Source organism: Cervus canadensis, chromosome 16, assembly GCF_019320065.1.
Source record: "Cervus canadensis isolate Bull #8, Minnesota chromosome 16, ASM1932006v1, whole genome shotgun sequence".
Lineage (NCBI taxonomy): Eukaryota > Metazoa > Chordata > Mammalia > Artiodactyla > Cervidae > Cervus > Cervus canadensis.
In genome coordinates this window covers 34,680,830-34,752,918 of record NC_057401.1, presented here as the reverse complement: position 1 = coordinate 34,752,918, position 72,089 = coordinate 34,680,830, and the positions used below count along the sequence as shown (strand labels likewise).

The following is a 72,089-nucleotide window of genomic DNA, read 5'->3' as shown; positions in this document are numbered from 1 at the left end:
CTCCCCATCCCCTGCCCCAGTCTTTGGCCCCTGGTATATACCCATGTGCTTTCTGATTCTATGAATTTGACGATTCTAAGCACTTTGTTTAAGTGGAATCAAATAGTATTTGTCTGCACCTATCTAACTTATATGCAGAATACATCATGAGAAACGCTGGGCTGGAAGAAGCACAAACTGGAATCAAGACTGCCGGGAGAAATATCAATAACCTCAGATATGCAGATGACACCATCCTTATGGCAGAAAGTGAAGAGGAACTAAAAAGCCTCTTGATGAAAGTGAAAGAGGAGAGTGAAAAAGTTGGCTTAAAGCTCAACATTCAGAAAACTAAGATCATGGCATCTGGTCCCATCACTTCATGGGAAATAGATGGGGAAACAGTGGAAACAGTGTCAGACTTTGCTTTTTTGGGCTCCAAAATCACTGCAGATGGTGATTGCAGCCATGAAATTAAAAGACGCTTACTCCTTGGAAGGAAAGTTATGACCAACCTGGACAGCATATTAAAAAGCAGAGACATCACTTTGCCAATAAAGGTCCATCTGGTCAAGGCTATGGTTTTTCCAGTGGTCATGTATGGATGTGAGAGTTGGATAGTGAAGAAAGCTGAGCACCAAAAAATTGATGCTTTTGAACTGTGGTGTTGAAGACTCTTGAGAGTCCCTTGGACTGCAAGGAGATTCAACCAGTTCATCCTAAGGGAGATCAATCCTGGGTGTTCATTGGAAGGACTGATGCTGAAGCTGAAACTCCAATACTTTGGCCACCTCATGCGAAGAGTTGACTCATTGGAAAAGACCTTGATGCTGGGAGGGATTGGGGGCAGGAGGAGAAGAGGACGACAGAGGATGAGATGGCCGGATGGCATCACCAACTCAGTGGACATGAGTTTGAGTAAACTCCGGGAGTCTGTGATAGGGAGGCATGGCGTGCTGCGATTCATGGGGTCGCAAAGAGTCGGACACGACTGAACGACTGAACTGAACTGAACTGTACATTGGAATGGCTTTTTAAGGTTAACTTAATATATTTCTACAAACAGCTTGAACCTTGTTTTTTTTCTCCTGTGCTATACATTAAATTCTCATTAGTTATCTATTTTATACACAGTAGTAATATATGTCAATCCCAATTTCCCAATTTATCACCTTTCTTTCCCGCCTTGGTGTCCATATGTTTGTTCTCTACATCTGTGTCTCTACTTCTGCTTTGCAAATAGGTTCATTTGTACTATTTTTCTGGATTCTACATGTGTTCATTAATATATGATATTTGTTTTTCTGACTCACTTCACCCTGTTCATCATTAGTTCTTCATTTGTTCTACAAATGTTTATCAAAGATCTACTGTGTGCCAGGCAGCAGGCAAGACATAGGAGATTCAGTGTTCAATGGTGAGCAAAAAACGGACTTGGTTCCTGTCCTATGTCATTAGAGCTAACAGTCTTGAAGAGCAGTGAGCAGGTGATACAAATGAATGTTTTTGATAACTAAGATAAGTGCTAAGATAAGATACACAGCATGGAAATAAATCACAAACCTGTGGTTGTTTCTCCGACGTGCTACTTTTAGGACCTTCTCACTCATGGTCCCCTCCACCTAGGATTTCTTTCTCTCAGAAAGCATTGCGTGATCCTTTGCTTCATTTAGGGTTCCGTTAATTTTCTCCTCTCTAGAAGGGTATTCCCTGACCACCTCATCTAAGATAGTGTTCCTCTTCTTTTGCCTTTTACTCTATTTATTTGTGGTTCTTGCACTTATTATACCCATACAAGGTTTATATTTATCATTCATTTTCCCTGATGTTACACTGATGCTTTTTCTTTATGTTCCCAGTAAGTAGGACAGTGCCTAGCACTTAGTATATACTAAAACATATTTGTTGTATGAGTAATCTAGGGAGATTGACTTGATTAGGGAGACCAAGGAAGATTTTCAGAAGAGAACGGCAGTAAGCCAAGATCTAAAGAAAGTAGAAATTTCCTGAATGATAAAGGTAGGGAAAAGCATTCCAGTAAGTGGAAGGAGTATATGGAATGACTCCAGGGATAGAATAAGCATGGTCATCCTGAAGAACGAAAAGAAGGCCAGTGTGCCTGGGCAGAGAGAGCAGGGAACCCTTAGTTAGGATTTTAATCTTTAGAGTAAAACTATGAAGAAGCTATGGATATGTGCATGGGAAGGTGGATGAAGGAGTGGGCAAGTACAACCAGATTTCTATTTTAAAAAGATCCTTCTGGCTCCAGGGTCTAGAATATTGGGAAGGGCAACAGTAGACACCATCATGGTGCTGTGTTTCATCCTCACAACTTGATACCCACCTGGTTGAATATTTGTGTATACATGGAAAATTTCAGGTCATGTGTCAGGGGCTCATGCGTATATTTGTCCTTAAATTCCCAGGAATGAAAAAAGCATTCTTCTACCCAAAGAGCTTCCAGAGGACTCTTCTTCCCTGTGCTCCTCATTGGTGTCCATGTCTTCAGAGTGTCTCTAGTTTGGGTTGAGAAACGAGGAGCTGTTGGGGCCTCCCTTTTAAGAGATGATTTGTCTCTTGGGGTCCTAGCTCCTTAACTAGTCTGGGTGAAACCAAGCCTTGTCCTGGATCTCAGGATCTTGTGGAGGACTGTCTTATTGTTCACAAATTTGATGCCCTTTCCATGGGAAGATAATATATCTCTGACCATTGAAATTGGTAATGGTCAATTTGTCACAAGAAATGTGAGCAGAAAGGATGTGTGTCATTTCTGAGACAGAAGTTTCAGAGTTTGAGCATGGTTGTCTGTGTTCCCTTTTGCCTTTGCAGGCATGCGATTGATGTTTGTTGAAAAAAGATGAATGAAAGGAAAAAGCCCCAGTTAAACTTGAAAAGCCAAGGCCTATTACAGTTTCCACTAACAAGCTGCAGCAGAGTTGTTTTGCTATTCTAGTGGCCACATATGTTTCTTAAGGTTTCTTTCCTACTTAAGACCCTGTTCCCTTGTGGCTCAGCTGGTAAAGAATCCGCCTGCAATACAGGAGGCCTGGGTTTGATCCTGGGTTGGGAAGATCCCCTGGAGAAGGGAATGGCTACCCGCTCTAGTATTCTGGCCTGGAGAATTGATGGACTCTATAGTCCATGGGGTCACACAGAGTTGGACACGACTGAGTGACTTTCACTTCATCACTTCACAGATACAGTAGAAGTAAAATGATTTTTGGATGCTTATTGGAAGTATTGCCCCTGCTGGCTAAGGAGGGAAAAGACTTGAATTAAGACTGGAAGCACTGTTGGGCAAGTTATTTTGGGGAAAAAAAAAAAAAAAAGCTCTTCAGGATGGTCGTCTGAATAGTAGGTTTTCTCTGGAAGCTGTATTCATTGCTGTTTCTCAGACTTCATCCCCACCAGAGAAAACTAATTCACTCACGAGCCTCAAGACTCTTTCCTGAGACCAGGAAATGAGGGAAACGGTCCTACAAATTGCTGTCAAATTTTATTCTTAATAGGTGTTCCTTGTGAGCAGTGTTTTGGTGACCTTAGTCCCTGGAGTCACAGCCTCGGGATGAAAGGATGCCTTAAGCGGGGAGTCGACAGGCCTGGATTGTGTCTGAGCTTGGTGGGAGGCGCCCCTCTCTCTCCTGGAGGCAGCTGGTCCCCCAGCCTGCGGTGATCTCCAATCGGAGTCTCTGACATGCGTGCCCACCTTGCAGACGTCCTGATGCTTCTGCCGCTTGGGTGCCGCGCCCGGAAGAGTCTGCTGCGCCGAAGAGGAAGCCAATTCACACTTAATTCAGGTTAAAACTGAGCTGTGCTGAAAGCAATGGGATGGAGTGACAGGGATCCGCACACACTTCCAGGAGACCCCAGTGCTCCCTGCCTTTCACCTTGTGCTTCCCACAGCTCGTCTCAGATTCCCTGGACCTTCAGCTCCACGCACGTGCACCTGGGCTGCGCCACCGCCGTCGGGGGTGGGTTACCTAAAACCAGGCGCTGACCTCAGGTCAGGGGCTCTTGAGTGTTTCATCTCTCTGCTGTTCATAGCCAGCTGGGTGGCCTCTGAAATATTATTTAATTTCTCTGGGTTCTGATTTCCTCAATTGTGTGATACTCAGTGACCTCGCCGGGACATTTCACTGCTTATGAAAAATGGTGTCTTTTGAATGTTTAGTCTATACCTAGAAGAATATACGGGGGTGGGGGTGGAGTTGGGTTCTTGCTTAGGGCGTGATCCTGTAACTCTAGGGTCACAGTTTATCTTTTAAACTAGGGCAAAGACTGTAACTATAGATTATACCTTAAGAAGGAAAGTTTCTCCATCTCTAAAAATGAAAGTTGTGAAACTTACATTTGTCATTTTGCCCTGATTGCTCAGAGTCAAATATAAATTTAATTGCCAATTATGTCAACCTGGTTGTTAGCATATTTTCATTATCCTTTTGCCCTTTAGTCCTACGTTTTTATTTTGTTAACCCTCTTGATTTGACAAGGACTAAGTAAATGCAAAAAATAAATGAATTCACACATAACTTGAAGGAACCTTATGGACTATTAAATCCAATTATGCAGTATACAGACTAAGCAGTAAAGATCTAGACAGAAGGGACTAGAACAAGTGGCCTCAGCTTGTGGGTAACAGAGCTGGGCCTGGAAAGCAGGTCTTCTGATTCTTAGACAAATCCTTGTTCCTCTATTCCATATGACCACCACCTTTCTTAAAGAAGGGAGCTTACCTATGACAAAGCAATTGTCTTTACTTGAATTTCAGGAGCAGGATTTTTTCCCCCTTCACCCAAGACAGCAAAAAGATGATCTATTGAACACACATTACATTCAGCTACAACAGAACTATTAACAGAACTATTCCAGAATGTCACAGGTCCAGGATTAAGGAACCAAAAGGAACCACTTTGATATGAGCAAGGTGGGGCTTTCAAAGGTGGTCCAGGCAATCCGAACGGCCATAGATGTTCCAGATTCAAAGAGGCAAGTTATACACAGTAGGCATGCAGTCCAACAGCCTGTACCAGCATCCCTGGCCTCTGCTCCTGTGGTTTCCGTGGGTGAACAAGTTTACTTGGACCTCTACCTCATCTTTCTTCTTTTTGCACTTCAGCCTGTTCATTCACTTCTTCCTCTGCTTTTCGCTCTCATAGCACAGAGGTTTCTCAGAAGATGGTGCCAAGGCTCAGGAGCAGGATTTTTAGAATTAAATAGGTGCTGGTATACGTTACAGAGGAATCAGTTTGTGCTGATTAGGTCACACTTGGTTATGCTTGTGACTCTAGGTTATAGGTTTCTTTGGAGTCTTCTGAAGCTGGTGGGCCATTTCTAACTAGATGAAAATGAATAGCAACTCCATCTTCATCATGATGAAAATTAGCAGCAGTTCATCTTAGTTTATTTATTTATTTTTTTCATCTTAGTTTAATAACCACAGTGTACGGCTATGACAGTAAGTATATTTATATTTACATAGTTGAAATATTTATGAAGTGCCCATTATAGATCTAGTACTAGGAGCTCAATCAATTTTTACATATAATGTATATGTGTTAAATATTTTTATGAGTAAGTATAATATATTGTGTTTATGCAAGTACATGTAATATAGTCTGGTGAATTAGAAATATATGACAGATCTGTTATCTTTGTATACATGTCTTTGGGAGGAATTCTGTTGCCTGGCTTCCTAATAGTCCATGTTTCCTCAATTCCCATATTCTCTTCCTTGACTCATGGTTTTCTTCTAATACTAAAGTTCAGTTCAGTCATGTCCGACTCTTTGCAACCCCATGGACTGCAGCTCACCAGGCCTCCCTGTCCATCACCAACTCCTGGAGTTTACTTAAACTCTTGTACATTGAGTCGGTGATGCCATCCAACCATCTCATACTCTGTCGTCCCCTTCTCCTCCCACCTTTGATCTTTCCCAGCATCAGGGTCTTTTCAAATGAGTCAGTTCTTCACATCAGGTGGCCAAAGTATTGGAATTTCAGCTTCAGCATCAGTCCTTCCAAGGAATATTCAGGACTGATTTCCCTTAGGATGGACTGTTTGGATCTCCTTGGTGACTAAGGGACCCTCAAGAGTCTTCTCCAACACCACAGTTTGAAAGCATCAATTTTTTGGTGCTCCGCTTTCTTTATAGTCCAACTCTCACATCCACACATGACTACTGGAAAAACCATAGCTTTGATTAGATGGACCTTTGTTGGCAAAGTGATGTCTCTGCTTTTTAATATGCTGTCTAGGTCGGTCATAACTTTTCTTCCAAGAAGCAAGCGTCTTTTAATTTCATGGCTTCAGTCACCATCTGCAGTGATTTTGGAGCACAAAAAAATAAAGCCTGTCACTGTTTCCATTGTTTCTCCATCTGTTTGCCATGAAGTGATGGGAACACATGCCATGATCTTCGTTTTCTGAAAGTTGAGTTTTAAGCCAACTTTTTCACTCTCCTCTTTCACTTTCATCAAGAGGCTCTTTAGTTCTTCTTCACTTTCTGCCATCTGGTGGTGTCATCTGCATATCTGAGGTTATTGATATTTCTCCTGGCAATCTTGATTCCAGCTTATGCTTCATCGAGTCCAGCATTTCACATGATGTACTCTGCATATAAGTTAAATAAGCAGGGTGACAATATACAGCCTTGATGTACTCCTTTCCTGATTTGGAACCAGTCTGTTGTTTCATGTCCAGTTCTAGCTATTGTTTCCTGACCTGCATACAGATTTCTCAGGAGACAGGTCAGGTGGTCTGGTATTCCCATCTCTTTCAGAATTTTCCACAGTTTATTGTGATCCACACAGTCAAAGGCTTTGGCATAGTCAATAAAGCAGAAAGAGAAATTTTTCTGGAATTCTCTTGCTTTTTTGAAGATTCAACAAATGTTGGCAATTTGCTCTCTGGTTCCTTTGTCTTTTCTAAAACCAGCTTGAACATCTGGAAGTTTATGGTTCACATACCGTTGAAGCCTGGCTTGGAGAATTTTGAGCATTACTTTACTAGCATGTGAGAAGAGTGAAATTGTGGAGTAGTTTGAGCATTCTTTGGCATTGCCTTTCTTAGGGATTGGAATGAAAACTGACCTTTTCCAGTCCTGTGGCCACTGCTGAATTTTCCAAATTTGCTGGTATATTGAGTGCAGCACTTTCACAGCATCATCTTTTAGGATTTGAAATAGTTCAACTGGAATTCCATCACCTTCACTAGCTTTGTTTGTAGTGATGCTTCCTAAGGCCCACTTGACTTCGCATTCCAGGATGTCTGGCTCTAGGTGAGTGATCACACCATCGTGATTATCTGGGTCATGAAGATCTTTTTTGTATAGTTCTTCTGTGTATTCTTGCCACCTCTTCTTAATAGCTTCTGCTTCTGTTAGGTCCATACCATTTCTGTCCTTTATTGAGCCCATCTTTGCATGAAATGTTCCCTTGGTATCTCTAATTTTCTTGAAGAGATCTCTAGTGTTTTCCATACTATTGTTTGCCTCTATTTCTTTGCATTGGGGAAGGCTTTCTTATCTCTTCTTGCTATTCTTTAGAACTTTGCATTCAAATGAGTATATCTTTCCTTTTCTCCTTTGACTTTCACTTCTGTTCTTTTCTCAGCTATTTGTAAGGCCTTCTCAGACAACCATTTTGCCTTTTTGCATTCCCCCCCCCCCACCCCCCGCCTTGGGGATGATCTTGATCCCTGCCTCCTGTACAATGTCATGAACCTCCATCCATAAATCTTCAGGCACTCTGTCTATCAGATCTAATCCCTTTAATCTGTTTCTCACTTCCACTGTATAATCGTAAGGGATTTCATTTAGGTCACACCTGAATGGTCTAGTGGTTCTCCCTACTTTCTTCAATTTAAGTCTGAATTTGGCAATAAGGAGTTCATGATCTGAGCCACAGTCAACTCCTGGTCTTGTTTTTTGCTGACTCTATAGACCTTCTCCATCTTTGGCTGCAAAGAATATAATCAATCTGATTTCGGTATTGACCATCTGGTGATGTCCATGGGTAGAGTCTTCTCTTATGTTGCTGGAAGAGGGTGTTTGCTATGACCAGTGTGTTCTCTTGGCAAAACGCTATTAGCCTTTGCCCTGCTTCATTCTGTACTCCTAGGCCATATTTGCCTGTTACTCCAGGTATTTCTTTGACTTCCTACTTTTGCATTTCAGTCCTCTATAATGAAAAGGACATCTTTTTTGGGTGTTAGTTCTAGGTCTTGTAGGTCTTCATAGACCTACAGCTTCAGCTTCTTCAGCATTATTGGTCGGGGCATAGACTTGGATTACTGTGATATTGAATGGTTTGCCTTGGAAACGAACAGAGATCATTCTGTTGTTTTTGAGATTGCACCCAAGTACTGCATTTCAGACTCTTTTGTGACCATGAAGACTACTCTATTTCTTCTAAGGGATTCTTGCCCACAATAGTAGATATAATGGTCATCTGAGTTAAATTCACCCACTCCAGTCCATTTTAGTTCGCTGATTCCTAAAATGCTGATGTTCACTCTTGCCATCTCCTGTTTGACCACTTCCAATTTGCCTTTATTCATGGACCTAACATTTCAGGTTCCTATGCAATATTGCTCTTTACAGCATCAGGCTTTACTTTCATCACCAGTCACATCCACAACTGGGTGTTGTTTTTGCTTTGGTTCCGTCTCTTCATTCTTTCTGGAGTTATTTCTCCACTGATCTCCAGTAGCATATTGGGCAACTACTGACGTGGGAAGTTCATCTTTCAGTGTCCTCTCTTTTTGCCTTTTCATACTGTTCATGGAGTTCTCAAGGCAAGAATACCGAAGTGGTTTGCCATTCCCTTCTCCAGTGGACCATGTTTTGTCAGAACTCTCCACCATGACCCATCTTGGATAGCCCTACGTGGCATGGCTCATAGTTTCATTGAGTTAGACAAGGCTGTGGTCCATGTGATCAGATTGGTTAGTTTTCTGTGATTGTGGTTTTCAGTCTGTCTGCCCTCTGATAGAGAAGGATAAGAAGCTTATGGATGGGCGGGGCCATGCTCAGTAAATCTTGAATACAATTTTCTGTTGAAGGGCAGTGCTGTATTCCCTCCCTGTTATTTGATCTGAGGCCAAACTATGGTGGAGGTAATAAAGATAATGGCGACCTCCTTCAAAGGTCCCGTGCAGACACTGCCACACTCATGCCCCTAATCCTGCAGCAGGCCACTGCCAACCCTGGCCTCCACCAGAGATCCTGGACACCCACGGGCAAGTCTGGGTCAAGTCTTTCCTGGGGTCACTGCTCATTTCTCCTGGGTCCTGGTGCACACAAGGTTCTATTTGTGCTCTCCAAAAGTCAATTTCCCCAGTCCAATCCAAGTTCTGGTGGCTCTATACTGGGGTTAATGGTGACCTCCTCCAAGAGGGCTTATACCATACCCAGATCTGCTGCACCCAGAGCCCCTGCCCCTGGGGCAGTCTGCTGCTGACCCGTACCTCCTCAGAAGACACTCAGACACAGTTCTGTCTCAGTCTCTGGGGGGGGGGTCCTCTGGGTCCTGATGCGCACAAGGTATGTTTGAGCCCTCTGAGCATCTCTGGCAGGTGTGGGGTTTGATTCTAAATGTGATTTTGCCCCTCCTACCATCTTGCTGTGGCTTCTTCTTTGCCCTTGGATGTGGGGTATCTCCTCAAAGTCACTCCAGAACTGCGCAGCTGCCGCTAAAACTAGAGTTTTAAGGAAATAATATATGATGTTTTAAGTTTTAAGGAAATAATATATGATGGAGAAAGTTGTACACAGCACAGTTCTCAAGGAGTTAGTCATAACTGGACAATTATAAACAATGGCCCTGCTGTTCAAATCATGAGGTCACTACCCACATAAGGACATTTTGCCATGCTAAACTGAAGGTGTAGCTTTAGGTGGAAGAAACCATCTTTTGAGTGCTGAACTTGCAAACAAATATATATGAAAAATAACAATTAGATAACAAAGATGAGTCAAATGAATTAGTAATTTTTACCTCTAGTGTAGGGCAAAATGACAAGACTGAATCTTCAAGAAAGATACTTAACTTCCCTTATTGCTGCTATCTCCAAGGACATACTGTGATGTTGTGGCATGGGAGTGGCTATGTTATATTGAAATTCTTTCAGTTCTCACTGGTACAGAAAGAGTTCTAAATGTATCTCAAGTTCTGGGTTTTAGTAGATGTAATATAGCAAGAATCCAGAGTAATTAACTTCTTTGTCATTTGGAAAATGAATTGGAAAAGGCGCTAAGGATTTTGTAGATAATCCTTGTCAATGGTAATATAGTCAATATTTAAGTATGGTTAATATAATAGTAATGCAGCATATTTATATATCATTCTATCTCCAAGGAGCTCTAAGTGATTTCCAAATTGTTTTTAAATATACTTGTAGCTCCCAGATTCTCTGGGAAGCAAGCAGGGACAGGTTCTATGAACACTGTTTAAAGACAAGGAATTTGAGATTCATTGAGTGGCAGATCCAGACTCATCCAGTGTGTAGTGTCTGAGTTAGACCCTTTTGACACCCTCCTTCCTGTTTTGTTATTTTCAGTGGGGACCTAGAGGCTTTGTTTTTATTTGAGCAACTCTCTTCCTTCTTGCTGCTTTCTAAACGCTGTCAGACCACACTCTACTGCATGAAGTTCAAGGCAAAACGGAATCTGTGCTTTTTAGTGAGGGATTGAGATTATTTTGTTTCCACAGGGAAATTTGCCAACAATCACAAACACATTGTTCTGGGTAAGTCTCTTTTAAAATATAAATATTTGGTGGATAGCAAAGAATAAGGGTTTCACTGGATCTGAGAATTTTACCAAATGGAAGGGAGGTGATGGGGCAGAGTAGACAGAATGCTTGATTCAGGGATCTGGGTTCTACAAGAGAGATCTGGGAGCTGAGCTGGAGCCATGAGAACCTTCCCCAGGAGATGGGGATTCAGGAAATGCAGTTGATTTGTAAAGAAAGGCATAACTGGGCCTTTTAGCACTGGATCCTTTCTGTAAACACACAGATTTCCCCTCCTCTCTAGTCACTATTACAGGCTTTTGAATTTTTTAAAATGCAAAGACAGAGCTAGTAATAATTGCTACCATTCTTGAGGCCTTTACTCATATGCAGTCATTATAGCCTTTTATCCCATGACCTAGGTTTTAGCTGTGTGACCTTGGGTGAGTGACTTAATCATTCTGAGTCTCAGTTCCATTAAGTATACAAAGGAGAAGTTTGACTAGATCCAGTGGCCCTGTGAATCTCTGTGAATCAGGAGAGAGTCCTCTGGAGCTTCTGAGAGCATCACAGAAGAACCTACGTAAACTTATTTCCTCAGGCCATCAATCCTTTCATTGTTGTTCAGTCACTCAGTTGGGTCCGACTCTTTGCAACCGTATAGACTGCAGCATGCCAGACTTCCCTGTCCTTCACCACCTCCCGCAGCTTGCTCAAATTCATGTCTATTCTTCACTGCATTTCCACATTTTCAATCATAGGAGCTCTGCTTCTAATCTGTGTTAAATAGTGGCATTTATTTGAAAATCAACTTCTCACACACAAAAAAGTTAGTTTTGCTTCTGTCAAAATGGATTAAAAGAGATTGGATTTGTCGTTCCACCTGAAACAAAGATATAATATGTGAAACCATGTTTTCAAGAAATAGTGGACTTCAGCTCATGCATATGTGGAAATTACTTGGGTCCAAAGAAAGAACCATCCTAAAGGATCAGAAGGAATAATCTTTGGTACTGACACAGGGCCAGGAATAATTCCTCTTCTCACCAACCAGATTGGACAGTCTTACAATTCATGGAGCACTGGGTAGAGTTCCCAGAGAAGTCTTGTCTCAGTAGTGGGAAATAATTAGCTCTAGGCTAAGCAATGCTCTGGTGCCATCTAACAAGTCTTTAAAGCAAGAATAAAAGGGACCAAACTGTTTGCTTGTAATTTAATTGTATCCCTGAATAAAGCACAAAAATATTTATAGAAATATTAAAGTATTTAATACCAAACAAAGTAAAATTCACAATGACTAGAATCCAGTAAAAAAATTACTAAGATTGCAAAAAAGGAAAATATAACCCATAATGAGGAGAAAAATCAATCAAAACTGACCTAGAATTGGTGCAAATGTCAAAATTAACAGACAAGGACATTAAAACAATTATTGTAATTAGGTTCCACATGTTTAAGAAGTAAACTAGAGACATAGAAAATATTTTCTTAAAAAGCCCAAATCAAATGTTTAGATATGGTGGGATGTTTCGAGAGAACAGCATCGAAACATGTATATTATCTATAGTGAAACAGATCACCAGCCCAGGTTGGATGCATGAGACAAGTGCTTGGGCCTGGTGCACTGGGAAGACCCAGAGGGATTGGGTAGAGAGGGAGGTGGGAGGGGAGATCAGAATGGGGAATACATGTAAATGCATGGCTGATTCATGTCAATGTATGACAAAATCCACTACAATATTGTAAAGTAATTAGCCTCCAACTAATAAAAATAAATGAAAAAAATGTTTAGATATGAAAATTATAATGTCTAGGGTAGCAAGTACATTGGATGGACTTAATAGCACGCTAGACATTGCAGCAGAGAAGACTGGTGACTTTGAAGACATAGCAATAGAAACTATCAAAAATGAAACAGAAACATACAGAAAAAAAATTAAAATGAACAGAGCATCAGTGTGCTCTGGGGCAACTTCAAGAGGGTGTGTGTGTGTGTGTTTATTTGGAGTCTCTGAAGGAGAGGAGAGGGAAGGACAAAAATATTTGAAGGAACAATATGATAAAACCTATAAACCCTAATACATTACTTTCCTATTGTTGCTATAACTAATTACCACAGACTTAGTGGCTTAAAAATGAGACAAATTTGTCTTATACAGGTACATTAGAGACATTACAAGTTTGGTTCCAGACTATAGAAATAAAGCAAAATATCACAATAAAGTGAGTCACATAAAATTTTCAATTTCTCAGTGCATATGAAAGTTATATTTATGTTACATTGTGTTCTATTAAGTGTGCAGTAGCATGCAAAAAAAAAAAAAAACAATGTACATGCCTTAATTTAAAAATAATGCTGTTGAAAAAATGGTACTGATGGACTTGTGTATGTGTGTGCTCAGTCGCTCAGTTGTGTCCAATTCTTTGTGACTCCATGGACTGTAGCTTCTCTGTCCATGGAATTTTCTAGGCAAGAATACTGGAGCTGGTTGCCATTTTCTACTCCAGGGGATCTTCCTGACCCAGGGATCAAACCCACATCTCCTACACTGACAGGTGGATTCTTTACCACTTAGCCACGTGGGAAGCCCTTCTCTATCACAGATGTTCAGTTTGTAAACATTCACACAATGTTTGTGAAGCACAATAAAACAAGGTATGCCTGTGGTTCTAGAGGTCAGAAGTCTGAAACGGATCTTAGGGACTAAAGTAAAGGTGTCAGCACAGACAGCTCCTTTCTGGAAGCTCTAGAGGAGAAACTGCTCCTTGCCTCTTCCTGCTTCTAGAGACTTTGCAGTCCCTGGCTTGTGTTTGCATCACTCCAGCTTCTTCCATTGTCATATCTTCTCTGACTCTCCTGTCTTCCTCTTATAAGGACTCTTACCATTATATGGTGTCCACTTGGATAATCCCAGGACAATATTTCCATCTTAAAATCTTAGCTAAATTACATATGCAAAGTCCATTTTGCAGTTTATGATTACATATATTCACAGGTATTATGGTGAGAATTGTGCTACCATCCCCCCCCCCCAAAAAAAAAAGATACGATGAAGTCTTAATCCATGGTAACTCTGCATGTGATGTTATTTGGAAATAAGGTATTTGAAGATGTAGCTAAGATACAAATTAAAATGAAGTCATAATGGAGTATTGGAGAAGGAAATGGCAACCACTCCAGTATTCTTGCCTGGAAAATTCCATGGACAGGGGAACCTGGCGGGCTACAGTTCATGGGGTTGCAAAGAGTTGGCCGCAACTGAGCATATCAGCATATACTGGAGTATGGTGGGATCTTAATATCCAAGATGTTTTGTACCTTTGGAGAAGGGCATGGCACCCCACTCCAGTATTCTTGCCTGCAGAATCCTATGTACAGAGGAACCTGGTGGGCTGTAGCCCATAATGTTGCAAAGAGTTGAACACTACTGAAGTGACTTAGCATGCATGCACAAGAGAAAAGAGAGACATAAAGAAAGGGGAACACAACATGAAAACACAGACACAGAGGATAGTCGACCATGTGAAGACAGGCAGAGATTGGAGTTATGCTGCCACAGGTCAAAAAGCACCAGGGGCTACCAGAAGCTGCAAGAGGCAAGCAAATCTCTTCCTTTAGATGTTTGGGAAGGAGCTTGGTCCTACCAGCACCTTGACTTTGGGCTTCTAACTTCCAGAACTAAGAAAGAATAAATTTCTGTTCTTTGAGTCACTTAGTCTGTGGCAGCCCTAACTAACACAATAGGTTTTGGGGATTAGAATGTGGATATTCTTGGGAGGCTATTATTCATTCTACCAACCATCCAAAATGCTCAAGACACCCCCAAGCCCAAGAAACATGAAGAAAATTACCCCTCAGGATTACATTGTCAAAAACCACTGATAAAGAGAAGAATCCTAAAAGCAGCAAGAGAAAAAATTATGGCTTAAGCACAGAGGAGCAAAGATAAAGCAAATTTACTATCAAAAATAGTGTAAGTGAAAAGGCAGTGGAAAAAATCTTTACAGTGCTGAAAGATAAAAACTGTCAACCTTGAATTCTATATCCAGCAAAAATTTCCTTTGAAAATGAAAGCAAGTAGACATTTTCAGGCATACAAAGCTGAAAGCATCACCATCAGACCATGACTACAAGGAATGTTAAAGGAAGTTCTTCAAACAGAAAGGGAAAGATCACAGATGGAAATCTGGGTCTACACTAAAGATTGAAGAACAACAGAAAGGGTAACTACACATGGGTAAATATGTAAGATTTTACCCCTTATTAGTAATCTTTAAAAAAATTGACTGTCAAAAATAATAGCAATATAGTTATTACATATAAAATATGTAAAGTAAAATATGTGATGCCAATGCCACAAAGGCCAGGAAGGGATAAGTGGAAATATATCATTGTCAAGGTTCTTATACTATACATGTGTGCATGCATGCTCAGTTGCTCAGTCTGACTCATTGTGACTGTATGGACTGTAGCCCATCAGGCTCTTCTATCCATGGGATTCTCCAGGCAGGAATACTAGAGTGGGTTGCCATTTCCTTCTCTAGGGGATCTTCTCAATCCAGGGATCAAACCCACGTCTCCTATGTCTCCTGCATTGGGAGGAAGATTCTTTACCACTGAACCATCTGAGAATCCCCTATCCTATATACATAATGAGGTATAATATGACTTGAAGGTAGACTGTGATAAATTAAAGATATACATGATATCCTAAAGCAACCTCTAAAATAATAAAATGAAGAATTATAGCTGAAAAATCAACAAAGAAGACTAAAATGGAATCATTAAAAGTAATACAAGTCAGAAAAAGAAGAGTGAATAATAAATTGTGGTTTATCCTCACAGTGGAATAGTACTCATCAATGAATAGGAGTAAATTACTGACTCATGCATTTATACGGATAAATCTTAAAATAATTATGCTGAGTGAAAGACAAGAGAAAAATGTGTACATAGTTATAATTCTGTTTATAAAATTCTAGAAAATGTAAATTAATCAATAGTGACAGAAACCAGGTCATCGGTTACTTGGCAATGGAGGGAGAGATTGCAAAGGGGTTTCAGGAGATTTGTGGGATTATTGGCTATATTTACTCTCTTGATCAAGTTGATGATTTCATAGGTGGATGTATATGTCAAAACTTGTTCAATTATACACTTTAAACATGTGCATTTTATTGTATGTCAATTATGCCTCTATATTGTTGTCCAGTTGCTAAGTCGTGTTGGATTTTTCATGACCCCATGGACTGCAGCATGCCAGGCTTCCCTGTCCTTCACTATCTCCTAGAATTTGCTCAAATTCATGTCCATTGAATCAGAGATTCTATCTAACTATCTCATTCTCTGATGCCTTGTTCTCCTTTTGCCTTCAATCTTTCCCAGCATCAGGGTCTTTTCCAATGAGTTGGCTCTTTACATCACGTGGTCAAAGTATTGGAGCTTCAGCTTCATCATTGGTCCTTTCAGTGAATATTCAGGGTTGATTTCCTTTCCAACTGACTGGTTTGATCTCCTTGCTGTCCAAGTGACTCTCAAGAGTCTTCTCTATCTCCATAATTCAAAAGCATCAATTCTTTGACACTCAGTCTTCTTTAGGTCCAACTCTCTGTACATGACTGCTGGAAAAACTATAGCTTTGACTATATGGGGACCTTTGTAAAGCTCTTTTATACCTTTATAAAGCTGTTTAAAAAATTCTAACCATCAGACTACTTGATAGCTAACTTCTCTTTTCATTCTAAATGATCAATACAATTTCTGATGAAGGAATTGCTACTGGTGGTGTAAATTATTATACTCCTCCTAGGACGCAATTGAAACTATGTATTATAGTCTCTAAAAATGTTCACTTGTTTTGCCTCAGAATCCCATGTTTGGTAAGCTGGCTTAAAGAAATAATGGAAAATACAGAAGTACTATGGAAATTCTTGTAACCTCTTATCCACAATGGCAAAAATCTTGTTTTTTAAAAAATTATGTTTGAAAACAAAAGGGGTTTCATTTGTCCAAAAGTCATTTGATAAATTTCAGGAAGATGAAAGTTGGTGGAATCAGATCAAAGAGGGAAATTACAACAGACATTGTGCAGGAGAGAACTCCTATAAAGGTGCATGGGCCTCCAGAGATGCTTCTGGCTGGAAGTTTGGTGACTTTCAGAGATCTGGCAAGCAGGCCCCAAGGGTAACTGATAGGGTGGTTATTTGGGGTTCTGCAGCAGAAGCCATCAGGTCTGTTGATCATCTGCCGTCTTCCTCCCCTATGCCTCTGCCCCTCCTAGGCAATGAGCAGCCCATGTGTTAGGCAGGCACAGTGAGTGAGAGACGGGGTGGGGCCTTTGGTGACTGTGACCAGTAGGTGAACCAATGAGCCCCACATCAGGAGATAACTAAACATCTGTCCCGAGGAACAGCGCATTCTGTTCCTCCTCCAGATCACAGGAGTCAGGCTTGAGGTCACACTGCACAGAACGGCATGTCCGGCTCCTTCCACAAGCAGGCCGGAGACACACAAAGGCTGAAATGAAAGGAATGGAATAAAATGTGAAGGGAAAAACGCTAGCCAGAATAGAGCAAACTTGACCATACTGATGTCAGGCAAAAGAAAATTTAAGATAGATATTAAAATAGGCAAAGAGGAATATTTCAGAATACTAAAAGTAATAAAAGTTATTAGACAAACCTTTATAACCCTGACAACATAGCTTCTAAATATATAAGAAAAGCAAATAGAAAATAAAAGGATAACTAGATCCACAGTTACAACAGACTTTAACACACAGTTTTTAGAAATTCATAAACCAGATACACTAAAAATAAGTAAGGATGTAAAAGGTTTGAATAACACAGTGAATAAATTTTACATGTCTCCAATGTGTATGTGAATGCTAAGTCACTTCAGTCGTGTCTGACTCTTTGTGACCATATGGACTGTGACCTGCCAGTCTCCTCTGTCCATGGGATTCTCAGGCATGAACACTGGAGTGGGTTGCCATGCCCTCCTCCAGGGGATCTTCCCAACCCAGGGATTGAACCTGCGTCTCCTGAAGTTCCTGCATTGGCAGGCAGGTTCTTTACCACTAGTGCCACCTAGGAAGCCCTATATATCTCCAAAAAACAGCATTTATTTTTTCAAAAGAATGTTAAGCATTCAGAAAAAAATGATTATAGATTAGAAAATGTTAAGAAATTAAAAACAGAAAGAAAGCATACAGGTCACATTCATTGGTCATGATGCATTAAAATTAGAAATTGAGAAGGAATAAACCAGAAAAATCCCCCCAAACCAAAAACAAATTGTACTTTTTTGAACTATATTTCTAAGGAAATAAAAAGGAATAAGGAAATAAAAGGAAAGGAAGGAAATAAAAGCCCACTTCTTTGTAACACATAAGTTAAAGAGGAAACAAAAACTATGTAGACATGCTATATAACTAAATACAATGTGTTAAAATCATTGATATGGCCAACATGGTACTTGGATAAATATTTGTTATAATTGTACTTATTAGGAAAAACAAGGAAGACAAAAAATAAATGAACTAACATTTTAAATCAAGAAGGTGGATATATATGGGAAAAATAAAATAAAAAATATAGAGTAAAGGAATTAATAAATACAAAAATAGAAATTATTTACACAGAAATTAATCAATAAAGGAATTAGTAGAGTTGCTCTGTAAAACCAAAAGCTGATGCTTTGCAAAGGCCCAAGGTTTGTACAATTTCAGTGACTCATCCAAGTACATGAAGCTATTTGTAACAAAGCTTGGATTAGAACTCAAGACCCAAACCTTCTTCTTATCTGATGTTCTCAAAATTCCCCCAAGTTGGACATGCTGGACCCATGCCTCTGCATTTTGTACATCATTCCCTTTTCTTGGAACCACAGGCCAACATGCCTCCCCACTTTGAGCATCTTGAAACCCCTACCCATTTCCACTTAACCTACTCATTTCATCTGAGGCTTTCCTTGACCTGAAAGTAGCAATTTCAAGGACTTGGGAAAAGTGGTGTTGAGGTCATGTTTGGCCTGAGGATTAAATCTTTAACTCATATAATTTTTAAGCCTTTTCATAATCTGCATAACCTAGTTGTAGCTCCCCCTCACAGATCTCACTCTCTCCTTCTGTCCATTGGCCATTTCCTTCCCACTGCTCACCAAGATCTGTTTTGTACCTGAGCTCAACGGGGTAGAGTTCCTTCAGAGCCTGGTTTCCACCACACTCTCTATTCTTATACCTCAGCCTCCACCAGGTAAATTAGTTTATTGGGGGGATCATTATTCTTGAGGGACAAGTCCCTCATGGGAATTAAGCATTGCCAGGACATGGTCCCTCATTTTTCTCACTTTTAGATTTCCCATAGTACTTTGCACAGGTCCTCACAAACAGTAGTAATTCCTCAAAAAATATTTGCTGGGTGAATGGCTCCTCAGAAAACTTCTAGAAGTGAGGTCTGGGGGCTTGGAGAGGTATGCCTTGCTTACTGCCTGGTGCATAGTAAGCCTCCTGGTGTGATGTCTGCAACTTACTTTCAACAACTGCCACATTGGTAATATGATATCAGAGAGTTGGTTTAAGCTACACTCTAGAGATGGCCAATTGCTCTAATCAGGAATATATACCCTGGGGTAGTCAGCTTCTATGTAGTCAGAAAAGTCATACTTCAGAGGTCCCTTCAGTAAGTCATCTCCTAGACGTCCCTGGTGGTGCCGTGGATAAGTCCATTTGCCAATGCAGGGGACAGAGGTTTGATCCCTGGTCCAGGAACATTCCACATGCCAAGGAGCAACTCAGCCCCTGTGCCACAACTGATGAGCCTGTGCTCTGGAGCCCACGAGCTGCAGCTCATGAGCCTGTGTGCTGTAGCTACTGAAGCCTGTGTGCCTAGAGCCTGTGCTCCACACCAAGAGAAGCCATCACAACGAGAAGCCCGTGCACCGCAACGAAGAGTAGCCTCTGCTTGCTGCAACTAGAGAAAGCTTGAGCAAAGCAATGAAGACTCAACACAGCCAGAAATAATTAATTAAAAAAATAAGCCATCTCCTATTTGAAGGATTAGTAAGTCACATGATGATTATTATATTAGTAATGATAATGGTATTCAAGATCAGTGGGTGGCCTAAGTATTTTTTGACGTATTTCCCACTCTTGTATGAAAAGGCTGAAGAATTAATAAGGTCTCGGGGATGGTGCCATTGGTTTGCTGGTAAATGTTTCACAATAGGCTCTTTGGGGAAATATGTAGTGTTTGCTGATTTGTGTGTGTGTGTAAATACTACTACCATGGTCCAACTACCAACATGAAGCCATTAAACAAGGAGTTGGGAAGAGATGTGTTCCTCATACATTTGCCTACACAGGTTTCAAACAGCTGGCCACTTACAAAGATGTTTAACCCAGATATGGCATCTCTTCAGCTATTCACACTAACCCAGGTATTAAGAGGACCAGTCTCTGAAATCTTTCATGTTCTACCCCTCTTATGATAAACTTGATTCAAAACTATGCAATACAAAACTCAAAAAGCAAATCAAAGGGACATTGCTGCTGCTGCTGCTAAGTCACTTCAGTCATGTCCGACTCTGTGCGACCCCATAGATGGCAGCCCACCAGGCTCCCCCTGTCCCTGAGATTCTCCAGGCAAGAACACTGGAGTGGGTTGCCATTTCCTTCTCCAATGCATGAAATGAAAAGTGAAAGTGAGTCGTTCAGTCGTGTCTGACTCCTAGCGACCCCATGGACTACAGCCCACCAGGCTCCTCTGTCCATGGGATTCTCCAGTCAAGAGTACTGGAATGGGGTGCCATTGCCTTCTCCACAAAGAGACATTAGCAGGTGTGTTACCTCTGGGGACAGCTAATCCTTTTGTAGACTTCTGAGAGGCTGGGTAGGACACACCCAAGAATTGTCTCACCAAGGGACACAAAAACTGAGGTCTTCACCCATAGTTGGTATGAATGAGTATCTCATTGGTTCCAAGGACCAGGCATGAGTCTGAATCCAGAGGAGACTAGACTCATGTTTGCTTCTGAGTCTGAAACCACAGGCGTAAAGAGAGGTAGGTCTTTGAGGGAGGAAAGCTTTTGCATGTTTGAGAACCAACTACTGGAGGTACAGATGACCTCTGAGTAGGCTCAGGAAATACGGACAGGGTCAGACCTACAGTGGGGCAGACTGTCCAGCTTACAGTGGAAGAGCCTCCCCAACATCCTGGCAGAACACAAGGACTTCACTCCGGTCAGGGTTGTACAGCGGTGGGGCAGGGGTTGAAGGAGGTTAGCACCTCTATTCTACTCTGCTTTAGGGTGAGCAGCCTTGTACTGGGCAGAGGGGTAGGAGCTGCACCCCAAGGTATGGGTGAACTGAAGGGAAATAGTCTTGACTATTGATTAGTTCCCTTAACTACTGACTAGTTCTGTTGATTGTTGACTATGGTCCCGGTGGCTCTAGGAGCTTGTCTACCTATTGGGTCCCCACCACCACTCACTTTCACTCCACGGGGATGGTGAACCCAGTTCTGTTCCCAGAAATCTCCACAAACTCTCACACAGTCTTTTTTGAAACAACCAAGCCTGTGTCTCTTTTAAATTCCAAGCATTGCCACTGTAATCCCTTTGTTACACACACCAGCAGCATGGAAGAACATCAGACTTTACGAAGGACAGCTCCATATTCCATATGCGGGTTCTTGTCTCTTCAAGGAATGTTTGTTTGCACTTTATCTTAGCTGGCAGTGCCCCCAGGCTGTTGAAGGGCAAGATGCCATCTTTAAAAACTCTGCAGAAGAAAGCAAGACCTCAGCAAACCCAGAAGGCATTCACAGTTGGCTGAGGTCAGAGGATTTAAATGAACATCAGCTTCTCCATCATGAAGAAGAACCTCCAACTGAAAATTAAATCAGCCTAATAATAACCATTTGTTTCTCTCACTGCACACACTAGTTGGTAAAACTGCCATCTGCTTCCAACCAGTGCATTTTATTCATTTCTGGTTGCATTCTTGTCATCCCAGTTCAATATGGAAATTTTTGTCCTGGAGCTAATTAGTTTCAGCTGATATTTACTGAGCACCAAACTTGGTTTGGCGATAAACACAAGTAGAGTAAGCCAGTTGGTTTCATGGAATTTTTTTTTGTTTTCTGGGTAAGGTTATGCCATCCTTACTGTCTTCTTTTTCTACATTTCTTTAAAGATGGGAAAAGAAACATTAAATCTTATGAAATCTATCGGTATAAGAGGACAAGAGCTTCACAGGAAAGATAAGAGGGGAAAAATCATTTGTCAACTCCTGTGGCGGGTTCTAAGGAAATGTGTAGATTTATTTCTATTGCAGGAATATGTGAGATGGATGGAAAAAGTCCAGCCTTGGCATAATGGGTCCTGTTTGCAGTTGACAGGGTGAGGTTTCTGTACCAGGGACCTCGAAAGTTGTCAGTGTTAATAAAAAGAAGTTTTCTTGATAATGGTTCTGGTGCACTTTGTGCAAGCTTGTGCTATTCCTAGTGTTTAGTTAGAAAGAGACTCTAATATGGAATGTATTATACCGAAGAGCCAAAAATAACATCTGTCTTGCAAAGAAGGAGAACGATCTCATTTCATATCTTATTTGACAGCATCTTTTTTTTTCTTTACTGAAAGATTGTAGTTTTGTATAGCTTACAGAAATAACATTTAAATCACATAACATTTAAATCACATAAAATCACATCATATGTGATTTTAGACTCAAAGGGGATCTACTTAATAAAGCGCACAAGCAATTAGAGAACTTGGTTGTAATCACTTCTGAAACCCCGGAAGGTTCACATGGGCTGGGCTGAGTTGCTGCCTTCCTAGGCTTTCTCATTTCAGAAGCTGAGAAGAGGAACTCACCACTACCCACATCATGTGTATGGATCATGTTTACCTAGCAGTACAGATGTTTTTGAACTTCAGGCTGCTACTACTTGGGCGGATTTCTCATTTTCAGAATAAAAATTATGTTTGCCAGGGATTAGAGTTTGGTGGATACAGAGGTTAAGCACACTTGGCAGCCCCTCTCAGAGATCTTCTTAGGGACTAAAGAAAGAGTAGGAAAGAAATCCCAGTTTTCTGTTCTTAATTTTATGTAGCAGAGGAGTTACCTGGTTCAGCTGTGAGCTGAGCTCACCTCCTTACATTTTTTACCTTCCAAATGTATGAGCTCTGCTACTCATCCAAAGCCCGCCGATGTGAAGGTGCAATTTTGGCAGATGCCTTTTGACAGCCGTTATACCATCATTAAGATTTGCCTTACTGTTAGGTCTCCTTCTGTGCTTTAGCTATTTCTATCAGAAGAAGCTGGTATTTCCTGCTGTCATGATTGTGCTTGATGAACTGCCAGTCGTCAGTTCCTATCATTATTGTTTGGTTAGAGATCACAGTCTTTGATTTCAGTGCCCATATCTATTGGTCAAATCATCTCTTGGGTGCCCAAGAAGAATCTAGTTGGATAAATAAATGATCTGTCATATAAATAATTTTGATGATTTAAAATGGGCAGTATTGAGGTGGTAGAGATGGTAGTGGTGTTAGTGACAGTGATGGAAATGGCGGAGGTGAAAGCTATGGCAGTGTTATTGGAGGTGGTGGTGGTGGTGATGGAGATGATAATAGAGGTGATGGTGGTGGTGATGGAGATGATGGTGAGAGTGGAGGTGACAGAGATGCTGGAGTTAGTGAAGTGATGATGGAGGTGATGGAGAAGGTGGTCATGGGGTCCCAAGACTATTTTGCCAAGCTCAGTCTTTGGTTGGAGTTCATTTGCATGTACTGTAGGCTTACTATTAATGATGGTGGTCAGATCCTTACTGTTTAAGGTATGGTCCATAGACTTGTGGCAATGAGCACCAACCAGGTTTTTGTTAGAAATGGAGCTTAGACTCCATCTCAGACCAACTGAATTAGAATCTGCATTTTAACATTATTCCCAGGTGATTTGTATGTACATTAAAGTTCCAGAAGCACTGGTCTAAAGGAGAAATAGCTACAGATACCTGTTACCCTCATGGCCCCATATACCTGCCCTTTATCCTCCCCATGAGGGAATCTCAGCCTTCACCTGCATGTAAGATAGATGCAAGTTTGATCCCTGGGTCAGGAACATCCCCTGGAGAAGGAAATGGTAACCCACTCCAGCTCCAGTATTCTTGCCTGGGAAGTCCCATAAACAGAGGAGCCTGGCAGGCTATATAGTTCATGGGGTCGGAGAGTCAGACACGACTTAGCGACTAAACAACAACAAAAGAAAGTTGTTTGGCTTGTACTCAGGGTCTAGAGTCAGGTTTAAGTATGGATCCAAAAGAAAGCTGTTCACACTCTGAAATCTGAGATACTCCAAATAAATATATCTTGTCCAAAGATTGCCTTGGTCCCTGAAGTTCTCATTAGATTGACTTTTCAAAAAGCACAGCCATTTAACAGGAGGAAGATATTTGGGTACCACACTGAGGCATTGGTTACATTATCTGGTCACTGTATTAGAATGTAGAGGATCTTGGGACTGTAACCTGCTCTATATCCCTGAATAACACTTTCACCAGGGCCTTCCCCAGCTTAAGAACCTATCAGGGCTTCCTGCTCCCTTGTCTGGCTTTCAAAGCTCCCCATAAATGGACCTCACAGTAACTATCCCAACCATGCCTCCCACAGACCCCGAACATTCTTGGCCTAAGTCAACACTATCTCTTCAAGGCCCCGACTTATCAAACTCTATCACGATTCCTTTGCTGAGTCTGTTCTCCCAGCAGGAAAAGCTCTCTGACTTTTCTAAGAAAATCATATTCCTTTAAGTGGTCCTCCTTTTTTCCACAAAATCTTTTCTGACCACTCTGGTCACTGTGGAACCGTTTTTTCTCTGAACTCTGATAGTCCTATCAGTATAAAAAATAGTTCCAACTTCCCTCAACTTTCCATTTCCCCCACTTGGGGAGGGTCTCCCTTTTTGCCAACCCCTTCTTCTCAATACTGAGTTTTCCCCTCTCACTGTCAGCCCCAATCCAAACACCGTTACAAGAAACACCATGCAAATGCAGGCAATAATGATACAACAAGCTTATACTATTGTCTTTCTTAAGGATGCTTGCTTTTTAACCAGTGGTTGCACCCTTGTTTGATCTAAATCAAATAATTAATTGAGGATCTACCACATGTAAGGCTGTGTGAGGGCCTATAGAAGTGCCAGAGCAGCTTTAGACATGACTTGTCCCCAAGGAACTTAAAATTTATCTGGGCAGAGGAACCTAATATACATTGTTCAGTCGCTCAGTCATGTCTGACTCTTTGCAGCCCCATGGACCATAGCCCGCTAGGCTCCTCTATCCATGGGATTAACCAGGCAAGAATACTGGAATGGGTTGCCATCTCCTTCTCCAGGGTAATATACATTAGAAACAATAAAACAAAAGTTCAATGCTTAACTGTTGGTTTTGAATATAGGGTACCTTATGAAGGTAAACTCATGGCCAGGATGAAATGTCAGAGGTGGCTGAAAAGGCAGTGTTCTGCTGCCATGCTGGGCTCTTTCAGGGGCTTCATAAAGATGCTCCATAATTCTTCTGGATGGTGGAAGTGGGCTCAGGGAAGCTGTTACCCAGAGAGATGTGGAGGGTGGAGGTGGTGATGGTGGTAGATGGGAAATAACAGTGGAAATCCTTGCTCATTATGCTTGCAGATGCAGTTGGGGGACTGAGGAAATTATAAAGGAGGTGTGAGGACAGGAGCAGTGTCATCACACTCCGCCTTGGTTCCACAGCCAGGACTTTCCTGTTTCTTTGCTGTGGTAATATACCTATTCTCCAAGTATTGCTGCCACTGTTTGAAGGAAACCATTATCTTGATTTTCAGAGAATGACAATCTAGATTGAAGCCATGCTCAGAAACCTCCAGAAAGCCTATGTTCCCTTCAGCTCTTTAGAGAAAACCATGATATTTTGTGGTAGGTCAGGAAATGAGGAAAGAAAAATAGTTAGGATGGGAAAAAGAAATAAGGAAAAACACACCTATGGAAAGTGGAAGAGAGCTAAGTAGGGGAGGCATGTGGTGTCCACTGAAACAAGACGTCTCCTATCTTTTAAAACAAATTTACCAACTTTTCATATATACAGAGAGACCACACAGCGTTTGCCATAAAAGTCAGTAGGATAGATTTCTGGACTTCCCCACTCCCTCTATGCCCATGGACCCATCTCTCCAAAGAAACAGAAAAGGAACAAATTGTGGTGGTGGAAGGTTAAGTGACTAGAGAAGAATCTCACTAGCTTCACGTACAATTGGAACTGAGACATTTAATGCTAGGTCAGGCTGACCGCCAAGTCCCACAGAAAGCAAATACGCACCCAGTGTTCTAGCCACAAGTTAGCTCTGAACCAGGGTCCGTTAGTGACCTGTAAACCATTATTGTTGGTGCAGTAGTTACTACTTCATCTGGAACTAGGTAGAGGCAATTTTAAGGGAGCTTATTTACATCATTAGCTAACTGCTGGTTCGTTCATTTCATTCCTTCGTTTCACCAGCCACAGTCTTGTCCTGTGCTGGACCAGTGGTCTGTGTGTGTTTTCCTTACGTGTTATATTATCAACTTCTCAAGGAATGTGAGTGGATGTAGGGTATTCTATATACAGGCCTGGCCTACAAGAGAAGCATCTCACATGAAATCATGTTTACCGATTTTCCCTTCCAACTGGCTAAAAGGGAGATGACACCCAGTGAAATTTTATAATTTTCCTTTGTTATATTGTCTTTATTTAAAGTATTCAGGTTATACTGGCCTCATAAAATTTGTTGGGAGCATTCCCTCCCCGTCTGTTTTCTAAAAGAGTTGGTATAATGCTATAATTACTTCTTCCATAAGTATTTGATAGAATTCACCAGAGAAACTATCAAAGTCTGGGGTTTTATTTGTGGCAAAGTTTTAAATGATAAATTCAATCTATTGGATAAATAGGACTATTTTTTTTTCATTTATTTTTATTAGTTGGACCTAATTACTTCACAACATTGCAGTGGGTTTTGTCATACATTGACATGAATCAGCCATGGAGTTACATGTATTCCCCATCCCGATCCCCCCTCCCACCTCCCTCTCCACCCGATTCCTCTGGGTCTTCCCAGTGCACCAGGCCCGAGCACTTGTCTCATGCATCCCACCTGGGCTGGTGATCTGTTTCACCATAGATAGTATACATGCTGTTCTTCTCGAAACATCCCACCCTCACCTTCTCCCACAGAGTTCAAAAGTCTGTTCTGTACTTCTGTGTCTCTTTTTCTGTTTTGCATATAGGGTTATCGTTACCATCTTTCTAAATTCCATATATATGTGTTAGTATGCTGTAATGTTCTTTATCTTTCTGGCTTACTTCACTCTGTATAAGGGGCTCCAGTTTCATCCATCTCATTAGAACTGATTCAAATGAATTCTTTTTAACGGCTGAGTAATATTCCATGGTGTATATGTACCACAGCTTCCTTATCCATTCGTCTGCTGATGGGCATCTAGGTTGCTTCCATGTCCAAATAGGACTATTTAGAATTTTCACTTCATTTTGCCTCAGCATTGGTAAGATGTATTTTTCAAGAATTTGCTCATTTCATCCAAGTCACAGAATTTGTGGGCATAAAAATTTTAATAATGTTAATTTCTTAGCTGTTTGTCATTTTGGATTTGTGGTGATAATGCTTCTTTTATGGAAATTTGTATTTTTAAAAAAATTCTTTATTTATGGTTGTGCTGTGTCTTTGCTGCTGCGTGCAGGCTTTCTCTAGTTGTGGCAAGCGGGGGCTACTCTTAGTTGCAGTGTGAGGGCTCCTCATTGCAGTGAATTCTCCTGCTGCTGAACACAGGCTCTAGGCATGCAGGCTTCAGTAGTTGTGGCACACAGGATCAGTAATTGTGGTTCTCGGGCCCTAGAGCATGTGGGCTTTAGTAGCTGCAGCGCACGGGCTTGGTAGTTGTGGCACTCAGCCTTGGTAGTGGGGCACACAGGCTTGGTAGTTGGGCACACAGGCTTGGTAGTTGGGCATACAGGCTTGGTAGTTGGGCACACAGGCTTGGTAGTTGGGCATACAGGCTTGGTAATTGTGACACACAGGCTTGGTAGTTGGGCACACAGGCTTGGTAGTTGTGACACACAGGCTTGGTAGTTGGGCACACAGGCTTGGTAGTTGGGCACACAGGCTTGGTAGCTGGGCACACAGGCTTGGTAATTGTGACACACAGGCTTGGTAGTTGGGCACACAGGCTTGGTAGTTGTGACACACAGGCTTGGTAGTTGGGCACACAGGCTTGGTAGTTGTGACACACAGGCTTGGTAGTTGGGCACACAGGCTTGGTAGTTGGGCACACAGGCTTGGTAGTTGGGCACACAGGCTTGGTAATTGTGACACACAGGCTTGGTAGTTGGGCACACAGGCTTGGTAGTTGGGCACACAGGCTTGGTAGTTGTGACACACAGGCTTGGTAGTTGGGCACACAGGCTTGGTAGTTGGGCACACAGGCACAACAGCTTGGTAGTTGGGACACAGGCTGGTAGTTGGGGCTTGGTAGTTGGGCACACAGGCTTGGTAGTTGTGACACACAGGCTTGGTAGTTGGGCACACAGGCTTGGTAGTTGTGACACACAGGCTTGGTAGTTGGGCACACAGGCTTGGTAGTTGGGCACACAGGCTTGGTAGTTGGGCACACAGGCTTGGTAGTTGGGCACACAGGCTTGGTAGTTGGGCACACAGGCTTGGTAATTGTGACACACAGGCTTGGTAGTTGGGCACACAGGCTTGGTAGTTGGGCACACAGGCTTGGTAGTTGTGACACACAGGCTTGGTAGTTGGGCACACAGGCTTGGTAGTTGGGCACACAGGCTGGTAGTTGTGACACACAGGCTTGGTAGTTGGGCACACAGGCTTGGTAGTTGTAGCTGGGCACACAGGCTGTCACAGCACCCCAGGGAAGTCCAGCAATTTGTGTTCTTAATGTAATTTTGGAGATCAAATGATGCTGCTGCTGAAGCCACAAGATGAAATAAAACTTGGTCTTTGAATTCACATTTGATAGCTGCCAACTCATCAGGAAGCCTGCGTCATATTGTTACATGAGGAACACAGTAGGATTACCTTACTTATTGCAAATTGCCGTAACTGGTTTCTTTGTTCATATTCCTTGCTATACTATGGCCCCTGGGGCCATGATAATACTGCTTTTGGTATTTTTTCCAGTGCACAGTCAGTACTTGGTGAATATTAGCTTCTCCATAAGTGTTTCTTGAATATATATGAATGACTAAAATGGTTGCTATGTGTCTGAAGCCTTAAGGTTTTCTTTCCCTGGGATGTGTGACTCAAGTCCAAGTTGGAGCTTCCGAAAGCATGCAATACTGGCTGGTTGTATCTTTCCCATCCTCCCTCCCTTTCCCACTCCCTTCTCACCGTTTTCTGGGTCCTGCCTTTATTCCAGAACCACACCTGAGACTCACTGTCAGAGACCTTTCATGAAGGTACAGTGTCTTTCATTTGGATCCCACTATAAGGGAATTCAGAATAAAACAGACATGGGCTGGGTTTGTTTGCTTTCTTACCAAAACATACTGAAAAAAAAAAATCAGCCCAGCGAACAATACAACGACTTAGAACTCTATGCAAATAGATACATAAAAATAGATCCCAGAAGAAATGTTGAGATTGTGTTAGTCATTCAGTCCTGTCCAACACTTTGCAGTTTCATAGACTGTAGCCTACTAGGCTCCTCTGTCCATGGATTTTCCAGGCAAGAATACTGGAGTGGGGAGCCATTCCCTTCGCCAGGGGATCTTCCCCACCCAGGGATTGAACTTGGGTCTCCTGCATTGCAGGCAGATTCTTTACCATCTGAGCCATGTTGAGATTACTTGAAAGAAAAAAACAAGCAAGCAAGCAAACAAACACACACTAGAAGGATTCTTCCAGTGACATAAGTTTAATACCTTTGCATATAGAAAAGACCCTAATGCTGGAAAAGATTGAAAGCAGGAGGAGAAGGGGACGACAGAGGACTAGATGGTTGGATGGCGTCACCAACTTGATGGATGTGAGTTTAAGCAAGCTCTGGGAGTTGGTGATGGACACGGAAGCCTGGTATGCTGCAGTCCATGTGGTCACAAAGAGTTGGATACACTGAGCAACTGAATGGAACTGATATACATAATAGAGTAATTATAAATTATACTTAAGGTAACAGATTCATTGCTGGAAAAAAACATATTTCGCTATATCTTACTGTATGTTTCTATCAAACAACTTTATCAAAATATTTTCTCACTCAGATTTTCATCCAGTTGGACTAGCCCCCTTAAACAACAAGTATTGGTGAGGGACTTTCTGTGCAAAAGTAACTGTTAGCTGAAGATTGGGTGCCTCACTTATACTGCGGTCCTTATAAGTGAGAATGGAAACTTTCCAGCCCATACAGTTTGCTGGGTTCTAGATAGCCTTTTGAGTATTTTTAAAGTAATAACAAATGCTTACAGCAACGTTGCATTCCAGTGATGCTTTTTCTTAATGACTTGCTGACAAGTTTACTCTTCTGTTTAAAGCAAATAGGTGCCATACGAATTCTCAAAATGCCTTTGTTCTTTGTCTTGCCTCACATGTGTTAGTTTCTATAGTAGTTTTTCATGCATCGCATATAATCTTAGAAAAGGAGGGCTACTACAGTATACTCTGCAAATACATTCTGCTGCTGCTGCTGCTGCTAAGTCGCTTCAGATACATTCTAGCAGGCATTTATTATAAAGCAGACATTATTTTCCGTTACTATCTAGAGGTTTATTCACCAGGAGAAAATCCTCCAATAGGCTGAGTTTAAAAATCCTGGAGGGAAGCGTATAGAAAGGGAACCTAACTAAATGGCATAGGGTGGCATGGTAGGAGTTGTGTGATTCCTGTGGTCTCCATGTAAACTATGCCCTTCTCGATTACATCACCTTCCTCAATTCTCCTGTGACTCTTCAACTCCCATCATTTCTGAGCCCATCATAGTCCTAGGCACTTCCATAGTATCTAGAAAGTCCCTGATTACTCAGTTCTCTGAAACTCTTCATCCCTTTTCCTTTAGTTTGGTTATTTAGTGTCCCCTAAAGCTAGGCAATGATATTGTACCTCCGCAGAAGATGGCTGATAAATGGAAGACTCCCGTCTGCACGTCTCCTTAATTGGAGGCTTTAGATTCTGTAAAATGCAGGTACAATTTGGTTCATTTAAATTCTATACACGTGCTCGTGCTTGTGTAGCTGAGTTGTGTCTGACTCTTTGTGACCCCACGGACTGTGTCCTCTCCAGACTCCTCTGGCCATGGGATTCTCCAGGCAAGGATATTGGAGTGGGTTATCATGCCCTCCTCCAGGGGCTCATCCTGGCCCAGGAATCAAACCCACATCTCCTGCATTGGCAGGTGGATTCTTTACCACTGAGCCACCTAGAAAGCCCAAATTCTATGTGTAATTTGCTTAATCAAAGGGAATACCCTGGCAGTCCAGTGGTTAGGACCTTACCCTTCTACTGCAGTTCGATCTGTGGTTGGGGAACTAAGATCCCACAAGCTGCTTGGCATGGCCAAAAATTTTTTAAATTAAAAAAAGTACAATACTGTAGAAATTGAAAAATTGGTCATATAATTCATATGGAAATTAAAAGAACAGTGAAAAATTTCAAGAATTATCTTATTTTTTCAAGAATATATTTATTCTTATTTTAATTTTTATTTCAACAAATATTAACTCAAGAATAATCATGAAAAGAAAGGACAAAGTTGGTGGATTCTTAACAGTCCTGTGAAATAAACGCTATCATTACTTCCCTTTTACAGATGAGAACACTCAGGTACATAGAGGGTAAGTAGTTTATCCAAGCCTACACATCTTCTAAGTGGTATCTACACCACACATTCAACTATTTCTTGTTGAAGAATCTTTCTCTTGCTCAGAGTATGTATATTATATCTCCTTTTGCTCTACAGGAGAAATATCATCATGTTATTCTTATCTCTAAATGCCATCTACATAAAAAGGTTCTACTGTGTATTTTAGAGCTTTGCTCATGTTAACAGAAAAATCATTTTACCTGGTATCATAAAATACTGTCTTGGCTTTTAACCAAGAAATACCACATTGAAATTCTTAATGTGATGAAATATTTTACAAATTGAATTTGAAGCCATCACAACCATCATTATGGTCAATAGAGTTGATTCTCATTATAACCAGTTTGCTCTCTCTTAATAAGGTATGATATTACAAAATTTGCCAGTTTTTATTAGTATCATCTGTGTTGTAAAAATAACTGAAGGGAAGTTGGCTCCTGAAACTCTGCCCTGGCTTCTCTGTGATATATTATGATAGTTATATGTAAAAATACATGTGGTTTCACTTATGTCAGAGTCCTAATCAGATGTTAATAATCTAACTTAATATTGTGTTTTATAAATCATAAGACAATTTTAGGTACATTTGTTCTTCATGGTTTCATGTAGGTTTTTGATAACATATTTGTTTAAGGGATTCATTTTCATGTTTAATTCTGCTGCCCCTATGATTCTGAGTATTTCTGCAATGGATTGCATTAAAAGCAATCCATTGCATTGAAAGCAAGTTTCCACTCCTCCTGTTTTGGGAGGAGCATTTTGTCCCAGCTCTTGACTCTGTGGTCAGCCACATGACTTGCTTTGGCCAATGGGATGTTAATAAATGTGGTGTGACGTGTGCATTGGATTCAGTTCGGCTGTTATTGAATCTCTGCCATAACCTTGAGAACATGACCAATGCTAGCCCACTAAAAGATTGTAAAATATGCATAGGAAAGATTCAGGTCATCTGAGGCTATCCAAGACCAGTCAGCCTCTAGCCAATCTGTGAGCTGTCCATAGACTCATAAGTAAGTCTAGCCAAGATCAGCCAAGAGTGAGCCAGATAAGCAAAACTACCTACTGACATATAGACTAGTGAGAAATACTAAATTATAGTTACTTTAAGCCACTGTCCTCTGAGACGTTTTGTTATACAGCAATAGCTAACAGATATAGCCTTAGCTGTAGCAATAATCATACTGTTTCTATTTCCCCATTTGAGTGCATATGTGTATACTGAAGCTGCTCAGAACAGTGATTGAACCTCTAGGATTCAGAACCAGGCTGCCTGGGGTTCAAATCCTAGTTTTAAAATTTATTTCACTTATAGTAGTGCTTGGCACTATTCACCATGTTAAGTAAAATGCTGCTGCTGCTAAGTCGCTTCAGTTGTGTCCGACTGTGTGCAACCCCATAGATGGCAGCCCACCAGGCTCCCCTGTCCCTGGGATTTTCCAGGCAAGAACACTGGAGTGGGTTGCCATTTCCTTCTCCAATTCATGAAAGTGAAAAGTGAAAGTGAAGTCGCTCAGTCGTGCCTGACTCTTAGCAACCCCATGGACTGCAGCTCACCAGGCTCCTCCATCCATGGGATTTTCCAGGCAAGAGTACTGGAGTGGGTTGCCATTGCCTTCTCCGAGTCAGATGCTACATTTGTGACAAGTATAAGCACAAATGATCTCTCTCTATCCCTTCAACTCTTGTGAAACTGATAATATTACACTCATTTAGTAGATGTGGATACCAAGGCTCAGAGAAGTTAAGAATCTTGTGCAGTATCATAGTAAGTGGCAGAGCCAAGATTATGAACCTCAGTCTGGCCATGTTTATAATCACTATTAAAAAAATATATTGCCATGATATCTCATCCATCTTGGCTTGCTTTTGGTCCAAATTTCAGTTTCGTGCCTCAAGGAGAATTAGAAAAAATAATTTAGAAACCTAAGTAATATTAGCAGGGAAGAAAGGGATGTAACAGAGAAAATGTGGACCACACAAAGTGTTGGGTATCCCCTTTTTCTTGCCAAAGGTACTTTTCCAGTAAAACCCTGTTTATATGTATCAGTGTTGGTCATAGAAAAGGAAGATAAATGAAAACCACACTGGCTAAATCTCATCTATTTAATACAGTAAACACTTCATTAAACCAGACTTATTTCTAGGTTCGAGGATGGGGTGGGAGAATACCCTTAAATGAACTTACAGTATTTGTAGTATAGATTTTTTCAAAGCAGTATAGTTTTATTTAGGTAAATAGTGATTTCATGGCAAATACTGTTGTTTATAGCTCCTGCTGCATGGTTATATGATAATAACTAATATTTAGCTCTCACTTGTTCCCCATCCCCTGCTGAGGGATTATAATGGAATAAGTTATTTAAACACAGCCTCCAGTCGTTGTTCATTGTTAATTTCTTTAGAAAGACAATAATGATAGAATGATCCTAAATTCTAGACTCCAGGGTCTTTGTTATTGAGATTTTATAATCCCTCACTCCTTGGATTTTCCATACAACTTTTTTTAGTTTTAGTATTAATAACTTCCTTTACTTATTCCAGTATCTTCAAAATATGATCACTTCAACATTCAATTAACAGAAAAATAATTAATGACTATTTTACATTTTGATATTAAATCCAGTGTGAATTTAATCTTAAATAGCACACCTCAGTTTGGACTAGCATTCATACTTGTTTTTAAATTTTATGATTTTTTAATTGAAGTATAGGTTTAAAAAAATTTTTTTTTCTCCCAGCAGTGTCTGGCTATAACCCATACTTATCACTCACTGTTATGAGCACTGAGTGTAGAAATAGTTGCTTCCTCTCTGCCCCGATGTCACGGGTGCAACAGGACAGCTGCTCTGATGATGTTGGCAGGTCCAGTATCTGCAGGGCAGCTGAAGTATAGTTGGTTTACAATAGCTAGTTTCAGGTGCATAGCAAGGTGATTCAATTTTTTATATACATACACATATATTTATGTCTATGTTCTCTTTCAGATTCTTTTCCATTATAGATTATTATAAGATATTGAATATAGTTTCCTATGCTATACAGTAGGTCCTTGTTATTTATCTACTTTGTATATAATGGTATACATCTGTTAGCTCTTAATTTATCGCCCCCGCCATGTGTGGATGTGCAAGTTGGACCATAAAGAAGACTGAGCACTGAAGAATTGATGCTTTTGAACTGTGGTGTTGGAGAAGACTCTTGAGAGTCCCTTGAAGTGCAAAGAGATTAAACCAGTCAATCCTAAAGGAAATCAGTCCTGAATATTCATTGGAAGGACTGATGCTGAAGAAGCCCCAATACTTTCGTCACCTAATGTGAAGAACCGACTCATTGAAAAAGACCCTGATGCTGGGAAAGATTGAGGGCAGGAAGAGAAGGGGGTGACAGAGAATGAGATGGTTGGATGGCATCATCAACTCAATGAACATGAGTTTGAGCAAACTCCAAGAGATAGTGAAGGACAGGGATGCCTGGCATGCTGCAGTCCGTGGGGTTGCAAAGAGTCAGACACAACTGAGCAACTGAACAACAATAACAACCCTTTCCTCTTTGGCAACCATAAGTTTATTTTCTGTGTCTGTGAGTCTGTTTCTCTTTTGTAAATAAGTTCATTTATATCATTATCTTAGATTCCATATATAAGTGATATCATGATATTTGTCTTTCTTTATTTGACTTACTTCAATTAATATGATAACCTCTAGCTCTATCCGTATGGGTACAAATGGCATTATTTCATTCTTTTTATGCCCAAGTAATATTCCATTGTATATAAGTACTACATCTTTTTTTACCCATTCTTCTTTTGGATGTTTAGATTGCTTCAATGTCTTGACTTCTGTAAATAGTGCTTCTGTGAACATTGATGTGCATCTATCTTTTTGAATTAGAGCTTTTGTCTTTTCTAGATATATGCTCAAGAATGGGATTGCTGGAACATATGGTACCTTCATGTTTAGTTTTATAGGAACCTTCATACTGTTCTCCATAGTGGCTGCACCAATTTACATTCTCATCAACAGTGTATGAGGGTTCCTTTTTCTCCACACCCTCTTCAGCACTTATTATTTGTAGAGTTTTTGATGATGGCCATTCTGACCAGTGTGAGGTGCACAAAACTATTTCATTGTACTTTGCATTTTCCTAATCATTAGTGATGTTGCGCATCTTTTCAGGTGCCTGTTGGCCATCTGTCCTTACACTTTAGATCATTGTCACCAACAAGCAAAAAAATATAAAATTGTCCCTTTCTTACGCACATGCTGCTGCTGCTGCTGCTAAGTCACTTCAGTCGTGTCCGACTGTGCGACTGCATAGACGGCAGCCCCCCAGGCTCTGCGGTCCCTGGGATTCTCCAGGCAAGAACACTGGAGTGGGTTATGCACATGCTAGCAAGTCATAAAAAAAGAAAACCCACTGGAGTCAGATACCAATTCTTTGGTACCAGACTGGACAAAGTGGCCTGCATAATCTACAGCCTGGATCGTTTGCCTCTGGACTCTGTATTCTGTTCTGAATGTATATTTCAAAATGTTCAGTTTCTGTTTTCTTTTACTTTGTCCAGTAAAGGAGACTCAGGCTGTTTTTTCTTTTCTTTTTTCTTTTTTTTTTAACAGTTTCTGCCTGGAACCAATCTCATATGACCCAGGTTTTCCTGTCTTTTATCCTATACATCAGAATCATAATGTGCCTCCACCAAATGTTTGAGAGCTATAATTTACTCCGAGGAGCTCAAGACCAGTCACTTTGTATGTATGGTGACAAATGTGTCAGGTAAGATTGATGGTTAGCCTTCTGTGTCAGGAGCTTCCTTGCTGAAGGTGGGCTGTTGTTGCATGCACCCAAATCTCCATCCCTGGGGATAGGCCAGTGCCAGGACCAGATTCATGGACAGATAATTATTATCATAGTAAAGTAACTTCAAAGGAAGAGTGGAATTCTGTGGCTGTGAGATCACAGTAGATCTGAGTGTAACTTTTGCAGTGTTTCATTAGTTTTTCCCTGGAACAGTCCAGGAAGTGGCATGCATGAGGCTTTCTGGCTCACAGATTTGCTGTGCTTCTGGGAAAAAAAATTGAAGTCTTAAGAAATGTGTTTATGGTGCCCATATCTTAAGAAGCTTTTACTTGATCTTGGCAGGGAAAGCTGTTGTTCGAACAATTGAAAACATCTTTTTAAACTGTTTCCAGAGAGCATTTGCAAACACCCCCAAGTAAGGTTACATATTTACAATGCAGCTCTAAGCCTCAATTAAAGCTGCTGTTGTATAGCGTTTGTGGCCTCTAATAGCTTGACACCATAATAATATTATACAGTATCCCAAGATAATGAGACGAGTCTCTAACATCTGCTTATACTCAGAAAAAAAGGAGAATTGGAAGGTTGCATCCTGCAACTCTTGTGAAGCACTGCCTCTGCTTGCTGTGTCTCCAACACAGGGTGGCTTTTCCCATGGATTGTTTCTCTACCATCCCAGGGCAATGGCAGAATGATCTGGAAGAGATTGGAGAAAACTTACTAGATATGCTGCTCATGCTGGGAGCTCAGCTAGAGTGACCTCATTACCTCATTAGGGAAAACATTTCTGAGCTCTGCCAGAATAGTTCAGATTGTGTTTTAATTAACAATTCTTTTTTTGTGGTGAGAGCATATAAGATTTACTCTTCTAGCAACATTCAAGAATATAATACACTCATTAATGATAACCACCATGCTGTACAATGTATCCCCAGAACTTGTTAATCTTATAACTGGAAGTTGGTACCCTTTGGCCAATAGCTCTCCAACCCCACCTCTTCTTCCCCTGCTGACTCTGATAATCACTGACCTACTCTCTGTTTCTCTGTATTTGGCTTTATTAGATTCCACATATAAGTAAGACCAGACAGTATTTGTCTTTCTCTGACTTATTTCACTTTACATAACGCTCTCATGGTTCATCCAGGTTGTTGCAAATAGCTTCCTTCTTTATCAGGGCTGAACAATATTACATTGTATATGTATACTTCATCTTCTTAACCCATTCATCCACTGATGGACCTTTAGGTTGTTCCCATATCTTGGCTATTGTAAATAATGCTGCAGAGAACATGGGAGTGCACGTATTCCTGTGAGATCTTGATTTTAATTCCTCTGGATGTTTATCCAGAAGTAGGATTGTTGAATCAGATAGCAACTCCATTTTTAATTTTTTGAGGAACCTCCATATGTTTCCCATAGTGGCTGTACCAGTTTTCATTCCCACCAACAGTGCACAAGGATTCCCTTTTCTCCACATCCTAAGCCATACTTGTTGTCCCTTGTCTTTTTGATGCTAGTCATTCTAACAGGTGTGAGGTGATATCTCATGGTGCTTTTGATTTGCATTTCTTGGATGATTAGTGATGCAGACATTTTAGCTACTGCTATGAGGTAATAGTTTTGTAATATATACAATGTATCAAGTCAGCATGTTGTATACTTTAAATTTACATAATAGTAGTATATATCAATTATATCTCAATAAAGCTGGAAAAAATCTTCAAAATGTATAAATGACAAGTAAATTGTATCTCTTTAAAATTTATTTTTTTAAATTAGAGGATGATTGCTTTACAATGTTCTGTTGATTTCTGCCATTCATCAACATTAATCAGCCATAGGAGTCCTTTGGACTGCAAGGAGATCCAACCAGTTAATCCTAAAGGAATTTGGTCCTGAATATTCATTAGAAGGACTGATGCTAAAGCTGAAATTCCAATACTTTGGCCACCTGATATGTAGAGCCCACTCATTGGAAAAGATCCGGATGTTGAAAAGACTAAAGACAAAAGGAGAAGTGGGTAGCAGAGGATGAGATGGTTAGATGGCATCACTGACTTAATGGACGTGAGTCTGAGCAAGCTCCAGGAGTTGGTGATGGACAGGGAAACCTGGCTTGCTGCATTCCATGGGGTCGCAAAGAGTCGGACACGAGTGAGCAACTGAACTGAACTGATATACGTGTCCCCAAGCTCTCGAACCTTCCCGCCACCTTCCACTCCATCCCACTCTTCTAGGTCGTCACAGAGCATCAGATTAGAGATCCCTGTATCACACAGCAAGTTCTCACAGACTATTTTTCATACGGTAATATATATGTTTCAGTGCTACTCTCTCATTCATCAGTAAATTGTATTTTTAAGTTAGTTTATTAAATAAGAGTCGTTGGTTTTCAGATGGTGGAGAATACTCCAGAGGTCATGATCTTTCTGACTTGGATCTTTCATATTCTCTAATGTTGAATGTCGTCTTCTGGAACTGAGTGATGGGGAATGATGTTGAATATGCCCATCTGACACTTTTAACAAGAGACCATTTGGAAAGAGGTTTAAGGTGGAGCTACCTTATACCATGCTCCACTTTCCTGGGGTTATACTCTCTAGGAACAAGGATCATCATTCTCAGTCTTCATTAAGTAGGAATTTGAGGCGTAATGAAGGGAAATTACTTGTGAAAAGAAACACAGCAAGTAGAGGAGCAAATAGCAAGAATGGAATCCATTTATGTGCTTCCTGATCGGCCAGGCAATACTGTGCGCTTGTCTGTTTAACAGAACTGTGGGAGAAAGCATAGTTGACTTATTAATTAATTTAAAGAGAGGAGATAGTAATGACTAGAGTGGGCATTCATTGGTTGACTTTCTAGTGTTTTCCAGTCTTACCTTTTCCCTTTTTTAGTGGAACTTAAAATTTTCTCCCTTACAATTTATTGGGACTTAACCTGACCAAAGATTTAAGTAAAAGCAATTTATTTGGAAGAGATACTGATGGGGAAGTGGGGCAGTGTGGCAGGGAGAGGGAAAGTCAGCTAAGGGTGTAGTAACCAGTCACTATGGATCCCTGGTGCTCGATGCCCCTGAGAAACTCTGGGGTACTATGGAGAGCACACCTCACTGTCCTTCCAACTGAAGAGTCAGGATAGTGGCATATTTGTCTGCCAGTTTCCTGCTGATCCTTAGTTGAGGGCTGCTTCTGGGAGCATTAACTCTGGAACTTCTAGCTTGCTCTGTGAATGGGCCAAACATGTTCTTGTGGTCGGGAGTGGGGAAATGCTCTCAAACAAAAAGTAGCATTTGTTTGAGTAGACTGAGGCTGAGGGGAGACGTATGGATAAAAACAGTGAGTACAGCAGGACTTGACTCTGCCCTCATCTCGAGAGGGGGGCCTTGATTGACTCTAATTAGTCAACACAGTCCCACCCCTTGGACACTGTCATAGATTTGCTATTTGGGCACGTAACTCAAATCAGTCTACATCAGGAATGCCACTCAAATCCCAGACTTTAGTCAGCTGCCGGGAGAGCTGACTCTCTCTTCTCTGTGAAATGTGAAGAAGCAGGAAGCCCTGGATATTGCTGGCAGCCACCTTGGGAGCAGAGAGAAGAACCATCTGAATCTGAGAACATGTGATGAATACTGGAGAAGAGAAACAGGGTTGTAGGAACTAACTGAGCCCTGCATTAAGGTTCATACAAAGCAGAATAAGGCTGCCTAGGGCTGCTGTGATGAAGTACCAAAAAGTACATGTCCTAAAACAACAGAATTCTACTATCTCACAGTTCTGGAGGTCGCAAGTCTGAAATCAGTGTCAGCAGGGCCAAGTGCTCCTGGATTACTCTCAGAGGAATCTTTCTTTGCCTAGTCAAAGTAAGACAGCAGCCATCAGTTAAGTAAACAGAGCATTTATTCTAGTGCAGATGGTAAACATAGCTATATTCTATGAAATTATTTATTGTTCTTAGATAGTATCTACATAGCAGACAATCATGAGTTTTCAGTATCCATGCTATTAGTGATAATAATGCTTGAACAAAGGAATAACTTCAGGAATGTCCCCTGCTCTAGCAAAATTAAGTTATAGAAATTTACAACCAATGTGAATTTTTAAAAAATTTATTTATTTGGCTGCACCAAATCTTAGTTGCAGCATGCGAGATCTTTGATCTTTGCTGTCACATGTGGGGTCTTTAGCTGTGGCATTCAAACCCTTAGTTTTCAGCGTGTGGGATCTAGTTCCCTGAGCAGAGATAAAGGCCTTGTTTCCCACATTGGAGACATGGAGTCTTAGCTATTGGACCACTAGGGAAGTCGCCTGATGTGAATTATTAAAGGTTCAATTCAGGATGCTAAAGAAAGAGAGAAGAGACCAAAATTCAGAGGCATAAACAATAGCCGAGATTTCTGTCTCTGATGTAAATCTAGAAACGTCTACTCTCAAGGTCACCCAGGACTAGGTTTCTTCTGTTTTGTGGTTCTGTCATCCCTTAGATTTTTGTCCTCATCTCTCTGGCCGAAGCGGTCTCAGCACCACCATGCTTGCCCTCCAGCCTTTAGGAAGGGGAAGGAGTGATTACAGAAGCAGCAGCCATTTAAATGACATGACCTAAAAATAAATAAATAAATAAATGACATGACCTGCATGTTGAACATTCTCTTCAGCTCGCATTCATGTGGCCAGACCTTAGCTGCAAGGGAAGCTGGAAACATCTCTAGCTGTGTGCTGTGTGGCCTTATTTCCTGCCAAAATTCCTGGGGTTCAGTTATCCCCAAAACCAAAAGGTAGAATGGATGTCAGGAGACAATTAGCTGAAGCAGATGTGCTATGATTTCTCTCAGGAGAAGAAATGAAATTTGCACATTGAGGGCCGACAAAACATGGGTAGGCATTCATTTACTTAACGACCACCATGTATTGAGGATATAATGTTTTCCTCATGGTTATACAGTCTAGTTGGAAAGATAGGCAATTAAGTAGAAATTAATAACATGTGAAGATGTTGTGATTGTGTGACATCTGTGAGAACTGTGAGATACACTGTGAAAACAGAAAGCAGAGGGACCTGTTTTTGTCTCGGGGCAGAAATATCAGTGATGGTTTCCTGGGGTGACCAATGCTGGACTGAGGCTTCTGAGCGAGATTCTATTTGCATAGGAAGAGGATGTTGTAAGAGTGGGAATCAGAGATACAATGTAACGTTAATGCATCTTGCAAAGTCAGAAGTCATTTACAAGGCTGCTGCAAGGAATCTTAACCCAAGGCAGGAGCAATGGGAAAGTTATGTAGAATTTATCCAGAAAGGAAGAAGGATTACTGAGCTTGGAGGAAATTTTCTTGGCACCAGTCTTGTAGCAAAGTATAGAGTCATGATGAGCCCCAGATTCTGGGTCATCTGCAGTGGTTTGAAACATGGACCTGGTTATTCTTTGGCTGCAAGCACCAATAAATCGATCAAGCTTTTCAACAAGAATTAGAATATTCCTATAATTCCCCATTAATCACGTCTCTTGGAAAGGTAGGAAGTGGTAGGAGTCACATCTGTTTGGTTGTTTGGCACCAAAGTCTTAGCTCTCCTAGTGTTTATCTGGTGTTCCTTTACTAAAAAAATGTTGTAACTTTGAATCATGATGAAATCTATGTTATTTGGAGGGTTGCTTTTGAGAAGGGATAGCAAATTGTCCTGAAAAAAAGTAGTGGGGGGGGGGGTGTGGAATACTACAAGATAACAACTGGGTAGGAGCAGGGGGACTTGTCAGTTTTTGTTAGTTTGGAACAAAATATCTCTCTCTCTTTTTTTTTTCCTGTTTTGGAACAGGGTATATCCTTTTCTCTGTATATATTTTATGAGGTTTTGGTTTAACTGCAGGTTCTGAGCTGCCGCATGCTTTTAATTTTACCTTTCTTACGATCATTTATTTGCGAGTACTTATTGAGTGCCAGGGTGAAGTGTTGCTAGCTTTCGCCAGGCGTTGCAGGCTCTGGGTGTTGCTAAGGGGCTAGGTAGCTAGGCTATGACAGTGAAAAAGGCAGACTTGGTTCATGCCCAAATGCAGCACAGCCCTGGACATGGCGGTGCACCTCTCATCAGCTTTATTTCTGAAATGCTGTGTGTCTTTGGCCAGTTACTCAGCCTCTCCCTTCTATGAAATTCCTGACCTACAATGAGAATGATCACAGTCTTGTTTTTCCCCCTTTCACTCTTCATTCTCACCCTCTGGCAAAATTCTACTGTATCCGATTCTTTTGCCGTGGCTAGGACATGACTCATTTGTGACGAAGCCAAGTATGAAATATGCCAAGAGCGCCTCCTTTTTGAGATTTCTTGGAGAAGGATGAATCTGAAAGTATTCACTAGAAGGAGTGATGGCCTCCCCATGGTAGATATTCCATGTTTTTACTCACAAGATGGAAGCTTAGGTATCCCTAGGAATTCCATGTCCAGCTGAGGTCATTTCCATTGTCTACTACACTTTAGAGACATTCTGAATGGAAGAATAGGATGTAGGGAAGTTATTTCTCCCAGCATTTGGCAGGAGTAGTGGCATGGAACAGGCATTAGTGAGTTGAGTTACCTGCTAGGCACTGTTATATATATTACCTTGTCTTGTAAAAGGAACAAGCCAACAATGAGACATTATTATTCCCATTATAAAGATGAATAGGTTGAGGATGGGAGAGGCTAGATTAAAGGTGATAAAATGCTGAAGCAGGATTCAAACCCCTCTCTTAGACTGCCATGTCCATGCTGCCTTTCACCAAAACATTTTTCCTCGAGCTGGTGAAACGCAGACACTAATTAGTCTGGTTGGGTCGGCTCTGCTCCTTTCAGGAATCTAGGTGAGTCTCAGCTGTCTGGAAGAACAAATTCCTCCCAGGCTGGGATAAAATGGGAAAGGAAGTTGGCTGGAATGTTGTTGCTCAAGCTGCTGTCTTCCTGGCAAGAACAGACCATTTTTATTTAGCAAATGATCAGAGTTCATCATCCTGTTTTCCCTTCAGTTGGGCCTTAAGGATACTAATAAAACATTAAAAATTTAAAAAAAATTCTGTGGTTTTGAAAAGTTGTTCCAAATTGAGATCTGGATCAAGTCTACAGAGAATGTGTGTGTGATCGCCTTGCACACAGCAGAAGTTGTTCTTGCCCTGTGTGTGTTGTGCTGTGAGTTTTTGACTGTGGGTTTCTGGAGGGCAGGGGATACAACTCAGTCAATGCAGAACCCTGAACACCTAGCCCAGTATCTGGCACACAGCACTGCAAATGACCATTGAAATGAAAGTGTATCCCTTTGTTTCTTGTCCATGACTAAAGAAATCAAATTTAAATTCAAATAGACTAATGTCAATCATGTCACTTCCAACTCTTTCCATTCCTGGGGCAAGTGTGGGCTTAGTTTACTTTGAGTTTTACTTATACTCCACCCTCTTTAGGGGAAAGCCATGTACCCGAGGTACACAGATTCCCAGGGTCACACCTTGTGGAGCAGCAAAGAATTTGATTAGTGGTTAATGCAGGAGACTGCCTGCAATGCAGGAAATGTGGATTCGATCCCTGGGTTGGGAAGATTGCCTGGAGGGGGAAATGGTAACCCACTCCAGTATTCTTGCCTGGGAAATCCTGTAGACAGAGGAGCCTGGCAGACTATAGTCCTTGGGGTCACAGAGTCAGATACGACAGCGACGAAACCACCACCTCCAAGTTTGTAACATATCCATTTGATTTGCAAATATAAGTGCCAAATTTGTCAGGCCAAAATAAAAGGGAATTTGGAGAGAAGTTAGGGGAAGCCCATAGAAATATTGAGATAGATTAAGTTTAAAGGACTGCTTGGGAAATGGTTAACTTTTCACTAGCACAGGAAGAGTAGAGAGAAACGCATCAATGAGGACAGCAGCTCTGTTGTCTGAGTGGGTCTATTTGCATTTTTGCTGGTAGGGTCGCTATGGCCTCTTTTACTGAAGTTGGTAATGCTCTGGTGGTTAGTTTCAATGATTTTCTTTATTGTGATTTGCAGATCAATCTCTTACATGGTTGTTCCATTTAACCTGTATTCCCTAGGTTATTTCTTAAAGCAATTTATTGGACATTATCCTAAATTGAACTGCATTTACTATCCCCTGACTCAATTACTTAAGTGGTCCACATCCATTTGATTTTGGTCGTCTGCTCTGGCTGTTTGCTTTTCTTCTAATTTTACTATCAGTTGCTAAAGAGAATAGTTCTGCTGTCCTTTCCTTCCCACACCACTCTCTGTAGAAGCAGTGCAATTCATAAAGGCAGCTGTTCTAATCTGAAAAAATCCTACTTCTTCCATCAAGTATGGTTTATTTCAGCAATTCAATTCTACAAAGATTTAAGGAGTGCCTACTTTGTGATGGGAGTCAGCTAAGAGCTATCTGCTTGCCCTCTGTCTCCTTTAGAGCAAGTTTCCTAGGCAAAGGTCTCTGATTTCTGAGCAGCATGCCTTGCTCTGGATCTTTTCAGACGGTTTTCCAACACCAGTTTCAACACCTGGGTTCCTTTCCACATGTCTCTCACAATGCATAGCAACTGCCCATCCTGTTGGCTGGCTGTTGTTATTCGTGCGTTTGCAACTTCTAATTCATGACCTGGCCCTGTTTCTTCAGGTGTTCTTTTATCATAGACTTTAGGATAGTTTCTACTCTTTGTCTCATAACATTTGTATAATGTGCCTGGTCCTGGTTCATGTCTTGAATTATTTTTTTTTAAAGGTTAATATCAATACAATTTGTCACTTCCCACCCTTAGAATTTCCTCTTTAAACTTCTGAACTCAAGGAAGATTCACCATCTTCCTTCATTTCTCCTAACCCTTGTAAACCAGCACTGTGTTTTTATTGGCCTTCAAACTTGTTTAAGTAGAGCTAGTGGTGGGAATGGAAATGTCTCTTTCTGGGAAACCTGGCTATTTATACTCCATGAGTGAAGACATCTTTAAACAGGGCTCCCTTCTGGTCTTTTCTAATTTCTCTCCTGGTGTGAAAGTGACATCTTGTTAATCTTTTCCAGTATTTGTTAATTTCCATGTCCATCTTGGGAGGTCAATGGCTCTGTCACCAATTTGCTGCTTAAATCCCATTACAACCAATTCTCCACTAACCCACAGAGAGCCTAGCCATAGGTAAAGCTTGCCTCACCTGCAGTGTCCTATGCTATGGAGTCTCAGGCAATACAAACAGGATCTGACCTGTTCTCATGAGACAGAGGGAAACCTTGTCTAAAGCCACTTAGGAGCTCAATAGCTGAAAACCCAGAAATTCCAGATTTGGGAATATTTGCCCTGATCACTCAACCATGCCACAGTTCAAGCCTCAGGTTATATTTTGAATGACAGCAATTTGATTCAACCATGACATTGAACAGGAGATTGAATTACCAGGGTGTTGAGTTTACTGAAGGGAAAGACAAAACAAAGTAGGAGAAATGGTAGCGATGGGGAGAGGCAGAATTTGGTAGCAGAATGGAAGGAAATGAAATTAGTCTGTTATTTGGAAAAGCCCGAGAGAGACTGGAGATCATGCTAAGGAGCCCATGAAATGCTTTTTAAAAATTTATGTGCAGTTCAGGGCCTTTGTGAAATGCCTACTTGTGCTACAGCAAAAAATAAGGTCCTGTTTCTTAGTCAAAAAGGAAAAAATTAAGGCATGTTAAACAAGAAACAAACCTAAAGTATGATCTTTGTCTTTGAAATGTTTCTTCTTTTCTTTCTTTTTGGATTTATTCTGTGCCAAATGGAAGAGAAGGGTTTTATCCTCATCTTTTATCCCTGGCGTCTTTCTGGTGGTGTCTACTAGAGTCTATAATTGGTGTGAGGATACAGCTATTTAACTGGAGGAAATGTGATTTTTTTTTTTGTTTGCAGCTGTATTGTATTCCAAAAGGAAATGTGGTTCTGTTACAAGTTTGCTATATAATTCTAAATGTCTGGGCTCTGATACAACTGTACACTCATAAAAGGAGGAACCCAGGCTGAGTGTTTGGAATATTAGGTACTAAATGTTCTTTTTACAAAATATGCTGTTTCTCTCCATTTGACATTCAAAACTTTGTGTAAAAAGCACTTCTTCAGTGAAGAATCACTTTCCTTTGTCTCAAGAATTAAAGAGGAATATCTAATGTAAATACTTAGTCTGGTGTGAATCATTTCATTTTTGGATATTAGAAGCTTTTGAAATATTAATAGGTTTATTTAAAGGCTTTAAGCTTACCTTGTGTGCAAAATACAGTGTTTCAGAGCTTCCCAACCGTCCTGTCCGGTAACAGTATATTTGACAATAGGGGATCAATTTTCTCTATTCACTCTGTCAACTAAACACATTTCCCCTTCCATCTATTTGTCTCAATAGAATGAAACTGGCTACTTTTGGCATTTGGCATTCGTTATAGTAGCTTGTATTTTTTCCAGATGACTTTAGTGTATATGTCAGCACTATATACATAGAGCTTTATTTTTTTAAATAAAGCGGAATTCAGTCTCACCCTTTTATATAGATGAAAATAAAGCCATATGGAAAGATTTCATTTTTCAAATGTACTTTTAGCAGACAGACAACTTAAATTCAGCTTTTGTTGAAAGCAGGTTGCGTTTGTTTCATGTCGTTCTCACTGTTGACTCTGAGTATGAAGAGCATTGCACGGACTCGGCTTTACATCACGTACAGTGCATCTCTTGCCCTTGTGTTTGGACAGATGTGAAGGGTAAGGAGGACTTGAGCAGGTATTTTGGACAGCTAGGGCAAGTCATACATCCTTGGAAACTGATGCAATCTAGGTTTCAGCAGAGACTGTAAGGCCCCAAAGACCTTTACTGGTTCCACAGTGAGGTGCTGAGGGGTGGGGGTGCAGGTGGGTCCTAAACCAAGCCGTGGTATCTGCAACCCCTGCTCAATGGACACTCACATGCCAGTTAAAACAGAGCCTCCTTTCTCAAGACAGCTGGATTGCCTTCATCTGGAGACCTGACCACTTTGTAGAATTTGAAGAAAACTCTCATAGAATCACGGAATAAAGACATCAGCCAAGAAATGTCCTGGAAGACATCTGCCCTATATATGTGTGCAATAATCTATTTGAAAAACAAAAATCATGTACAGTATAGCTCGTAATCTGTATTTTGCTTGAGAAAGAGAACGGCTGTGACTAGAAATACATCTGGGTCCCTTTAAAATACCAAGCGCAGCACTCATTAACAAATGTGTAAACATTGATTGTAATCAGCCATGGTTGGGGGACATCTCTTCTCGCCTCAAGAATGGGTTAGAGCAGGTTGGAGATTTTGAGGACATCTTGCCAGAGATGGAAACTCTAAGGGAAAAAAGAGATTCCAGTGGGAAAGGCATAGCCCTGAAGAGAGCATTAGGAGAGATTTCCTTTAGCAGTGGACTGCTCCTGACTATTTAATTAAGAAGAGACTAGAGGCTTGGACACCAAGGAAAAAGCTGGGTAAGCATATTCAAAACTGTGTGTTTCTTAACAAAATTATTGGCAGCAAGTGTAGATTAATATGGAAGATTCAATAAAAATTTGAATTGAAAGCAGCTGTAAAGTTATTAAAAATCAAGTAAGAAGGGATAGTATTTTCTTATTTTTAGCTGTTTCATTTTTTCTGGATTCTTTTTATTTTGGTTGTATCTAGTGGTTTATAAATGAGACTTTTGAACTTTCTATTTTATTATGAATAACATTTAAATATTTTGGTATGTCATTGTACGTCTTCCCTTGATATCTCATGTAGGATATTTTAAATTTGAGGTTGCAAGCAATTAGTGAGTGGAAGAATCTAATTTAATGGTTTGTGACTTGTATTTTTCTTAATGTTTTACTGAAGTGTGATTTACATGTGGAAAAGTACATATGAAGTTTGATCAGCTCCACAAATTGAACACATCCTTGTGAATGGCATTGAGATCAAGATGCACCAGCACCCTAGAAGCACCGCATTAACTCCTTCAGATCACCATCCCTCCAAGGGCAACCCTCTGTCCTGACTTAGAACAGCATAGAGTTTAGTTTTGGTTGATTTTGAACTTTATGTAATTAGAGTCATAAAGCATTAACTCTTTTGTACCTAACATTTTGTATGGGAAATTCATTTGCATTTTTGCAAACAATCATAGTGCTTTGCTGTATGACTATACCAACCTTTATTTATCCATTCTATTGTTGACGAGTCTTTAGGTAACTTCTGATATTTGGCCTTATGAACTATTCATATCACTTTTGTGAACAGTCTAAACGAATCCAATGATGGGCACATGTACTCATTTATCCTGAGTATTTACCTAAGAGTAAAATCATTGGTTTATCGGATATGGTATATTCCACTTTAGTGGACCCTACCGAAGAGTTTCCCGATGTGGTTGTCCCAACTCAGAAAAGAATATCATAGAATAAATAGAAATAGAATGGAATGGGATGGGATGGAAAAGAAAATGAAAGCCTGCATCACATACTGTCATGGTAATTACTGTTTCTTCAAAATTTCATTTATATTAATATTATATAGGTATTTATGTTTGTCCCTGGAGAAGGGACTGGCAACCCGCTTCAGTATTCTTGCCTAGAGAATTCTATGGACAGAGGAGTCTGGGGGCCTGGTGGTCTACAGTCCATGGGTCACAAAGAGTCAGACACACACATTTATGTTTGTACTAGATCTAAATATGAAATATATTCCCTTTTTTCTGAGTTTCCATAAAGAAGTTCAAGAAGCACTTGTCTAATCTCAAGGCTCAAGTCCAAATAATTATACCGACTGTATTACTTTAATGAGCAACAGAAAATGCCCTGGTGTCAGTGAGTAATAGAAAAGTCTTTATCAAGAGTAGGGAAATCCTAAGTTCTTTTAGGATCTGAACCAACTCAATAATAATAATATTTGGAAATATGCTATGATAAGAGTTGCACAGATAAGTGAAAACATGAAGCTGAATAATTATTTATGATTTGGGAGCAGTCAAAACAGTAAGCTGGCTAATTTTCACATTGTCATTTCTGGTCTTGGTTATGAGAATGCTTGTGGAGCATCCCTTATAAGGTTTCTCCTCACGCACAGCTAGCTCCAGCTTACCCAGCTCTCAACCAGGCAAATCAGGCACTCCCAAGTTCAAGGCAAAGGGCTAATTCCACTGTAAGAAGGAAAATATGTAGTTCACATACAAAACATATTTGCCTGCATTTCCTGATTGATCACCTAGAATAGTTAGGACTTGTTAACAGCCATCATAAGAGAGTGTTGGTAGCATAGCTGACTGCCTGAGATTGTATCCTGGTTCTACTACTTACTACCTATGTTTCTCTCCCTCCTTCCTTCCCTGCCCTGATTATGAGGGTGGCACCTATTGCATATTGTGGTTCTATCTTTTAGGCTCATGGTTCCATTAAAAGTAAAAATCTGATCATGTTATTCCATTGCTTAATATCCTTCAATGTTCCCATTGCCTCTGGGGAAAGTTATTCAGGTCCTCTGCCCTCTAACCACTTCTTTCCTTACCTGTTGACAGACACTGCCCCTTGCTTTCAACCATACTGAACTCCCTTTGGTTTTTTTCTAAGTGCCAAACTCCATCTGTCTTTGAAGACTTACCATGGGAAGTTCCCTTTCCTTCTTTTGTGCTTGGCTAATTCCTGTTTTTCTTTCAGAGCTCATAATAGATGACACTTTCTCCAAGGTGTGAATTATTTGTCCTTGTTCCTATCCATTTTTGCTGTTTTCTAAATATGCCACATTGTATGTGCTTATTTTATTTTCTTCCCCAGTGGATGTAGGTTCTCTAAGAGAAGGGCAATGTCTCTTTCATTCATCTTTGTATCTTTTAAAACATTGTTCATCAAGTTAGTCATGAAACACAGCGTATTCTCTGAAGGGTGGATTTGCAGATGACTTTTCATTTCTGTCTTTCTACTTACCTGTTTTGACTTACTTTTCTACAGTGAACATGCATTACCTGTGTTATGAAATTGTGAAAGTTTGAAATGAGTTAAATATCAAAAAGTTAATTTTTAAAAACCCAGATAACTGCAGGAAAAGGCTAAAGTTGATAACATATCAGTGAGTCTGTTATCTGTGGTTGGTGTTTAAATGGTGATAAAATTCGGCCCCAAATCACCCCTATCCTAAGCTTATATTTGTTAGTAGGATTGAGAGTATGGAGATTGTAGGGCCCAGCCTATTAAGGGCAGGTGGAATCAGAGAGGAAGTGCATATGATTAAAGAGCAGAGGGTCATTTAGGGAAAACAGATGGGGCCAGCTGTGAAAGTTCTTTGGAAAACTGGAAGAAAATAAAAGGTTTCCAAGTGTATGAAATAATAGGAGCTGCTGAACCAGGAAATATGAGCAAAAGCTGGAGGAATAAGAAGTACAAAGTATAATAGAGAGAGAAGAGGGATAAAGGAAAGAAAAAGAAAGGAAAAGAGGAATAGGGATCAACAGGGGAAAAATATATCAGAAAGATGCTGAGGGAACAAGTCAGGAAGAAACAGAAGGTGAGACTGTTGACATGGTCTGCCCAGCACAGGACATCTGGTCTCCTGCTGGTGGTAGATCTCATTCAGCCGTCCAGGTGCAGCCGTCATACCATGAGGTGCTGGAGGGATTTCTGAATAGTACCCTTTGGGTCACTCTTTTCTTGGGAAGGTTTTGTCTTCCACACTTAAGTGCACTGGGCCTCTGGTGTGAGCCATTTATTTACGTTTTGAAATGTGAACGTTGCCTGTGAACTTTCTCTACCCTGTTGTATCTGTGTGCCTGGGACAAAAGACATGGCTTAGCTGTCAGCGCACTGAAGTATGCAGCCTGCCTGTAGGTCAGGTCACAGAGCAAAGCTGTTTAAAAACTATGGGGCTCCTCTTGGGAGACAGCTGTGTGTCCAGGCAGCATTTGTCAGCTGGGCTAAAGATGGAATTGAGGACAGAAAGGAACATCCAGAAGAACACTGTATGAATGGAAGGGTGCCATAAAGTGTTTTAAACTGGTGTGAAGTCAGGCTTGAAGTGTTGAGGTCAGAGGGTAAGTTCTCTTTTCCCTGGAGCCCAACTCATTCTCTGGCAGAGTTTCGGAAAGCTAGTTGTGGTAGGTAGAGAATGGTAGAGAATGGCTGCACCGAGACTCATTGATTGTGGGTCTTCCTGCTAGTTTACTAAGGTGAAGCCGATGGTCCAGAGTTCAAGGTGCTTGTGTTTCCTTGGGATTAGGAGGAGGTAATGAACTGAACTGAACTGAACTGAATGGTCATACTGTATCATTTATTTTCTTACCCTGCCATAGATGCTACTTTTAACCATGGACTCTTTGGTCTTAGAAGTACACACTTTTGGCCACTGTCTAGTGAGTCTGACTAATAGAATTGATCTTAAAGTTGAAAGGGCTAAGACAGGTGGTTAAATTGTCTCTTAATTGGGGGAGGCATTTAACGTTCATGAGATGATTAAATTCAATATATGGAACAGCATGAGATGAGTAAGACAAAACTTGCTTTACACTGTGGCCTTGAATTTATTTATGAGGCTACAGACAGGACTGTTTGTGTTTTGGTTGTTAAATTTGTAAGCAATCACTGAAGGTAGAGTTGGGCAGAGCTAGGATGGCTCTGGGAGAAGGCAATGACACCCAACTCCAGTACTCTTGCCTGGAAAATCCCATGGACGGAGGAGCCTGGTAGGCTGCAGTCCACGGGGTCGCTAAGAGTTGGACATGACTGAGTGACTTCACTTTCCCTTTTCACTTTCATGCACTGGAGAAGGAAATGGCAACCCACTCCAGTGTTCTTGCCTGGAGAATCCCAGGGATGGGAGCCTGCTGGGCTGCCGTCTATGGGGTCGCACAGAGTCGGACACGACTGACATGACTTAGCAGCAGCAGCAGCAGCAGGATGGCTCCACTGGCTCTAAGGACTCATCCTTTTCTGGCTTTGGCATGAGTTGCAGGCAGCTTTCCACTTTTTGATGTTGCTCTGCCATTGGAATGATTCACATCTAATACTATATATTTCAATCCAGAGGACGAGTATAATATCTAACGAGCTATCATGGAAACTATTCTGTTTGTAGATACCCATGCTCGTATGGAAAATATTGAGGCTCATTCATAACTCTGCCTTCAGAAAAAAGTTATGATGTTGTGCAAAGGGCATGGATTTAGGCATGAGATTGTCCTAGCTTCAAATCTAAGCTTGAACACATACTTACCAGAAAACCTTGGACCATTTATTTCACCTCGTAACTTCAGTTTCCTTACCTATAAGATGAGGATAGTACTATCTACTTACACAGTTGTTGTGAATATTAGATAAGAAAATGTGTATATATTAGGGTTTTTCATTGCATACAACATAACTTGCTTTCACTAATTTAAACAGAAATTATTTGTTAAGGGATATTAGCTCACAGAATAGCTGGAAATGCAGAAAGAATGGTCTGTAGGCTGGGCTTCCAAGAATCACACTGTAGAACTGACCTGCTAAGAGAGATGCTGCCACAGTGAGTCCCAGAACCTGGTTATCTCGGCCCTCATCAGAACTTGATAAATCTAAAATTGTCATTGCTTCTGCCATTCTTAGAAGAAGCAAATGCTTTCACCTTCATGTTTCCCAGAAATCTATACCCACCTGAGTGGCCTCCACATCTCACTGTGTACTTCTGTTACTTCTAGCCCTAATAGACTTTTCTTCAAAGAGTTATGGTCTTTTTACAAAGATTATTCCCAAACGCCTTGTATTTTGCCCTCAGATCACTGTTGCTACCTTGCTACCCACAATGACTTTCCTTCTACTCTCTGCCCATCAAAAACCTTAAGGACACCATGCAACTTCTCCCATTCCAAGCTGCACAGAATTAAGTCATTTCTTTGTCCTTCAAATTTAAAATGACCTCGGTCTGATTACCCTCATTTCTCAGCTATTGTTGTCTTTACCTGTTATTTTAAAATTTTATTGTGCAAAATAATTTTGCATTTTAATCTGTTCTCAAAAAACTTGTAAGTTTCTTGATAGCAAAGACGTGTGTGTGTCTGTGTGTGTGTGTGCATGCCCGAGCTCAGTTGCTCAGTCATGTCTGACTCTTGCGATCCCACCAGGCTCCTCTGTCCATGGGATTTTCCAGGCAAGAACACTGGAGCAGGTTGCCATTTCCTACTCCAGGGGATAATTCCAACCTGGGGATTGAACCTGCATCTCCTGCATTGGCAGGTGCATTCTTTACCACTGTGCCACCTGGGAAACCAATAATATAATATTTGGCAGTCTCTACAGTATTGAGCACATGGTATATATTCAACAAATATTTGTTGATAACAAACCAGCTGGTTTGTTAGCATACTTAAAATTGGCTCCATTAAAAGCTGTAGTGGATGCTATGATGAGCTACATAGATTCAACTTCTGGGCCAAAGGACTTAGCCCTCCATCTGTTTTACCTTAATTTGGGACAAGTCTAAAGGGCCATCCAGCTTCAGGGCTCCCTAAATAAAGCTGAGAACTGAAGAACTCATGCTTTTGAACTGTGGTGTTGGAGAAGACTCTTGAGAGTCCCTTGGACTGCAAGGAGATCAAGCCAGTCAATCCTAAAGGAAATCAGTCCTGAATGTTCATTGGAAGGATTGAGGCTGAAGCTGAAACTCCAATCCTTTTGGCCACCTGATGTGGAGATCTGACTCACTGGAAAAGACCCTGATGCTGGAAAGATTGAAGGCAAGAGAAGGGGAGGACAGAAGATGAGTTGGTTGGATGGCATCACCAGTTCGATGGACATGAGTTTGAGCAGGCTCTGGGCATTGGTGATGGACAGGGAAGCCTGGCATGCTGCAGTCCATGGATGGGCAAAGAGTCAGACACGACTGAACAACTGAACTGAACTGATGGAGTTGGTCGGGGGTGTTTGATGAGACTACATCACAGTCCAACTTCTCCCTCTTCTCAGTCCTTGCTTCTGAGTTTCTTCCTTAGGTGCTGATCTTCAGAATACTTCCTAGTAAAATTTTTCCACCCTTATCTCAGGGTGTTTCCCTGGGAATTCCACCTGCAACAGGAACTGTATGATAAGATAAAAACAATAAACATTGGAAGGTTCTGAGTTTGGTTTGATGTATTTGAAAGGAAAAGAAGTTGTTCAGATTTTGCCAAGTTTAAGTTTAAAATTTTTTTAAAATTTTATTTTTAAAAATTTATTTATTTAGCTGCATTGGGTCTTAGCTGTGGCATGTGGGGTCTTCTGTCTTCATTGCAGCATGTGGTATCTTTTACTTTTTAGTTGTGGGATAGGACTCTTAGTTGTAGCATATGGATTCTAGTTCCCCAACCAGAGATGGGACCTGGGCATCTGCATTGGGAGTGTGGAGTCTTAGCCACTGGACCACCAAAGAAGTCCCTTGAAATTTCTATGCTTGTATGTTTGAAATCAGGGATGTAATGATAATTACAATTATTAATTATTATTAATTAGTTATTATTGTTATAATATTTCCAAATAAGTATCTTAAAAAATTAATGACTAAGCGTGTCTTTGCATTCTGGTAGGATATATTACCTTAATCAGAGAGTGATAAATGAAACTGAAAATAGGATAGTTTTAACATGTATATTTTACTTTCTTATATGTCAGAATACTGGAGTGGGTAGCCTTTCCCTTCTCCAGGGTATCTTCCCAACCCAGGGATGAAACCCAGGTCTCCCACATTGCAGGCAGATTCTTTACCACCTGAGCTACCAGGGAAGGTAAAGGAGAAGAAAAAAACAAAAATAACATGTGCAGAGTCAAGATCCGTCTAATAGCCAAGTCAGTCATCTAATCCAGGATCTTTAAATTTCATCCACTGTGTGTGGTAGCCCCTTCCTTATCTGTCTTTGAGGGATTATCTCTGTAAATCAAAGCTGAAGGATGATTTTTATTACTTGCATTTTTTTATACTATGCCAAACAATTTGAAGCATTCATGGAGCAGAGTGTCTGAATTTCGTAAAATAACAAAAACCCAAAGAAGTTTAATTCAGTCAAGAGATTGATTTTTTTTTTTTTTTTTGCCTCCATGGTGCCCAGCTGGTGGGTTGACAGAAATATTTACTTCTCAAATGACTATTGTTCCTGCTCTCATGACATCTGGTTGCTTTGGCATAAACAAATACAAAGAAGATGGAGGGGAGCAATAACCTCTATCTTATATATAATTAAGTTCAACTCAAAGGCCAAGTAATAAAGGAAGATATATTTTTAAAGTGCCTCCCACTCCATTCTCCATAAGTCAACTTTTTGCGTCAACTCGACCTGCTCAGAGCAACCTATGAACCTCTCTGTCTTGTTCCTCTCACTTGGTATTGAAAGGCTGGAAAAGGTAGACTGGCTGTGGGTCCTCAGTGGGGCTGTGTTTCTAGATTTGTTTAGAAACTTGGAGTAGTTCATCAGTCTATCAGGGGGAAGGAATCTGTCTATCAGGTAGCCTGGCACCAGAGACAGAGTCAGTGGTAAGTGGGCCCAAAGGAAAGGGCAGTTTTGCTTTTATTTTGCTAATTTGCTTCTCCATGGACAAAGAGTCATATAATTTTGGCCATATTTGGTTGATCTCATGAATCAAATCTACCCTGTGCTGTTCTGTCCCCTCTAGAGTGGTCAAGACTATCCAGAATTGCTTTCCTATGATCTGAGTAACAAGGCAAACCTGACATATAACCAGAAAACAAGAAACCAAAGGAAAGTATATACACCCAGTCTAGAATAAGCATGATATTTGGAGTTTAAGATCTCAGTATCTAAATACTTTTATTAAGATTCTAACACATTTTGGAAAAGCAGTTTTGGGAGCTCTCTGTGGCTTTCTGAACCCCCAAACAGATCTTGATTGTAACTGTTCTGCATCAGATGGTAGAAGCTTGGTTTTCAGAATCTGACCCTTTAGTGATAATTACCTTATTAAATACAATTATTTTTTTAAGGTGAAATAAAATGTCAGCTTGAAATTGTGCAGCTGCAACCTGTCTTGGGAAGGACTCATTCCCTAGTTCTCACGCGATGATGTTTGTATCTATTTTCATTTCCCAACAGACATTGATTACCGGCAAATAGATCATCCCTGACATGCCAGCTAGAGTGTAAGTACATGAGTCTCTCTAAATTGATATTCTTTTTCCCAAATGCAGTCTTCCAAGTTTTAACTTTTACTAATAATACTCCATTGTATTTAGGGATTATCACTATGCATGTATTTGTGCTTGTGAGCCTCAAAGTTACACAAGTCACAGAGGCCAGGTCTATTATTATTGCCACTAATACTACTACAATGGCCATTCATTGACTGTGGACCACGTGCTGGGCGAAGTGAAGTCACTCAGTTGTGTCTGACTCTGAGACCCCATGGACTGTAGCCCACCAGGCTTCTCGGTCCATGGGATTTTCCAGGCATGAATACTGGAGTGGGTTGCCATTTCCTTCTCCAGGGGATCTTCCCGACCCAGGGATTGAACCCAGGTCTCCTGCATTGTAGGCAGACACTTTACTGTCTGAGCTACCAGGGAAGCCCATGTGCTGGGTACGTTGCATATGTTGTAGTTAATCCATTCTATAACAGTACAAGTTAGGTGTTATTGTGTCTATTTTATATGCAGAAAAACTGAGAATAAAAGAAATGAAATAAACTATCTGGGGCCTCATAGCTACTCATAGCTAACTTGTAACAGACTTGGGTTTCAGTACCAGTTCTTTCTGGGTTTAAAGATCTTAATTTTTCATTTTTTCACTTGGAAAATAGTATCTATGCAATGCTAAGAATTTGGGGATGATTAACCTAACCATTTTCTATATAGTAGTTTAATATAGAAATATTCTGCTTTCCCTTTTTGCAAATGCTATGAGTTACTCCTTTTGTCTTTAGGTCTAACATGGTAGTTGTGATGCTTAAAATCACAAGTCATTTATGGGAGTGGTACAAAGTGCCTGGGTTTGAATCCCATATCAGCTACTTACTAGCTATGTGACCCCAGGTAAGGCACTCAGCCTAATCCCACAGGGGACTCTGTAGCCTAAATGTCACTTTAGGTTTTGAGGTAAGGGAACTGAACTTGGATACTCTCTTACTGGTCAACCATTGGGTAAGTGCCCAGAAATGGTGGGAAGGAAGAGATACAAAAGTCCACATGGTCTACACGTGTGACAGAGTAGCGCTGCCTGTGTTAGTCAGTAAAGCCCCAAGAACTGGAGAGTGTGGGACTCAGAGAACTGGCCAATATTGCCCGAAGTTTCTGGCCAGAGCCCAGGCGGGGTCACATGCAATGTGGGAACCGTTCTCCTATTAATCTAGCACCCTGTGGGCATGTCCTGTGCTGTAGAAACACCTGCTGGGCAAGACCACTCAGGAGAGACCCTCACTGCTATAAAGCTGTGGTTCCTGCCATTTTTGAGGGCACCTTGGAGCCTTTTCTCTCTTCTTCCTCTTTCTGCCTTGATAAAGCAGAGCCTTGGCCTGGTGCTGAGACAGCAGGTATATAAAGAGGAGTAAGTTAAGGTCTCTTTCATTTGCAGAGCTCACTGTCTTGTTAGAGAGGCAGCCATGTATACAACTGGCTAAAATAATTCCTAAAGACAGTGACACTGGGGCTGAGAAGAGGAAACAGCACAGTGCTATGGAAACACAAGAGGAGGAGAAGATAATTCAAAACGGAGCTTTGAGGGGAAATACAAGACAGTGGTGACATTTTAGCAAAGCCTTGAAGGATGAATGTCAGTAAGATGTTTAAGTGGGAAAGAAAGGGAGGATCCTGAAGATTGAGGGAACTGTATGAGCAAATATTGCATGAAATGAAGCATGTAGTTTGCTCAGGGCAATGAATATTCCTCTGGCTACCTTTGTGTGACATATGTTGGGAGAAGCAGGGCCTTGACGCTGTGAAACTTTCACAGGGGCACAAGGCTGTCACTGTGACCAGGCTGTGTAGCACGGTGCTGCTAACTGGTTTCATTACATTACAGCAGAAGTGTGCTTGGGAAACTGTCTTCACAAATGACTGACAAAGAAGGTTCTTTTTTTTTTTCCCAAAGAAGGTTCTTAGTGGAAGTTTCTGTTGAAACCCAATGACAATAGAAACAACATTCCAAACTGACGTGTAAGACCAGGATTTACATAACTTGTTAATTCTAGTTATTTATCTGTAGATAGTTTGGCTTTTCTATGCAGATAATCATGTCATCTGCAGATAATGAGTTTTGTTTCTTCTTTTATAGTCTTATGCTTTCTGTTGCTTCTTCTTTCTTTTAATCTCTATTGAGGTCTCTACTGAAAAGACCCTGATGCTGGGAAAGATTGAAGGCAGGAGGAGAAGGGGCGACAGAGGATGAGATGGTTGGATGGCATCATTGACTCAATGGACATGAGTTTGAGTAACCTCCGGGAGTTGGTGATGGACAGGGAGGCCTGGCGTGCTGCAGTCCATGGGGTTGCAAAGAGTCGGACACGACTGAGCAACTGAACTGAACTGATTGAGGTCTGGAAGATCCCCTGGAGGAGGGCATAGCAACCAATTCCAGTATTCTTGCCTGGTGATTCCCATGGACAGAAGAGCCTGCAGGCTATAGTCCATGGGTTCACAAAGAGTTGGACACAACTGAAGTGATTTAACACTCATGCACACATGCGTTGAGGTATAATTGACAAGTAAAATTGTAAGGTATTTTTAAAAAGAGCAGGATTTACAGAATAGTTGGCTGAGAACTTAAACCTTGAACCCTTCATCCATGCTGAGGGTGTAAAAGGGCCGAGGAAAGGAGTATGTTTGAAAATGTGTGGGGAGCATTTTTGGGGAGAATAGATTCAACCCAAGGGAATCCCCCAAATGAGTTGCTTCCCATCTTCGTCAAACAAAGAGCAAGAGGCTTTTAGAGCACCCACTGGAGTTGCGTGTCCCTTTAGGCTGTTCTTGTGTCTGACCTCATCTGAAAGGTTCAAAAGCTGAGACAGACTGGCTAGTTGCTCTGACTCGAGGAGTGAAGGAGAGATTGCTGTGCCATGGGATTGGTTAGTACTTTCAGAATTGTCAGGGCAGATAATGGGGGTGGCAGCAAGAGATAACTGGTATGGGGTCTCCTAATGTCCTTTCTGAGAGGAGGGGCACCCAGACCACAGCAGAGGGAAGCTGGAGGTACAGTTGGACTTCTTAGGGCTAAGGAAGGAATAAGTCTTCCCTGGTGGCACAGCAGTAAAGAAACCACCTACAATGCAGGAGATGCGGGTTTCATCCTTGAGTCAGGAAGATCCCCTGGAGAAGGGAATGGCTACCCACTCCAGTGTACTTGCCTGGGAAATCCCAAGGACAGAGGAGCCTGGTGGGCTACAGTCCATGGGTCCACAAAGAGTTGGATACAAGTTAGCAACTCAAGAAGGAAGGAATAAGCCATTAACTGGCAGAGAAGTGCCCCAGTTATGGAGCATCTCCAAAGAACCTGGAACAGTGCCCATGAGACATTAATCTTGAGACATTTGTCAGGTCCCAAGAGTGGCAATGCTGAAGTATCCCCATAAGATCAATCAAGTAAGAATGTACCTGCCTAGGACTTTCCTGGTGGTTCAGTGGATAGGAATCTGCCTGCCAGTGCAAGGGGCACTGGTTTGATCCCTGGTCCAGGAAGATTCCACATTCTACGGAGCAACGAAGCCCCGTGTGCCACAACTACTGAAGTTCTCGCACCTAGAGCCCATGCTCCGCAACAAGAGAAGCTGCTATGAGAAGCCCGTGCACTTCAATGAAGAGTAGCCCCTGCTCACTACAACTAGAGAAAGCTGGTATGCGGGAATGAAGATCCCGTGCAACCAAAAAAGAAAAAAAGACATTTTTTTCCTTTACAGATTTCCTTTACTTCTTCCATGACTTCTCATTCAGCGGTGTCAGAAAACACATGTAGCGAACTGAGGGAGGAGGAATAAAAGTGCTGGGTCACAGAAGAGGGAAGACTTTTTTTTTTAGCCCATTTCCCCTGTCTTGGACTTGCTGTGTGTAGTTAGGTCCCAGCTTGGGGTAGAGGTGAGAGGAGGGCAGGGGTGGGGGCGGGGAGGAGTCTTAACTTTATAGCAAGACTGACATTTACATGGGATTGGGCATTTATAATAATGGATTGAGACTGTTTATATTTCTTAAAGCTTATCAGGAAAATCGTGAGACTTTCCAAATTTTTATCCAAGGGTATCCACCAGTTAAACTCCAATGAATAAGTCATTTTATGGCTAAATCCTCTGAGTTATGCTTGTTTAATGTCATGGTGACACCACTAATTACTCTTATAATTGTTCCCATGGGAAGAACTTACCTAGTTCCCCAAAGATGGAATACAGTGTATCAGCACTTCTGATTTGGCCCTGTTAGGTCATGCGATGATGGTTATAAGCATGCCAGCCAGTGAATTAATGATTCTGATATAAGAATCAAATAAGTGATCCTGGCTCCTAGGATCACCCCGAATCTACAGTGAAATGAAACACTGTCTTCAAGTGATCTGCTTAAATGGTCTTAGCATCAGATAGGAGGGATCTTGCCATCAGGGTCCAGGTCTTCCTTCCTTTCTCCCTTTTTAGCATGAGGTTGGGAGAAAGGTCTTCCTTTTTCCTTCCTTTAGAGACCTTTCATAAAGTTCACCACCTCGTACCACACCTTTAACAGGGCACTGGTCACACTGCTTCCCAACAAAGACATGGAGATGTTACTTTTCCCCAGTGGGTTCTGCTAGGTCTTCAGAACTTCAAGAAAAGGCAGCCCAGATGCAAACACTCAGGGAGTGACTACGTTGTCTGAGCTCTTCTACAGACTATGTGCTAAGCCCTTAAAGAGCCTGCGGGTCCTATTCATTCCTGCTTAAGCATTTTTCAGAGCAAAGTTTTCTTCTAGATGGAAGTTGGCAAACTTTAGCCGGTGGGCCACATCCAGCCCTCTGCCTATTTTTCTGTAGCCTATGAGCTAGTAATGGTTATTATTTTTTAAACATTTTGGGGAAAAGATCAAAGAAGAAACAGTGTTTTGTGACATGTGAAATTATATGAAATTCACATTTCTGAGTCCATAAATAAAGTTTTATTGGAACACAGCCACGCTGATTCATTTTTGTATTGTCTATGACTACGATGAAAGTTGAATACTCACAACAGAGACCATATGGCAAAGCCTAAACTATTTACTATCTGGCCCTTTCCAGAAATGTGTTTGCCAATTCCTGATCTAAACTATGACACTATCTCCTATTTATGATTTTATCTTGATCCAAGAAGGTTCTGTTTTCCATGCATTAACCGTTTTTGACTCTGATGTTTAGGTTGTAGCAATCCAACAAGGAGGTCAAACCAGTCAATCCTAAAGGAAATCAACCCTGAATATTCATTGGAAGGAGCTGAAGCTCCAATATTTTGGCCACCTGATGCAAAAAGCCAACTCATTGGAAAAGACCCTGATGCTGGGAAAGATTGAGGGCAGGAGGAGAAGGGGGTGACAGAGGATGAGATGGTTGGATGACATCATCAACTCATTGGATATGAGTCTGAGCAAACTCCAGGAGATGGTGAAGGACAAGGAAGTCTGTTGTGCTGTAGTCCAGGGGGTTGCAAAGAGTCAGACATGACTTAATGATTAAACAACAATCATGGGGGTGCTATTTTAGAAAGTGAATCTTCCCCTGCTATGTGATTTCAGTGTGATACGGTGGGCAGAGCACTCAGAACCTTTAGGCTTAGTTCTGTCGTTAGCCTAGAGACTTTAGGTAAGTCATTTCACCTTTGAGGGCTTTGAGGGATGAACTCTTTAACAGGTTTTCAACCTGTGTTTTGAGGAGTTCTAGTTAGTCTTTGAATCCTTCAAGGATCCAATGGAGAAGTGGTTCTTAGTACCTTACTACTTGATCTTCAGAGTCCCCTCCACAATACAGACTTTACATAATGACCAGGTGCAGAAGATTTTAATGGATAGAAAGAACTGGCTTGCTGAGCAATTTTTTGGAAAGCCATAGAATCAGATCATCCCCTAGATCCCTTACTGACCCATGAGACTAAAAGGAAGGAAGGGCTTTTGGGATCTGATATTACTCAGATGTTTAAGCCATAAACAGGAGATGCAGATCTTTAGATTCTAAATCCAGCTTGCTGGCATGTTATGTAATAGTCCACCTATTTCAGTTTCCCCATCTGGATAACAGAAGTGGCACATAACTGGGTTCTTTAAAACATGTGATAGTTATGCTAATAAACACTATCTGGAGAAGAAATAGTAGCCTAGCTAGTTTATTCCAATTTCTGGCTTACTAAAAATTCACAGATGTGGTGTCTACTGGGGAAGCTGAAAGGTGAAGAGCATCTTATTACTCTCACAGCAACCCTTGGGGTTGATGGAGCTTTAATAAGCAGTTCTCTAAAAAACAGTTGGAAATGTATTACTTTATATATTCAAGAATAGATCATTATGGTTTAAGTTGGTGAAGTTCATTAGAAACACCTAAAAAGGGTGGAAACGATAAGCCACAGTTTTGCCTGACTCCCTAATGTAAACATGACGATATTTTTAGATGCATTATCTTTGAGTTGATAAACATTTTCAGTTGTGTTAAGAAGGCAAGCTTAACTGAATTTGCAGTCCACAGTCGCTGTTTTCTGCCCATTTACAAATGACCGTTCATCCGCCCACTTGAAAAGATTAATGATAGAGGGCAGGCAAATTGCTTAAGATACAGATTTGATTCATTTTTACTAAATAATGTTTAATAGTGGGTACATTGGGGAGATGGTACTGATAACTTTTCTGCAGTTAAATTTTGGAAGTACAAGTAAGTAAAGAAGTAGAAGGGACAGTCAAAGAGACAATAGAAGAGACCAGTACATTTTGTTTTCAATAGATATACTCAGTTTATTCAGTGAAAGTTTATTGACCACCATACACCAAGCACTGTGGAGGATATAGCAATGAATTAATTAGACAGAGACTTGTATTTAAGGGAAGGAGTTAAGAAGCAAAGAGTGGATACTCTCTAACTCATAAGACACCATCTTTTGGTGGCCCGCTGACTATTAGTGACTTGGGGCCCAGGTAGCAGGGAGGGTTCAGTTTGATGGAAACAGTGCATGAGATGGATAATTCTTGCTCACCTTTTTCAGTGTTCATCCTCAGCATCCAGTTTTGACAGCATTGATTTATGTTTCCGATCATCTTCAGACAGGAGATTTGAGAAGGTTCCATGGGCTTACAGTCCTATTCTGTTCCGCATGAGGTTGGAAGCCATGTCTGCAAGGGAATATTTGGGAATAGAATTGTGGAAGCTCTGAATTTAGATCTTCCCACTGTGATGTTTTACCATCAGGGTTCCCAGGGAAAACCTGGGATCCCCAACCCCGGCCTGCAGTTGAAACTGAATTGTTGGCTCTGTCCCCAACCGCTCTGTTACTCCTGGCCAGACACTTGATTTCTCAGGTTCCTGGGCTGGGCCATGCAATCTAGCCCTTCCCCCATCTGCTCTCCCTCATGGTATTCTGGTGGTAATTCACAGGAAGATAGCCCTTAATTTGCTTTCACTGGAAGCTTCCATAAAGTATATGATCAAGATTGAGAAGCCATGGTGGAAATAAGCATCTCAAGATTTATAGTTACATTGGGGTGGCTAGGGGGACAGGGTGTATTTCAAAGGCTGGTTCAATCTTCTGAGTTGGGGACTTGGAAAGAAACTTGGACTTTGGAGGGTTCGAATTTGTCAGTTCTTGGCCAAACACAACTTTCCATTCCTAAGGAAGAAGTCTATAAAAATGCCATTTGGACTTCAAAGAGATGATATTTTGATGCATTAAGTGTACATATGAATCAGAAACATGTGGATTAAATTTCCCGTTCAAACACGTGGCCTTGAAAATTTTAGGGGAAAGTGTTTGGCAAAGTATGCCTGGGATTTGGATAAAGACGGGGCTTTTCTTTTTTCCATGTTTGAGAAGTTTCATCTTCTTCCATGTGCCCCCTCAGTGATGTGATTGACATAGCCCTAATGCACTCTCAGTGGGTGACAGAGTAAAATTTGCCTTCTGGCAAATACATATTGAGTTTACGAAAGGGGAGGAGGATATGGATGTTCATTGGAGGGGTCACTGCAGTTTACAGAAACCCCAAACCCAACCAAACAATTTTTTCCTGGAATAAGGGCATGGGAAAGCAAGACACCAATTACACTGGCGACAAGTGCTGTGGGACAGTTGGCTCTGTTTTAATGACTAGTGTCCTGCCCTCTCAGTCCAAGGCCACCATCAATATTGGTGTGACCTTTGCAAGACAGCCCTTAAAGGACTCAGAAGAAAAGCCAGCCCTTCTGAGCTTGGCTGTCAGGGCACTGGTCCCTGCATAAGTTTTAGTTCATGTACAGTTCACTGGCTATAGTACGTAGAGGATGCCTTCCTTTGGAAGAGACTGCCTGTGTCCAGGAGGAGCTAGAAAACTTGACTGAGTCAGCTTTAGTGCAGCTTTCCACTGTGAATGGTGAGACTTCCGATCAAATATCAAAGGGCCTTCCATCTGTCATAGGGAAGAATATAGAGCCCAAATCATTATTTGGTCAAAGGTTACACACAACATTCTTTCTTTCTGTTCCATAATAATGTATTTTGTTGCCTGAATATAAATAATTCTTGCTCGTTGTAGAAAATTTAAAAAATACAAACAACTATGCAAAAGAAAATAAAAGTCACCAAAATCCAAGAATGCAGTTACCATTGTTAACATGGACAGTTTCCCATGTCATGAAGTGTTTTTCAAAGACATTATTTTAAATAGCCTTTTCAAATTCCACAGTACAGATGTTTCAGAATGCATTTGACCAACCTCCTATTATCGATATTTTAGTTTCCAATTCTTTGGTTATGATAATGCAGAGATAAACATTCCTGAATATAAATCTGTGTCCCCATCTCTGATTATTTCCTTAAGGTAGATTCCTAGTGAGGAGAATGCTGACTTAGAACGTGTGAACATTTTTATACATTTTGGTATATTATGCCAAGTAGATTTCCAGGAAGATTGCATTAATTTATTTTCCCACCTGCAGTGCATTTGATGGTCTTCCATTCTCTCGAGCCTGATAGTTTTAGAGGGCACCCTCTTTCTCATGCATGGACTCATGGTTGGGGATATTAATGAATCCTTTACATGCTGAACCATCCAATAAGAATGACAGTGACCATGGTTGCCAACCACTGAGCCCTAGAAGAAGTGAGAGTTCTACAAAGCATTTCAAAAAAAATCTTGTTGGTTTTAGAGCGTATTGGCTAAATTTTTCTTCTCTCCCAGCCCAACAGGGCTCCAATTATCCCCTCTTTTCTTTGAGTTCTAAGAATCTGCATAGCTGCTTCCCTGGGGACTGTTTGCACAGCAAGCTCTAGGTTGAGATCATGGGGTGTGGATTGCCTTCCAAGCCTGTTGTGGAGTTTACCTCTCAAAGACACAGGGACCATCCTCTTGATTTCCCAACCCAATGGGGGTCCAGTGGGAGCTAGAAACTGGGACAGTTAGGCAGTGTATGGCCCCAAACCAGGAAGTTCCTTCTCTGTGTTGGTCAGAGAGGGTTATCCACTCCTTGACTCTTAGTCCAGAGTTTCCTGAATTGTATTGTCTTATCAGTACTTCCTGGCTGCAAAGCCAGTGGATCTTCATATCAAGGGGATGATACTTCTCAGGAGAATGGCAGTCCTGTCTCAGGGAGTAAGGAGGGGATGCCTTCAGGAATCTGGTGATCCCAAACAATGTTATCTTCTTATACCTTTTAGGCTCCTGAGTCAGGCCCCCTTCCCCCATAGCTACTGTATGTTAGGGATGTAAATTAACATTAATATTAGTTTGAATAACAGGTACATTTTGAAAGTAGGTTTTCTGCTAAGCAAGCCATCAGTTAACAAAAGGCAGCTATTTTGCTGATTTATCTATGACCAAAAAATGTCCACTCTCTTCATTAATCAAGTACTTAATAGAGTCTATGGAAATATTACAAAAACAATATTTTTAAGACATTTTAAAAAAAAGGAAAAAAGAAACGCTAAGAAATTTCCATTTACTTTAGGCTGCTTAGTGTTCTGACAGGCATAATTAATGATATAATTTCCTGAATGTCCAAAGGACCTGTTTTTTTTCTTTAAACATATAATGCACACATATAACCAAAAAAAAACCAAACAGGTAATTAAAATGCTTCCCATTTTTAACGAATAAACCCTTCAGAGAGCTGTCAGGCAGTATCCGGGCCCCACCTCCCACTCTTTATTAACTGACATGTCAAAGAAGAAAGCCATATCATTTTTATGTTCCCATGGCACAGAAACTAATTTTGGGTACTTTAGGCCAGGGAGATTTATAGATCAGCATCAGAAACTTCTCTTTGGGTTCCTGAGAGAATAGTAACATTCCAGGAGTTGGATAGATTTAGTATCCGCCCTGTTTAAAATATGGGCTCCTGTCAAACCTATGGGTATCCCAGAGTAACCTTGTATTATGGCCCAGCTGTTCCTTCAAAGGAGCCATGGAAAATGTCAGGACACTGTGGCAGGTCTCCCCTCCTTTGTTGGGTCACCTTGGGGAGGATTGGGTTGAGCAGCAATTCTGCAAGAGGCTTCCGAGGCTCTCAGGTGAATTGCCTGCCAAATGCTGCTGCTGGTGGCCCCTGAGGTTGAGCATTTAATAGGAAGGGAGAGAAACAGTACCTGGGAATCAGTACTTTGGAGAAAACACCACATCTTTCTTCAGATCAGCCTTCCCAGGGAGTCAGGGAGGAAGGAAGCTGATATTTCAAAGTATCAATTAAAAAAAAATCATACAAGGCTAAATAGAGGATGCTGTTTTTAGTGTTAACAACAACAAAAAAAACACACACAAAAAACAAATATGTGTTGGCCAAGGAAAAAATAAAGATATAATTGTCATTTGACTGGATTACCAACTTTTTGAGAGCCACCAAAGTTTTTAATACTTCCTATCCATCTGCCACATTCCCCTCTTTAGCCTAATGGAGGTGGTAACAAAATGTTTCTTCCTGATACCCTTAACCTGCACAACTAGATCTTCAAGTGAAGGTGAAATTCACTCTGTCCTGCTGACTCTTTGTGACCGCAATGGACTATACAGTCCATGCAATTCTGCAGGTCAGACTACTGGAGTGGGTAGGCTTTCCCTTCTTCAGGGGATCTTCCCAACCCAAGGGTCGAACCCAGGTCTCCTGCATTGGGTGGATTCTTTACCAGCTGAACCACTGGGGAAGCCCACATCTTCAAGGAATACCTCACAGAATAGGTGGCTTTGGAATTCAAGAGGCTTGGATCTCAGTCCTTTTAAGCTGTGTGACTTTGGATAAAAGTTTAATTTTTCTGGGCCTGATTCCCTAAACTCATACTAACTTTATAAGATTGAGTCAAGGTTTCAATGAGATAATACAAGAAAAGATTTTAGTATCTGAAACATGGTAAGCCTTCAATGAGTAAGAGCTTTTAGGATGATTATCAGGGAAACACCAGGAAAAACAAAAGTAGATGACTAACTGGATAGAACATATGAAGGTCAAAAGCAAGGATGCAGGAATTGCTACTATTTGTTCTATAAAGAAATCTGATGAAAGTACAATTGCTTCTTTGCTAGTAAGCTCCATGAGAATGGGTTCTGCGTCTTATTTTGCTCAGATTATATTTCCAGTGCCTGTCATACAGTAGTGTATAGAGTGTGACTATTCAGTGAAGGAATGAATATTAAGTCCAGGTTCAAGTCTTCCATCCTCCATGAGAGATTTCTCTAATCCATTCTGATTTCTCTCTTCTCTGAATTTCACTGCCTAACCTACTTTTTGGAAACTTTATCACATTCTCCCTTGTACTGATATTTAATGTGTGTGTGTGTTTGACTGTGACAAGACTATAAACTCTGGAAGGCAGGAGCCATGCCTACACCTTTCCTGAGTTTCCCCTTGGCCTCCCCTCATCACTCCTGACACCACAAACAAACAGCATCCACAGCACACATTGGTGACTAAATATTAATACATGTTGAATTGAGTTGAAATAATGCAGCACTTCAGAGGCAGAGAGGAAGTGCACACAGTTACACATTTGTGGAGATTCACACTGTCCCCAAGACAGGCTGACGTTTACATCTCTCCCGATCATTTCAGGAGTCTCGGGGCTTTGCATGTGCCCACTTGTCTTCTTTTACAGAATATCTCCGCCAACCTAAGCAGAATTGTCAAGGACTTAGGTTCCCTTATTGCCTTCCTGTAAAACGCACATTCTCAGAAAGTCTCCACTTTAACTTTGGTTGACAGCAGTTTACAAATCTCTGCCAAAAGAGAAAATCCTGCTGCTTTGCAATCACTGACTCTTTGAGTAGGCGAGCTATTCATTGGTTTCTCCAGGAATTCGGTTTCAAAGTTGAACAGGTATATGTGGAATATGACTCCTGTCTGATCATATTTCATGGCCACCACAAGTGGCTGCTGAGAGATTTTGCTTAAGGCTGCAGCTGGGGCTAGTTGGGCGCCTGCCAAGAGCAGGGGCATGATATATTTCTGTGGTGTATATGGCTGTCTGTTTTCATAGGTATAACATTCATATATATTGCTTCGGGGATTAAGGGGGAAGGGTGTGAATACTCTGTTTCCCTCCACAGTGGTTTGTAGGTTGATTCTCCTTTCTGTCTATTTGGCTTCAAACAGGATCTTAAAGATGACAGATCCTCAGAAAAAGCCAGAACATGATAGTGGTGCCTTCAAGGAGGATGATTACACATGCCATTCATGGGGCTGGGGATAGGCAGGTACTGGAGGTAGGGTATTACTTGTTGAGACACAGTTGTCACAAATAACCACTTATGTTCCTACATTTTCTCTGAGACCTTCAAGTTCTGTTTACATTGGTCTCCTCACTTATCAGGCTGCCTTGGTCTGAGTATCCGCATGAAGGGAATGACTTGTGGAAGCTTTTCAACAACACCCTCCCCACTTCTTATTTAAGGAAGATTCTGTAGAGAAGACAGGATTTCAGGAACTGCTTGAATAAAGGAAAAGAGGTGTCTTTGGGACTCAAGCTCTCTATCCAACTCTATTTTCTAATTATTTAGCATAAACTTTGAGTCCATCTTTAAAGCACCTGATGTAGTGTCTGCTGCTGCTGCTGCTGAGTCGTGTCCGACTCTGTGCGACCCCAAAGACGGCAGCCCACCAGGCTCCCCCGTCCCTGGGATTCTCCAGGCAAGAACACTGGAGTGGGTTGCCATTTCCTTCTCCAATGCATGAAAGTGAAAAGTGAAAGTGAAGTTGCTCAGTCGTGTCCGACTCTTAGTGACCCCATGGACTGCAGCCTACCAGGCTTCTCTGTTCATGAGATTTTCCAGGCAAGAGTACTGGAGTGGGGTGCCATTGCTTTTTCCAGATGTAGTGTCTAGCTCAGTATTTTTATGCATTGAACCCTCTTTAAATATTTTTAAGCTTTCATAGATTATAGTAGTAAAGATATCCTGTGTTGCCTACACACACACACACATACACATGTGTGTCTTAGATTCTTAGATTCTTGGATGAAGACAGTAGCCATGATGCCTTGAGTACACACGACGTGCCAGGCACTCTACCACGGCTTTGCAGGCCTCATGGCATCTGCCACTCAGGTTCTAGCAGTAGCCATGAGGCAGACTAATTGACTCATTTTACAGATGAGGAACTTGAAGTTTCAAAGAGGAAGTAACTTCTTCAGCTTCACACAGCTAGTAATCCTTGGCAAAGTCAGGATTCAAACTTGGGTTTTTCTCATTCTAGAACTGGAGTTCTTCCTAAAGTCATACTGTCTTAAGGCCTCTAATATGTCCAAACACACACATATATGGGCATGCACACACACATGCCGTCCCCACACCCAGCCGCATTCCCACCCACTCTGAGGACTGAAGACCTTTCTCTGCATTGTGGAGCCATTCTCTGGGCATAGGCTCCTGGTGCTGAAAGCCCAAGTGAAGCACATTTAGGGACCTGGAGGTCTTTTCAGTGGAGTGACTGCCTTTTATCAGTTGGGCTGAACTTACAAAGAGGCTCATGCACTCTGGAGCCACGTGGGTTTCTAGGGCTGCTCCCCAGACGGTCTGCAGGGACTGGCCCCAGAGCAGATTCCTGGATGCGGACATTGGGGACCTGCAGTCAGCTCGGGCACTTCCTGGGTACCTCCTCATCTGTGGATCTCCCCTTTCCTGAAGCTGCCCTCAGTCTCTGCTGAGAGAGAGGCTGTTTACTATTGAACACCCTGTTGGCAGGATGCTGCCTCAGTGTTTTGACAAGATGTGTCTCTTCTGATCAGGGTGGAGGGCTATATGCCTGGCAATATTTGTGGTCTTTCTCATTGTCTCTTTTACTCCCCCGCCTCACAATAGTAATAGAGCATCTTGCTCTGTTTTTGAGGATTAGGTCTGTAGTCTTTGGATCACTGACCGTAACTGCCTCTGGCCCTTATCATCTTAGAAATGGACCTGGGATTTGGTTCTAATGTTCAGCCCAGGAGCAGAGAGCCAGTTTAAATATCTCAAAGAATAGCTCATCAAGTGATTAAAGAAACACTTTGCAAACTGAGATCAATATCCTAAGCTCAACTCTCACTTAAAGTCAGACCTCCAATACAATCAATGTCAGTAGGCATTATCCCGCTCCATCAAGGAGAATCAAGTCATGTTATCTTCATGTGGGTTGCATACATAAGAGGAGTTTAAGTGGAATCTCAAAGAGCAGAGGAATTCCATGAATAGCTCATCAGTCAAAAATGATGATAGAATGTCAACTAGTTTAATGGAGTTGGTCACCTGCTGCTTCCAGGAAGCTGGTTAATTCAATTTGTCAGCTCGAGTCAGATGTTAGAGACCCAGACTCATGCATAGAACTCACACAGACTTATATTGAATTTTGATGTCTTTAGTTTCTCACTTCCTTTCAGTGGCATGTACAGCAGAATTCACCCACCCCCAGGGCGGATGTTACAGTTATATAAGAATGCTGTTTTGAACCGGCAAAGAATACACTCAGTCCTGAAGAAAACTGGTTAAACTACAACTTTGCTACCCTCCTGGAGTCAGGTGCTTTAAGATGTCTCTGTATGACCAGAACAACCAAGGCATGACATCAAACTCTGATGTTTGCTTTTTTATTTTGAATCCAAGAATCATCTTGTCTCCAATTGAAACACATTCCCTTTTGTGTATACCTAAATTCCTTACAAACTTGTCCTTGATCAAGGAAGAAGCTGTAGTAAATTCCCCATCCACCTATTCACTCAACCAAAAATTACTCCCTTAGCTCTTGATGAATGTATCATCCCATGATAGATAATGTTTACTTAGAAATTTCCTCTGTAGGGCATGGAATTTGTGTGGCTGTTGTTTTAGAAGATGCAGAAATAATACCAAAATCAAGTGATATCCTTGGTTTGGAACCTAGGCCCAAGAACTGGGGTGTGTTAGTCCTCTTTTAGGAGTAGACACTGATGATAATGCAATCATGACCTGATGTTTCCACCATAAAAGCAAATGTTAGAGAGAGAAGGATTGCTTTTGGGCATGACCAGATTATTTGAGAGCACCTGCCTTTTGCGACTGATCTAATTAGCATTCTTGAGGCTACACAGCTACAAGCAATGGTCCAAAAATTGCAGCTCTGAAAGCTTACAGCAACCAGGGTTAT

General features: G+C 41.2%; 1 non-coding gene across 1 annotated transcript; it reads right to left on the bottom strand.

Moving 5' to 3' along the window:
* Nucleotides 1–34,353: 34,353 nt before the first annotated feature.
* LOC122454660 lies at nucleotides 34,354–34,489 on the bottom strand. Its single transcript, XR_006273475.1, has one exon. It is a non-coding gene; the product is annotated as a small nucleolar RNA SNORA43 (small nucleolar RNA).
* Nucleotides 34,490–72,089: the final 37,600 nt, after the last annotated feature.